The sequence below is a fragment of the Canis lupus genome, chromosome 17 (genome assembly GCF_048164855.1).
Source record: "Canis lupus baileyi chromosome 17, mCanLup2.hap1, whole genome shotgun sequence".
Lineage (NCBI taxonomy): Eukaryota > Metazoa > Chordata > Mammalia > Carnivora > Canidae > Canis > Canis lupus.
Genome location: NC_132854.1, coordinates 43,009,894 through 43,081,982, shown reverse-complemented (window position 1 = coordinate 43,081,982; position 72,089 = coordinate 43,009,894). Strand labels below are relative to the sequence as shown.

At 35.2% G+C, this 72,089-nt stretch overlaps 1 long non-coding RNA gene across 1 annotated transcript; it reads right to left on the bottom strand.

The window, feature by feature from the left end:
* Window positions 1–17,410: 17,410 nt before the first annotated feature.
* Window positions 17,411–21,489, bottom strand: LOC140608050 (uncharacterized). Its single transcript, XR_012010003.1, has 3 exons — window positions 21,074–21,489; window positions 18,494–18,551; window positions 17,411–17,574 (listed from the first exon to the last, which is right to left on the bottom strand). It is a non-coding gene; the product is annotated as an uncharacterized lncRNA (long non-coding RNA).
* Between the last annotated feature and the right edge of the window lie 50,600 nt (window positions 21,490–72,089).

The following is a 72,089-nucleotide window of genomic DNA, read 5'->3' as shown; positions in this document are numbered from 1 at the left end:
TCCTTCCACATTCTTCAAAACAACGTTGATGATTAATGACTTGGCTGAAAGTGACAAGAAGTAAATTGAATTTCAAATTACTATTTTATAAAATAAAAATATAAATGTTGACATTAATTTATAATTTTAGAGTTGTAGTTTTACCTATAATTATTGTTACTAATATCCTTCTGAAATGGCAAAATAAGTGTTTTTTTTTTCTTTTTTTTAGCAAGAAGGGAATAGCAGTACAGAAGAGCAGAACATTTCAGAATTGAACTAGTGTTACTCCATCCTCTATCTCCAAGATGGCTTATATAGAGTGCCAGTCACAACTACACAATTGCAAATTTCAGGTAGATCTCTCTAGAAAGTTTAGTGCACATAGTCAGTAACGTGAAGCATTATTGAGTCCCCGTTTCCAGTACCAAGCCCTGAGAGATGGTCAAAGCTAGAGGCAAAGTATGGCTGGACTCCACATATCTCTTCTATGGACGAAGAGAAAAATGGCAGAAATTATAGGAAAAAGTGGAATGAAAAGTCTATAAGAATTTCAACTCAATATTTAAGAATCCCATACATAAAAGTATGATAGTTTAATATGGAAGGGTATCATATGTATTTTACCCCATAATCCTCAAGAACGAAATTACTTATTATCGACAGTAAGGACAAGTAGAGAATAAATCCATAAAAATCATCAAGAATAAAAGGAGTTATCAGTGTTTGAGTAGTAGTCTACATTAATGACTTTCTCCATTTTTTTACTCCCCTCATCCTGACTCTTTCAAGTATTTAGTTTGTTTATGCTCATTTCCTCAGGGAAAATGTGAAGATGTAGAATCTAAATGACCTCATTGGTTTGGACAAGGTTCAAACTTGGATTCTTCAGTGGTTTCATGATTCTGGGATTCAGTGATAGTCATACTTCATCAGTGTTTGGGGTCATTTCATTGAAGGGGTACACATATAACAGGATGTATACATACTTTAGTATGTTATTGAAAATACTCTGACCACTTTTCTCACACATCTGTGGGCTTTTGGGTAAGTGAAAATTTGTTTTTCTAATTTTTTTGAAATAGTAATAACAATAAAATAATTAGTTTATTGAGAGTAATTAAGAAACAGTATGGTGGGGTGCCTGGGTGGCTCAGTCAGTTAAGCATCTGCCTTTGGCTCCAGTCATGATCCCAGGGTCCTGGGATTAAGCCCCACATCTGGCTCCCTGCTGAGTAGGGAGCCTGCTTCTTCCTCTTTCTACCACTTCCCCTGCTCGTGCTTGTATTCTCTCTCAAATAAATAAATCTTAAAGAGTATACCTAGTGGATTAATGTTTTACTTTGGAACCAAGGTTGCCTATGTTCAGATTCCAGATCTTTCTACTGCTGTGTAAAGTTAGGAAAGTTACCTAACACCTCTGTCCTTTAGTTTTCTCATTTTTAAAATGTGGATAATAATATTAATCTTACAGGATTTTATAAGGATTTGATATCTACTAAGACTGAGAATTATGCCTGACATCTAGTAAATGTGGCATGGCTCTGGTTTGTCTATCACCTTAGAATGTCATGAGGAAATGTTTTTAAGGAAAAGGAGATATTCTCAATCTGTAATTACCTTTGCTCAGAAAGCCTTGACCACAAGTCAGGTGTGTGAAGAAGACATAGGACAGAAATTATTGGAATTCACACATTTTATTTTTTTAAAGATTTTATTTATTCATGGGAGACACAGATAGAGAGAGGCAGAGACACAGGCAGAGGGAGAAGCAGGCTCCATGCAGGGAGCCTGATTGGGACTAGATCCCAGGGCCCCAGGATTACGCCCTGGGCCGAAGGCAGGCGCTAAACCACTGAGCCACTCAGGGATCCCCGGAATTCACACATTTTAAAAAGGAGAGAAAGGATTATATATGTGTGTATGAAGAGAGGGAGAGAAAGAGATGAGAGCCTTTTTTAGTCTACATACTCTCAGACCCTTTTTGGAATTTGAAGGTTGAATTATAGTTTATAATGTTCTTAAGTTATGTGAGACCCGAAATGTTTCTAGAACATGAGCCATTCCAGCCATAGGGTACTTTTTTCTGAAGTTCCAGTGGAGCTGTAAATAAATTAACGTCTATATTACCACTCAGAAATTCTACCACTATCATCCTTTCTTAAAGAAATTTATAAGAAAGTGAGTGCTATATGGCCCAATCCTTAGAAATCATTAACTTTCGTATATAGCAGCTGGTCCAATGGGCTGATTTCACACACTTTAAATTTCCAGTATCTCAAGGAAAATGGCTAGTCCCTAATGGTTTTATCTCTTAGAAGCTTCTATTTAGGTATGCCTGGGTGGCTCAGTGGTTGGACGTCTGCCTTTGGCCCAGGGCATGATCCTGGAGACTGGAGATTGAGTCCTGCATCTGGCTTCCTGCATGGAGCCTGCTTCTCTCTCTGCCTATGTCTCTGCTTCTCTCTCTATGTCTCTCATCAATAAATAAATAAAATCTTTTTAAAAAAATTATTCATTCTCCTATAATTCTATAAAGGGAATCTTATAACATGTCTGGTTTAAAAGCAAAACAAAAAAGCTACTGGTAATTATTTTGTTGCATAATTCCTTCAGGGTGGAGGAATAATTTATCTTCAGAGTTATACTCAGAATCTCCCTCATTATTTGGAAAAACAAATATCTATGTAACAGTAAGTGAAATCATACATTTAGATACTATAAGCCATTATATAGCCATGGGACCAGTTCTAAATATATTACACTGATTTCTATAAATTATGACATTGCTTATTATACTCTCCCAGAATGGCAGGGCATGGTATTATAAAACTGACTAGACCCTCTGAACAGTTTTCCATATTCAGATTTCTATTAGATTTTACAACTCCCACTTGGATCCCATATGAAAACTGTGCCCCAATTACTGCCTGAATCACCCTTGGGAAACTTCCTATTAAGGTTTGTTAATAGCACTAGGTCACATAAATATTTTAGCTGCAGAGTTATTTTCCTAAATATGGATGAGTTAATGTTTAAATTATTATTTTCTGAGACCATAGTAAATCAAAACCTCCCTTAGAAGCTAAAAAGCAACACTGGATTAAATTTGTATTACAGGTAATCCACAATTTGGCTAATATCCTTGAGGTAATAGCTGATTTTTACTCTTATTCTTAACATTGAGTATGTGTAATAATTTCCTATACTGTACTATAAGAGTTTATATAAGACCACTTCCTGGGCACCTGGTGGCTCAGTGATTGAGTGTCTCCCTTTGGCTCAGGTCGTGATCCTGGAGTCGTGCATCGGGCTCCCCGCAGGGAGCCTGCTTCTCCCTCTGCCAATGTCTCTGCATTCTGTGTTTCTCATGAATAAATAGATTTTTTTTTTAAAAGACCGCTTCCTGAATTTTGGGTATTTAAATTGCCTTCAAACAGTAGCATAAATCACAATAATTAAGGTGATTTCTTAAACTAAGGTCACAGCTTATGAATAATGTAGCAGTTAAACTGGTGGTTTTTATCAAGCCTTTTTCTTAACAAGTATATGCCATGGACATTTAGGCAATGCAGACATTATTAGTTGTCTGCACAAAGTATGCAACAATGGCAGTTATATTATCCCTTCATTGTGAAGTAACAAATGTGAGAACAGAAAGCCAGCAACTAATGGTAACGTGACATTACAGAAGGATATGATCCTTGATGGTACTTTAAGCATCTAAGCCAACACAGTCTACTTTTGGATTTGCTAACATATGAGAAAGATAATCCCTTTTTGGTTTAAGCTAGTATTGGGCATGCATTGTATTACTTGAAGCCAAGGGTATTATTAACTGATAGACCTTTATATTAATAAAATGGCTTATGACTGTTTCCAAGTGTGACATAGTTATCATTATCATGAATACTTTAAATGGGAAATATATGAAGAAGTGGTGTATCATTTCCCCCTTTTTCTGAAATGAATTTCGTTTTAGATCTAGGAAGCTATTTTTATAAGCCTTTTTTTTATCGGTAGTAATTTGATGTATTACCATTTTAATTATTGACATATACAATAATTTATAAATGTCAATTTTTTAATTGAAGGTTTTCAATAACTACCCTCAAGTGAATCATTTCAGTTTTCACTACTTCAGTGAAATGTTCATGTTTTTATGTTATTTATAGAAATTTATATAAGAATTCAGAAAGCCCCACCCTCATATGTCTCATTATATAAACTAAATCATAAATGTGTAATTAATCATTTAATTTCCCCTTTGCTTTTCCTACACCAAGGGTAACAATTTTTGAATTGGGAAGGGAATAATAGATATTCATTATAGAGCCCTGAAGCTCTATATATGAAAAACAATTAAGCATCGTAACCCATTTAAATCTCTTAATTTTTTTCATTTCTGATTGATGATTATCTAAAAGACATGTACAAGAAATCACAGAGTAAGTCTTGTTAAATGTTTCTTAAAGTGGAGAACGGGGACTGTTCTGATCTTTAAAAACAGTGAGGTTAAAAATAAGAATGAATACATTTGGCTCTACTTTTAAACAAAAATGTAAATAAACTGATTGGTAATAGATATTTAGAAAAGATAATATTTGGAAATAGGCTTGTGTTTACCAAGAACATATACAAGCATGGATGACCAAAAAAGGAGACTCAAGATATAGAGTAATAAAACAATTATGGAAATTAACCATGAACAGGATATTACTTAGAAGTATGATATTTTATTTTTGTTCCATGAGACATATTTTAGTTAGAAATTTCTCCCCATCAAAAAGAGATGCATCCCCTATTTATCTCTTCCCCTTTTTTGTTGTTCCAGCAAAAAGATTTACTATTATATTTAGCTAATTCAGCTCTGCTAACCATAAAATAACACTCACCCTTTATTCCAGGTATATCTGGAACCATTCCTCTACTATGTCAGGAATGCACCATTACTATGGTCAACACTCTAAATACTTGTTTGATATGACAGTTCCTACATATGGGACATTTGGAAATAATGATAGACAGCTACTGACTTTTAATGGGATGGTCAGAAATACTAGGTATCATATAATGCTCAGATACCTGTCATTAGTAAAGAATTTTCTCATATTCTACACTATTTCCAAATATCTCACCATGTATTAGTGGATATGTTAAATTAGCTAATAGCTCATTTTTTCTTTCTTTCACTTGCCTCTGGAGATGTAAGAAGTTGCTATGGCCATTGTCAAAGAGGTTACTACCTGTGTTCCCCTCCAGGATTTTGATGGCTTTATTGTCTCACATTAGGTCTCTCATCCAGTTTGAATTTATTTTTGTGTACTGTGTAAGAAAGTGATCCAGATCCAGGTTTTAAAACTGGAGACCCTGGCATCACTGTCTGTACCCTTAACCACCATTGTTAACACTGTGAATTATGATATAGAGGCTAATTGACTGAAGAATTTCTTCAGCTGAAAATTGTATGTGATTTGTAGGGAAAATCAAGCAAGAAGGTGTCCTTTATATTTTAAGCCCATTTTAGATTTGTTTCATTTTTCATTTTGCTTAATTATAAATAAGTGCCAACCAGTGTCGCTAATGATAGTGCAGTCTTCTATACAGAGACTAATCTTTCTTAAGGATTTTTGTTCATTACTCCAAATTTTACTGATTTTACTGATGTTTTCACCCTTTATGAGTGATTTTTTTATTATTGGAGTTCAATTTTCCAACATATAGCATAACACCCAGTGCTCATCCCATCAGGTGCCCCCATTGGTGCCCATGACCCAGTCACCCCAACCCCCACCCACCTCCCTTTCCACTACCCCTTGTTCATTTCTCAGAGTTTAGGAGTGTCTCATGTTCTCTCACCCTCACTGATATTTCCCACTCATTTTCTCTCCTTTCCCTTTTTTCCCTTTCACTATTTTTTATATACCCCAAATGAATGAGACCATATAATGTTTGTCCTTCTCCAATTGACTTTACTCAGCATGATACCCTCCAGTTCCATCCACGTTGAAGCAAATGGTGGGTATTTGTCGTTTCTAATGACTGAGTCATATTCCGTTGTATACATAGACCACATCTTCTTTATCCATTCATTTTTCGATGGACACCGAGGCTCCTTCCACAGTTTGGCTATTGTGGCCATTGCTGCTATAAACATTGGGGTACAGGTGTCCCGGAATTTCACTGCATCTGTATCTTTGGGGTAAATCCCCAGAGGTGCAATTGCTGGGTCATAGGGCAGTTCTGTTTTTCACTCTTTGAGGAACCTCCACACAGTTTTCCAGAGTGGCTGCACCAGTTCACATTCCCACCAACAGTGCACGAGGGTTCCCTTTCTCCACATCCCCTCCAACATATGTTGTTTCCTGTCTTGTTAATTTTCCCCATTCTCACTGGTGTGAGGTGGTATCTCATTGTGGTTTTGATTTGTATTTCCCTGATGGCAAGTGATGCAGAGCATTTTCTCATATGCATGTTGGCCATGTCTATGTCTTCCTCTGTGAGATTTCTGTTCATGTCTTTTGCCCATTTCATGATTGGATTGTTTGTTTCTTTGTTGTTGAGTTTAATAAGTTCTTTATAGATCTTGGAATCTAGTCCTTTATCTGATATGTCATTTGCAAAGATCTTCTCCCATTCTGTAGGTTGTCTTTTAGTTTTGTTGACTGTTTCTTTTGCTGTGCAGAAGCTTTTTATCTTAAGTCCCAATAATTCATTTTTGCTTTTGTTTCCCTTGCCTTCACAGATGTATCTTGCAAGAAGTTGCTGTGGCCAAGTTCAAAAAGAGTGTTGCCTGTGCTCTCTTCTAGGATTTTGATGCATCCTTCTCACATTTATATCTTTCATCCATTTTGAGTTTATCTTTGTGTGTATGGTGTAAGAGAATGGTCCAGTTTCATTTTTCTGCACATGGCTGTCCAATTTTCCCAGCACCATTTATTGAAGAGACTGTCCTTTTTTCCAGTGGATAGTTTTTTCTGCTTTGTCAAATATTAGTTGACCATAGAGTTGAGGGCCCATTTCTGGGTTTTCTATTCTGTTCCATTGATCTATGTGTCTGTTTTTGTGCCAGTACCACACTGTCTTGATCACAGCTTTGTAGTACAACCTGAAATCTGGCATTGTGATGACCCCGACTCTGTTTTTGTGTTTTGTTTTTTTTCCCAATATTCCCCTGGCTTTTCGGAGTCTTTTCTGATTCCACACAAATCTTAAGATGATTTGTTCCAACTCTCTGAAGAAAGTCCATGGTACTTTGATAGGGATTGCACTGAACGTGTAAATTGCCCTGGGTAGGTTGACATTTTCACAAGATTAATTCTTCCAATCCATGAGCATGGAGTATTTTTCCATCTCTTTGTGTCTTCCTCAATTACTTTCAGAAGTGTTCTATAGTTTTTAGGGTATAGATCCTTTACCTCTTTGGTTAGGTTTATTCCTATGTATCTTATGCTTTTGGATGCAATTGTAAATGGGATTGACTCCTTAATTTCTCTTTCTTCAGTCTCATTGTTAGTGTATAGAAATGCCACTGATTTCTGGGCATTGATTTTGTATCCTGCCACACTGCTGAATTGCTGTATGAGTTCTAGCAATCTTGAGGTAGAGTCTTTTGGGTTTTCTATGTACAGTATCATGTCATCTGCAAAGAGGGAGAGTTTGACTTCTTCTTTGCCAGTTTGAATGCCTTTTATTTCTTTTTGTTGCCTGATTGCTGAGGCTAGTACTATGTTGAATAGCAGTGGTGAGAGTGGTCATCCCTGTCTTGTTCCTGATCTTAGGGGAAAGGCTCCCAGTGTTTCCCCATTGAGAATGGGGAAGATGCTGAGGAATGTTCCCTCTATCCCTACACTCTGAAGAATTTTGATCAGGAATGGATGCTCTATTTTGTCAAATGCTTTCTCTGCATCTATTGTAAGGATCATATGGTTCTTATTTTTTCTCTTGTTGGTCTATCACATTGATTACTTTACGAGTGTTGAACCAGCCTTGCATCCCAGGGATAAATCCCACTTGGTCATGGTGAATAATCTAAATGTACTGTTGGATCCTATTGACTAGTATCTTGTTGAGATTTTGCGTCTCTGTCCATCAGGGATATTGGTCTATATTTCCCCTTTTTGGTGGTGTCTTTGTCTGGTTTTGGAATTAAGGTGATGCTGGCCTCATAGAACGGGTTTGGAATTATTCTGTCCCTTTCTATCTTTTGGAGCAGCTTTAGTAGAATAGGTATTGTTTCTTCTTTAAAAGTTTGATAGAATTCCCCTGGGAAGCCATCTGGCCCTGGACTTTTGTGTCTTGGGAGGTTTTTGATGACTGCTGCAATTTCCCCCCTGGTTATTGGCCTGTTCAGGTTTTCTGTTTCTTCCTGTTCCAGTTATGGTAGTTTGTGGTTTTCCAGAAATGCATCCATTTCTTCTAGATTGCCTAGTTTATTGGTGGATAGCTGCTCATAATATGTTTTTAAAATCATTTGTATTTCCTTGGAATTGGTTATGATCTCTCCTTTCTCATTCATGATTTTATTAATTAGAGTCTTTTTTTGTTGTTTTTAATAAGGCTGGCTAATGGTTTATCTATCTTATTAATTCTTTCAAAGAACCAACTCCTGGTTTTGTTGATCTGTTCCACAGTTCTTCTGTTCTCTATTTTATTGAGTTCTGCTTGAATCTTTATGAACTCTCTTTTCTGCTGGGTGTAGGTTTTATTTGCTGTTCTTTCTCCAGTTCCTTTCAGTGCATGGTTAGCTTGTGTATTTGAGGGGTTTTTTTTCTTTTTTTTAGTTTTTTGAGGGATGCTTGTATTACAATGTATTGCCCTCTCAGGACTGCTTTTGCTGTATCCCAAAGAATTTTGAATGGTTGTATCTTCATTCTCATTAGTTTCCATGAATCTTTTTAATTCTTCTCTAATTTCATGGTTGCCCCTTTCATCTTTTAGCAGGATGCTCTTTAACCTCCACTTCGAATTTCTTCCAAATTTCTTCTTGTGATTGAATTCTAGTTTCAAAGCATTATGGTCTGAAAATATGCAGGGGATAATCCCAATCTTGATATCAGTTGAGACCTGATTTGTGACCCAGTATGTGGTCTATTCTGGAGAAAATTCCATGTGCACTTGAGAAGAATGTGTATTCAGTTGCATTTGGATGTAAAGTTCTGTAAATATCTGTGAAATCCATCTGGTCCAGTGTATCATTTAAAGCTCTTGATTCTTTGGAGATGTTCTGCTTAGAAGATCTGTCGTTTGCAGAAAGCGCCATGTTGAAGTCTCCCAGTATTAGTGTATTATTATAAGTATGTCTTTACTTTGGTTATTAATTGATATACTTGCATCTTCCATATTAGGGGCATAAATATTCATGATTTTTAGGTCCTCTTGTTGGATAGATCCTTTAAGTATCATAGAGTGTCCTTCTTCTTCTGTTACTACAGTCTTTGGTATAAACTTTAATTTATCTGATATGAAGATTGCTATCCCTGCTTTATTTTGAGGACTATTTGAATGGTAAATTGTTCTCCAACCTTTCATTTTCAGGCTGGAGGTGTCCTTAGGTCTCAAATGAGTCTCTTGTAGACAGCAAATAGATGGGTCCTGCTTTTGTATTCAGTCTGAAACCCTGCGTCTTTTGATGGGATCATTAAGCCCATTCACGTTCAGAGTTACTATTGAAAGATGTGAACTTAGTGTCGTCATAATGCCTATTCAGTCCCAATTTTTGTGGATTATTTCTTTGGACTTCCTCTTTCTTTTATAGAGTTCCCCTTAGTATTCTTGCAGAGCTGGTTTGGTGGTCCCATGTTATTTCAGTTTCTGCCTATCTAGAAGCTCTTTATCTCACCTATTCTGAATGCAAGCCTTGCTGGGTAAAGTATTCTTGGCTGCATATTCTTCTCATTTAGGACCCTGAATATATCCTGCCAGCCCTTTCTGGCCTGCCAGGTCCCTGTGGAGAGGTCTGCTGTTAATCTAATATTCAACCCATATGAGTTAGGGATCTCTTGTCTCTTGCTGCTTTAAAGATTTTCTCTTTATTTTTGGAATTTGCAAATTTCACTATTAAATGTCGAGGTGTTGAATGGTTTTTGATTTTGTGGGGGTTGTTTCTATCTCCTGGATCTGAATGCTTGTTTCCCTCCCCAAATTAGGGAAGTTCTCAGCTGTGATTTGTTCAAATACAGTTTGTAGTCCTCTGTCCCTTTCGGTGCCCTCTGGAACCCCAATTAAATGTAGATATTTCCTTTTGAGGCTGTCATGTATTTCCCGTAACCTTTCCTCATGGTCTTTTAATTGTTTTTCTCCTTTTTACTCAGCTTCTGTCTTTGCCATCAACTTGTATTCTGTGTCACTCACTCTTTCTTCTACCTCATTAACCCTCGTCCTAAGGACCTCCAGTTTGGATTGCATTTCATTTGATTGATTTTAAATTTCAGCCTGTTTAGATCTAAATTCTGCAGTCATGAAGTCTCTTGAATCCTTTATGCTTTTTCTCCAGAGCCACCAGTAGCTTTATAATTGTGCTTCTGAATTGGTTTTCTGACATAAAATTGTAATCCATGTTCTGTAACTCTGGCAGAGAGTACTGTTTCTGATTCTTTCTTTTTGGTGAGTTGTTCTTTCTAGTCATTTTGCTCGGTGAAGAGTGGCTAAAACAAGTTGTACTGGAGAAAGGAAGAGAAAAAAAGAAAGAAAAAGGAAGACAAAAAGAGAAAAACAAACAAAACAAAACAAAACAAAAACCAAGAAGGTATCCTCTGATTCTGTATATTTTAAGCCCCTCAACTTTCCCTGGAGCTTTCCAGCACTGCTTGTCCAAGAACTTGCTCTTTCTCTGTCCTTCCAGCTGGTCTTCTAGGGGAGGGACCTGCTGTGCTGATTCTCAGGTGTGTGCACCTAGGGGAACTGCCCCACCCCCTGCCAGGTGCATGGCTCTGTGGGAGCTGTTTATCCTGAGAGGCCCCTGTTCACTGGTGGCCCTGCCCCGTCCCAGGCACAGGGTGACACCAGGAGGAAAAACCACACTGTGGCAGCCAGGTCCCCAGCCCTGGAGTCAGCTTCTGCAGTAACTACTGCATTTCCCAGTCTGCAGGGGCCTGGATGCTCTGGGCTGGGGGGGGTGGGGTGGGCGCTGATCACATCTGGGACTGCCTGGAGGCAGGAGGGTCCTCGCTGTCCTGTGCCCTACCCAACGCCGCCTGTCCCCGGGAGGGGGGGAGCACAGGATCCTGGGCTGTGTCCCCTGGCACCCTGGGATCTTGGGGCTTACGGTGCTAAGATTGCGTTCTGGGGGTCCGCAGTCCTGGAGCCTGCCTGGGCTGCTCCCGAGGCCCCGCCGACACGCTCCAGCCCTTTACCAAGCTTGGTCAGCTCTCCCCAGGGCGCACTGCCTCTGTTAGTGACCCCGGGAGACTGGAGGCTCCACTGCCCTTCTGGGATCCTGCCCGAGTTTCCTGCAAGTGCTTTTCCTTTGGGGAAGAATCCGGCACAGATTTTTTGAATCCTGCTTCTCCAGGGCGGGGTTTTCCTGTTCCCGAGGCTCTCACCACCCCCCTTAGCCCGGCTTTTCGCTCACCAGCCCCCCACCCCCCCCCGCAACTGGATTCTTATTTATTTATTTTTAAGGTTTTTTTTTTTTTTTTTTTTTTTTTTACTGTTTACCTACCTTGTCAAAAGCGCAAAACTCTTCTATCTGTACCGTTCCAGCTGTTCTTTCTTTAAATTTCAGGCCAGATTCATAGGTTTTCAGGATGATTTGAAAGTTATCTAGGTAAATTGGTGGGGACAGGTGACTTGAGAACCCTACTCTCCCACCATCTTGCCATGGATGATTTTTAAACATTGTAAGATTCCTTTTTTAATTGAATTTGTCATTTAAACAATTGGTCTTCCTTTCAGATATATCTAAAAATATATAAAGGCTTATTTTCAGAGGTCCTTCATTACAGGCTTAGTGGAGCAACAAATAACTTGTCATCATTCAACACATATTAAAACTTTTTTTTTTTTTTCAATATTAAAACTTTTTAATAAAAAAACAGGATTCTATAAGATATCTTTATTTCTCCACTGGAATTTGCTGACTGGACAAAGTATATATTCTTGCTTGAGTCTAAATAAGATGAACATATGTGCATCTATTTTCCTTCTGTTGCACTTGACTAATTTCTACTGACATTAAGTTATGATCGTGTATCACATAATGCTCTCTTATTGACAGTGGAATAGACCCCGTTTTGCAGATATTCAGTGATGCACAAAGGTGTATATTGGCTTCTGTGCAATGTAATCTAGTTTCTGTATGTTTAACAGTCCTTGAACAGTCCTTGTTCATATATTGTAGGTGGTGTCTAAGACAGGTTGCATTGCTCAGCTATTTTTTTTTTTTTAAGATTTTATTTATTTATTCACGACTGGATCCCAGGTCTCCAGGATCACACCCCAGCCAAAGGTGGTGCCAAACCACTGGGCCACCAGGGCTACCCTGCTCAGCTATTTTTAAAGTTCACTTGAAGTTCATAATTAGGTTTTCCTGTTTTCTCTTACTGATTTAATAGTTTCTGAATATTTTCCATAAGACACCTAATTTAAGTTAAGCAAGAATAATATCCACATAATTGAATTTATCCAAATCTAAAATTTTCCATAAAATAAACTTCAAAAAGAACACATGATTTACAAATATGTGTATTTTTCATGGTGATATGATAATGATATAATAACAGTAATCATTACACAAAGAAAACATATGCAAGCTTTAATATACAAAAAAATTTTCAGTTTCCTTTTTTAAAAAAAAAATTATTTGAGAGAGAGTGTGCACACAGAAGCATATGAGCACAAGCAGGAGCAGCAGCAGAGGGAGAAGTACAGGGCTTCATCCCAGGACCCTGGGATCATGACCTGAGCCAAAGGAAGACACTTAACCAACTGAGCCACCCAGGCTCCCCTGTCACAGAGTTTCCATTAGAAATCCATATAGTGGGATGCCTGGGTAGCTCAGCAGCTGAGTGTCTGCCTTTGACTCAGGGAGTGATCCTAGGGTACTGTGATTGAGTCCCACCTTGGACTCCTGCAGAGAGCCTACTTCTTCCTTTGCCTATGTCTCTGACTTTATCTCTGTCTCTCATGAATAAATAAAATCTTTAAAAAAATCCATATAGTCATTTGCTTAGCATACTATAATACTATATAGACTAATCCATATACTTCCTTTAAAAAAAAAAAAAAAACTCTAAAAGGAAAATATTTCCTATGGTTGCATTTTAACTTTTCCCAAGATTTGATATTTAAAAGGAATAGTACGTTTAACAGTGTACTATCATCCACTATATAAAAATGTCATATTTTTCAGTCTAAATGCCTATAATAAACTTTAAAAAAATTTTATTATTCATGAGAGACAGAGACATAGAGGGAGAAGCGGGCTCCTTTCAGGGAGCCCGATGCAGGACTTTATTCCCGGACCTGGGATCATGCCCTGAGTCGAAGGCAGATGCTTAACCACTGAGCCACCCAGGCGTTCCTAAAATAAATTTCTTAATATTTGTATGGATGTTCTCTATGATTTGCGATAATTAAACCTGTTTGGACTATTCAGCTTTTTAATGTATTTTAAAACAATTTCCTTTCCTGTGTGTTACCAGATTGCCTTAACAGTTCTCAAATTCTATTGTATAATTTGAAAAATGCTACATGTAAATTAGAAATGTACATAATGGCATGTACCTGTCTGTACCAATTAAAATGCTAATATTTCAAATATTTAAAAATATTTTTATGTATTTTAATTTTGAAATGCCTATTGGATATTCAAATGGAGATGTTGAGTATGGGATTAAATATATACATCTGTAATTAAGAAAAGAGGACTAGGATGGAGATATAAATTTGGTCATCCTTTAAGTATGATCATTTCAATAAGTAAGTGTCACAGATGAGACTACCAAATCAGTGACGGTAGCTAGAAGATAAGATGGGCCCAAAGAACAAGCTCTAGAGCACCCTAGAGTTTAGAATGGTAATTAGGAGGAACCAGTACAGAAAGATGTTTTAGTCAGAAAAAAGAAAAGCGAATATGAAATGAAATTAAAAGGATATATTTTAAGAAGCAGGAATTATCTGCAGTGTTAAACAGTAAACCAAGAACAAAGACTGAGATTTGACAATTTAACAAGAGTGGAGATGATTGGCAAACTTGGTGATAATAGTTTCAAATGGAGGGACACCTGAGTTGCTAGGTGGTTGAGTGTCTGCCTTTAGCTCAGGGCCTGATCCCAGGATCAGGGATTGAGTCCCACATCAGGATCCCTTTGAAAGAGCCTGCTTCTCCCTCTACCTGTGTCTCTGCCGGTGTCTCTGTCTCTCATGAAGAAATAAATCTTAAAAAAGAAGAAATTAGTTTCAAATGGAATAGTGAAAGAGAATGCCTATTTGAAGCTAATTTAAGTAATAATAGGAGGAAAGAAATTTGAGATAATGAATATAGATAACTCAAGAACTTATATGATTGAAATATAGTTATAAATATAAATTATAATTTTTTAAAAATATTTTATTTATTTATGCATGAGAGACATAGAGAGAGAGGCACAGAGACACAGGCAGAGGGAGAAGCAGGCTCCATGCCAGGAGTCTGACATGGGATTCGATTCCGGGTCTCCAGGATCCCACCCTGGGCCGAAGACCGTGCTAAACCACTGAGCCACTGGGGCTGCCCTAAATTATAATTTTTGTATTAAGAATTTTTAACAAAGTATTTTTAATTGATGAGAAGCAAAAAATGCTTCTATTTTTTGTATGCAATATGACAACATTCTTGTAAGTATAATACTGTAACCTAAAGTAAAATTTATTAAATAAAAAAATTGTGTATGTTACATGGATTCTTTAATTAAATTCTTAACATTCTACTGGATAGATACTGCCTCATTTAATATTGAACAACATTTTAATTGTGGTATGTAAAATATACTCCTATAACTTCAGATGTACTTCTCATTTTTTTTAGAGGATATCTCCTTTCAGGTAGAGGAACTATCATGATATTTCTCAACCACACAAGCAATCTATGACATTAATGAGAATACCCTTAGAAATTTGTCTAAGATAATACTACATTTCGAAAGTGGCTTATTTTACATTTGTGTTCAAATTTCAGTGGTTTCATTTCTCTTAAAAAATACGACAATTCTAGAGGCAGAGACCACATGTAATATTTACTGTCTACATTATTCAGCCTCTCTTGGTGTTTTGGAAAGTGTGCACAAAATTATAGGCCAACCTAGTGTAAGATATGTAATGCATGAACCAAAATGCCTATATTGCGGAAAAATAAGAAATAATGGTTTAATCTATCTTAAGAAAAAGATTTTAATATCTCAAATAGTTATTTTTAAAGTTTCTTTTTGTTTTAAATCCATTTTCTTCTTTGTCACTAAACAAATGTATTTCCCTATGTTCTCCAAAGAATTAAGAAAATACAGTCTCCTAAAGGAGAGTTATAGAAGAGTCATAGAATCCTTCCTAAAATATTAAACTCAAATTTAGTATTTTGCTTTAATCTTCTTGTAATAGATTCAAGAATCTAAGAGAAAGATACCAGTTTTTCTTCAATGAAATTATTTAACTTTGGGTTCTGTTTTTCTTGTCAAAGGCAGCTAGGGACATTTTGATTGGAGCAGTATTCCATGACTGTTGCAGGCTACAAAGCTCAAAGGATATTACTAGTTGAAAATCTAGATTTTTAGTTTTAGATTCCAGTTGACTCAGGAATTTGAAGTGCCTAATTTTCTCTGGAGTAAAGTGACTATATGATAATACTGTCTTTGTCAACTTGAACTGTGAATGATTTATTCACATTTACAGAAAATTCTGCAACAAAAAGTAGATGTCTGAAAACAATAAATGATATTTCATAGGAGATAAGCCCTAATATGTAAATTTGATTTCAAGAAGCTGATCAGGAAATTCTATTCATTGCTCCGTCATGTATGAATAGAAAAAAAAATCCCAGAATTCCATAAAATTTTTTATGAGCCTGAGGGGGGTTTGATTTATTGTACAGGTAAGACTAAGGTTAAGGTAATGAGGTCAATTTTCAAATAAAGAAAAGAATCAGTTGTTGATGTTCAGATAGAAGGGTACATAATCAGGAAAGTACAAAGAAGAAAACTTCTTTAAACCGTAAATTCAATAAGGAAAACTACTTGCATTTCAGATTATATATCAAGAATGGTGATATTTTATGACAATATTCATGGAATAAACTAGACTCTGTGGGGAAGGAGGAATAGCTACAGAAATCTAGCTCTATGATAAATCCGTCATACTGTGACTGGATGACAAGGCAGAACTCTTAAAGTTGAGAAATCTCATCTCTTTTCCCCTCAAACCCTGGCATAAATTATGTTTTAAATGGTTGTAAAGGGGATATTACGGTCAATTCCAATGTAGGATATTCTGCCACTAAGTAAAATTCTCTTCTAAATTATCTGATGCTAAAAAAACAGTTAAATTCCAGATGTATCATAATATTAATGTTCTAATTTCAGTAGCAATGATGTCTGCTCAGACAGTCATCACTTTTCATTCCCTTCTTTTCACCTATTTGTCATACTTTTGTGTAATTACATATTTGTAGGGCTGCCTTATGTATTTAACTATAATCTAATATTAATAAATGAGCCAGGTCCATGTATCTTTGTATTCTAAACCTTATCCTGTAAAATACCTACTACATTTTACTGAATTAAAAGTTTAAATATGGAAAAGTTGGCATCAGCAAAATGGTGGAATTTCAAAATTCCATTCCTCCAGAGAAATACTGAAAAACAAGCACAAATTTTCAAAAGTAATTTGTCAGACCTTCAGATAACAGTCTTAAAGGCTTAAAGCAGGCTAGTGAATGTTCAAACAAGAAAAGGGTAACTTTAACATGCTTCCAGCATTCAGGGAAATCTCTCCCAAAACACTAGTTGAACTGATGCTTAAAGGAACAGAGAATTTTATGATCACATATGTTTAAGAATACAACCTTTGCAAAAAGGATTAGAAAAGTGAACAAGAGGATGACTGCAGTCTTCAACAACCCCCAAAAAATAAACTCTGAGGACAGAGGAGACTCTGATTTCCGAGTTACCATATTACAATATTTAACTTTTAGCTTTCAGCAGAAAATTGGAGGACATACATAGAAACAAAAGTGTGATTCAGAGGAATGAAGTTAGCAGAAATTGTCTCTACAGAAGTTCAGAAAATTTACTTACTCTACAAAAGATGAAATAAGCTATCTTAAATATGCTCAAAGAGCTAAAGGAGACCAGGAAAATGATGTTGTAACAAAATGAGAATATTAATAAAGAGAAATTATGAAAAGGGATCAAATACAACTTACAGAGATGAAAAGTAAAAAAAGAAAAACAATTCACTAGACAGATTCTACAGATTTTATTAGGCAGAATGAAAAATAAGCAAATTTTATGATAGGCAATTAAAATTATTCTGAGGAAGAGACCAAAAAAAAAAAAAAGTGTGAACAAAATTGTTGGGACCTCTGTGGCACCATCAAGAGGATCAGCATATGTGTCATGGGAATCTCTGAAAGAGAGGAGGAAAAGAGACAGAAGGAATGTTTGAAGAAATAAAGGTCAAACATTTCCCCAATTTTTAAAATACAAGAATATATACATGTAAGAATTACAGTGAAATCCATGCCAAAAGAGAACCATGCTGAAGCACATTAAAATCATATTGCTGAAAACCAAAACAAAAATAGAATCTTGAAGGTAGTAAGAGAGAGACTCTCTCTCAAAAGGCAGAGATTGGCAGAATGGATTTCAAAAACTACCCAACTATAGGCTATCTTCAAGAGACCAACTTTAGATCCATATAATAGGTTGAAGTGAATGGATGGAAAAGATACTTTATGCAGACAACAACCAAAAGAGTGCTAGAGTAGTATACTAATATAATACAATAACTTTACACTATAAGTAAAAAAAAAAAACTATTAGGAGACAAAAAGAATATTATTTTTGATAAAAGGGTCAACTCATCAAGAAGACATAACACTTAAAAACATATGCACCAAACAACACAGTCCTGAAATATATGAAGGAAACATTTAAAGGAGAAATAGTTCTACAATAATACTAGGTAATAGTCTACTTTCCATGATGAATAGATTATCTAGACAGAAGGTCAATAAATAGAAAACTTAGATAAAACTAAACCATCTAGACCCAGTAGACCTATGGAACACTATAGCCAACAACAGGAGAATGAACATCCTTCTTAAATCCATATGGAATGTTGTTCAAGATAAACCATATTTTAGGCCATGAAACAAGTGTTAATTTAAAAGACTGAAATCAGAGAAAGTGTCCTCTCAAATAAAGTGGGATGAAGCTAAAAATCAGTAACAAAAGAAAAATTGGAAAATTCACAAATGCAGGGTAATTAAACAACACATGCTTAAGAATTGATGAAGAAATAAGGGAAATTAGAAGATACTTACAGATGGGTGAAGGAAATTAAGAGGTACAGACTTCCAGTTACAAAAAAAGCCATGGGAACTAAAAAAAAAAAAGGAATAGTCAATAATACTGTAATATACCAATCATGGTGAACATATCCTAATGTATAAATTATTGAATCAATATGTTGTACATATGAAACTAATACTATGTGTCAACTGTACTTTATAATTAAAAATTGTAAATAGCAGAAATTATGCGATAACTTGTTCACATACATGTATGCATACACACAAGTCTATTAAAATTCTAAAGGAAGGAATAAATAGCATAAATAAAAATAATTGATAGATCAAAATATACTTTTTGGTGACAAAATAAAACAAAATGCAGATGAATAAAAACAAGACACCTTAAAACTTAACAGGATGCAGTGAAGACAATTCTCAAGGAGCATGGTGTACCAGTATACACCTACATTTATATAAGATCTCAAATCAATAACCTAAATTTATACCTTAGCAAACTAAAAAAAAAAAAACTGCAGTGGATAAAAATGAAATAGAGAATAGAAAAATAACAGAGAATTGATGATACCAGTAATTGGTTCTTTGAAAAGATCAGTAAAAGTGACAAACCTTTAGCTAAACTAACAAAAACTAAGGAAGATGCAAATTTTTAAAAACAGAACTGATCTTAAAGAAGAGGTTAAATATAGGAGCATTGGGTTGGAGAATAAATGTTTTTGTTGTAAAAAATAATTAGAACCCAAGATTACAGTTTGAGAATCAGCAGCACAATTTTTAGAATTATGTATCATGTCTTTATTTCTAAATAAAGTCTTCCTGTTCATGAACTTCAACAAACCTTGCAGTTTTCTTACCTCCTCAAATGGTCATTTTCTTTTCTGTGCTTTTGTGGTGCATAACCTTGGGTAAACTTAGAAATCGCTTCATCTTGTAAATAACAGGATTATCATTTTAATCCATGATAATAAAAATTTAAAATTTTGTGGAACTGTTGATTATCTCAAGAAAATCCATTTTTCTTCTCCCTACTGGCTAATCTATACATCTTTTTTCTTGTTTCATACAGACTCTTGGCATTTTCAACCAAGCCATTATGAGGCACATGTGGAAGTTTGACCTCTTTGAAAAACTACTTGAGAGTGTTCTTCCTCTTTGTAAAAAAGAATAATGTCTTAATAGGATTTTGTAGTAATGAGTCTCTGCTGTTCCTATTACCTGAAAAAATTTAAGGACCATATATAAATATTTAATTTTGTGTGTTCTTTCACAGATCAGTGCACTTTTGAAAATCACATGCTCACTGCAGATTCCTGTTATAATATAAAGATACATCATATGGACACAGTGATTTTTCTTTTAAGGAGGACTATATTAGGAAATTAGCATCTAGCTGTTACAAATTGAACTTAAATATCATGCTCCTCAATAGCCACTGTATTACCTAATGTCTAAAAGTTCACTGTACTTATTATCATGGCTAAAAATAAAGTTTGGAAGGAGCATTTATCTTAATATCTCATACTTAATTATGGAATCATAATCATTTAACTCTTGATTGTTGAGATCTTCTCGTCCAACTTCCTCATTTTGTAAAAGAGACTTTTATGACTCAATTTTTTTCATTCTGATGGCTAAATTAATAAAGTATGAAGAAGTATTATTAGAGGGATTTTTATTGTGAAAAGAAATTACTGAACTACTTTTAGACAAGACTGACCATAAAACATAAGAAACAAGTACTCTTTTCTTTTTAACAAATCTCAGAAACATATTTTCTCAGAAACATACATTTTTGGTTTGTATGCTCCCTTTGTTTATTTTTCTTCTACTTTTTAATATAAATTTATTTTATTATTTTTTTAAAGATTTTATTTATTTATTCATGAGAGACACACAGAGAAAGAGAGAGACAGACAGACAGACAGACACAGGTAGAGGGAGAAGCAGGCTCCATGCAGGGAGCCGGATGTGGGACTCGATCCTGGGTCTCCAGGATCCGGTCCTGGGCTGAAGGTGGCGCTAAACCGCTGAGCCACCCGGGCTGCCCATAACTTTATTTTTTATTGGTGTTCAGTTTGCCAACATACAGAATAACACCCAGTGCTCAGCACATCAAGTGCCGCCCTCAGTGCCCATCACCCAGTCCTCCCCACCCCCTGCCCACCTCCCCTTCCACCACCCCTAGTTTGTTTCCCAGAGTTACGAGTCTCTCATGTTCTGTTCTCCCTTTCTGATATTTCCCACTCATTTTTTTCTCCTTTCCCCTTTATTCCCTTTCACTATTTTTTATATTCCCCAAATGAATGAGACTATAAAATGTTTGTCCTTCTCTGATTGACTTACTTCACTCAGCATAATACCCTCCAGTTCCATTCACGTCGAAGCAAATGGTGGGTATTTGTCGTTTCTAATGGCTGAATAATATTCTCAGCCTAAAATTATTAAGCAATTTTTATTAAATGTAATTAAGGATTTATGTTGCTTTGCTCTGTGTTTAGATATCTCCAAGTATCTTTTTGATTAAATATTTCAGTTTTAAGGTAAGCCTAGAAAGTTGACCTATTTTTAAATTTGTTTTATAATTTGATTTACCTCTCTTTGAAACTGATGTTTGGGGGACACTGGGTGCCTCAGTGGTTGAGTTTCTGCCTTTGGCTCAGTATGTGATCCTGCGATCTGGATTCCACATCCCAGCTTCTCCCTCTGCCTGTGTCTCTGCCTTTTTCTTGTTGTGTCTCTTATGAATAAATAAATAAGTCTTAAAAAAGAAAAAAAAATAAACTGATGCTTGGGACTGATTTTCTCAGAGTTAAAAAGAAGTTTACTGGTATGGTTAATAAGCAAAGGCAAACTGTTCAAATCTACATCTTAAAGGATCATCTTTGAATTAGTAGAGCCATAAAGTCAGCGTACGGTTTCTGTTGAATTACTATTTTGAAAATACTTTTGAAAAAAAAAAAAAGAAAATACTTTTGAACAACAATTTTCCGTTGGGTTCTGAGACAGATGTAAAGATAAATGACCTGTGCCTCTCCTTGTGGAGGTCAGTACTCCTTGTATTCCATTCATTATGAGTACTTCGTGAGGCTTCTGTGGAAGTAACCAAGCAACCTATGCTTCTATGTACATTATAGAAGCTCATACTTCACTAATATATTAAAATCAAGTCCTAGATTTTTCATCTGTCTTGGAAATTTTCCAAGGTACACAGCATGCCATTTAGTAATTTTCTCCATTTCTCACATTAATGGAATAATGATGGATGTTTTCAAAGAATTGTCCTTACTACCTAATGTCTTGTGCTGAAAGCTCCTTTTGTTTGCTCTTTTTCTTTTCTTCTTGCTTCTAATTCTTCTCCTGCCTATGTTTCTTTTTTCTCTTCTTCTACTTTTTCTTTTAAAAATTTTCTATTTCTGGGACGCCTGGGTGGCTCAGTGGTTAAGCATTGCCTTTGGCTCAGGTCATGATCCTGGAGTCACAGGATTCAGTCCTGCATGGAGCCTGCTTCTCCTTCTCCTTATGTCTCTGTCTCTCTCTTTCTCTCTCTCTCTCTCATGAATAAGTAAAATCTTTTAAAAATAAAAAATAAATAAAAATGTTCTATTTCTTAACAACTGTTTAGAGAATATGTCTGTTTTCTACTAGGGATGTCATTAAAAGAGAAGGTTAGAATATCAATATACATGTCATGAAGTGAGAAATCTTTAGAAGTTACTGCTATCACATGAAACAAAATAGTATTTTTTTTTTTACCCATGTGTCCATTTGAGCATTGGTAATAAATTAGTATTTACTTAAAAAGATGAATAACCTAAACTAATAATTGAATATCTTTTACATTGCCGGTTTCAAGCCAAAGGAAATCTTGATCTTTAGAATTGATTTTTCATAACATTTTAAAATGCTATATTTATTCTCTATCATAGAATGTTAAAATTTAATAGGTTTCTTGATAAAAACCAGGTGAATGGAACATAATAAAGCCCACATATGAAGAACCCTTAGTTAACATCATACTCCGTGGTGACAAGCTGAGCGCTTTCTCCCTGAGATCAGGAACAAGACAAAGATGTCCACTCTCACCAGTTTTATTCAGTGTAGTTCTGGAAGTTGTAGCCACAGCAATCAGATAATAAAAGAAAAGGCATTTGAATTGGTAATAAAGAGGCAAAACTTTCACTATTTGCAGATGATATGATACTCTATAGAGAAAAACCTGAAGGATTCCACCAAAAAACTACCAAACTGATAAATGTATTCAGTTAAAGTCACAGGATACAAAATTAGTTTTCAGAAATCTGTTGCATTTCTATACCCTAATAATGAAGTGGCATAAGGAGAAATTAAGAAAATAACCCCTTTACTATTGCACCAAAAATAGTAAGATACCTAGGAATAAATCTAACCAAAGAAATAAAAGACTGGTACTCTGAAAACTACAAAACATTGATGAAATAAATTGAAGACAACGCAAAGAAATTCCATGTTCATGGATTGGAAAAATAAATGTTAAATTATCCATCATACCCAAAGCAATTTACAGTTTAATGGAATCCCTATCAAAATACCAACAGCATTTTCCACAGAACCAGAACAAAAAAAAAATCTAAAATTTGTATGGTCAAAGACCCTGAATAGCAAAAACCATCTTGAAGAACAAAACTGGGTATATTACAATCCCGGATTTCAAGATACACTACAAATCTGTATTAATCAAAGCAGTATGGTATAGGCACAAAATAAACACATATCAATGGAACAAAATAGCCCAGAAATAAACTCACATATGGTCAACTAATCTTTGACAAAGGAGGCAAAAATATGCAATGGGGAAAAGGCAGTCTCTTCAAGAAATGGTGTTGAGAAAACTGGACAGCTACCTGCAAAAGAATGAAACTGAACCACTGTCTCATGCCATATATGAAAATAGTCAAAATGGATTGAAGACAAACGTGATACCTGGAACTATAAAAATCCTAAGAGAAAGCAAGGCAGTAATTTTTCTGACATGGGCTGTAGCAACATTTTTCTAGATATGTCTCCTGAGGCAAGGGAAACAAAAACAAGAATAAACTATTAGGATTAAGTTAAAAGCTTTGCACAGCAAAGGAAACAACAAAACAAAAAGGCAGCCTGCAGAATGGGAGAAGATATCTGCAAATGACATACAATAAAGGGTTAGTATCCAAAATATATAAAGAACCTCTCCAACTCTACATCCAAAACTGAAATAATCCAATTAAAAATAGGCAGATAAGAAGGCATGAAAAGATATTTTTCCAAACAAGACATCCAGATGGCCAACAGATACATGAAAAGATGCTCAACATCAGGGCAAATCAAAACTACAATGAACTATCACCTCATGCCTGTTGGAATGGCTAAAATAAAAAGCACAAGAAGCAGGTGTTCCTGAGGATTGGAGAAAAAGGAACCTTCTTACACAGTTGGTGGGAATGCCAACTGGTGGAAAATAGTATGGAGGTTCCTCAAGAAGTTAAAAATAGAACTGCCCTACTATCCAACTGTTGCACTGCTAAACTAAAGACAAATACCATAGGTTTTTACTTGTATTGAAATTTAAAAAACAAAGCAACAAACTAACACAGGAAAAAAGAGAGAGAAGCAAAACACAGACTCTTAACTATGGAAAACAAATTGATGGTTACCAGAGTTGAGATGGGTGGGGGGAACGGGTGAAATAAATGAAGGGGATTAAAGATACAGTTATCATGAGGAGCTCTGAGTAATTTATAGAATTGTTGAATCACTATATTGTACAACTTAAACTAATACAACATCATATGCTAACTCTACTGGAATTAATATAAACAATAAAAGATGAATGAAGCAAGTATTTTAAAGAATTCTTTTTGCATATGATAATTTGATAAAGTGAATGTAATATCTTAAAAAGCATATGAGTATATTTACTATTTTCAGTAACATAAATGGAAAACAATTAGAAAAAATTCTTTTTTTTAAGATTTTATTTATTCATGAGAGACAGGGAGGCAGAGATATAGGCAGAGGGAGAAGCAGTCTCATCAGAGGGAGCCCGATGTGGAACTTGATCGTCGAACCCTGGGATCACGCCCTGAGCAAAGCCCGAACTCATGAGCCACTGAGAATGTGCCCAGTTCTATTCTGAGTCCTTCAGATATAAAAGCTTGTTCAAGAAGCCATACCATCTTGTTTCCTAAGTTTCTTAAGAGGTAGCTTAAAACAACAAATATATTCTCTCACGGTTCTGGATGCCACAACTCTGATATCAAGGTATAGACAGAGGAATGGTCTCTTGAAGGCTCTTAGGAAAGAACCTGTTTCTTGCCTTTCCTTTGGTTTCTGGTGTCCTTAGCAATCCTCAGCTACCTTGGCTCAAGTCAGATTGGATTAGGATCTGCCCTAATGACTGTATCTTAATTGATTACATCTGGACAGATCCGTTTTCTGTGGAGGTTACATTCTCAGGCCTCAGGAGTTAGGACTCAAATACATCTTTTTGGAGGACACAATTCAATGTATAATTCAGCCTATGAGGAAGGCATTTTATTTAAAACTCTTTACTTTTTATAGGCAAGGAAATGGTTTGGAGCACTTATTTGCCAAGGTTATATATTAGATAAGTAGCTAAACTGTATTTTGAAGTCAGCTGGGCATTTTGAATGTTGTCTTAATTGGGGTATATTGCCCAATCCCAGGAAGTATAAAAATATTTTATGCAATATTTTGGAATTGTCATTCTTTGTCTCCCCTTTTTACCGAGGCAAAATATTTATATAGATTGCAATTAAACTGGAATAAATTTTCTTGAACACAAATATCCTCAACTTAGTTATGTACATTAATCTACAAAACATACTTTTCCCTCTGCACTGAAAACTACCTTTGCAAGTATAAAATAGTCACCTTGAAACCCAAATACCAAGGAACAAACAGAGCCTGGAGGCTTTGAACGATACTGTTGCCTCTTTTTTGTTGAAAAGCTTCGAAAATGGCCTCATAGTACACTGCCAATCACTTACCAGGGTCACTAAGATATATCCCAGCAGTTTGAAATTCTTTTTATGAGCTTTAGGAAAGCAAATAGCAACCTTGTATGTTCCTTCCCATGGGATACAGTTACAGGTATAGCATTTTATAATATTCATGTTGAAGGAAGATATTTTTATCAGTATTAAAAAACAGTGTAAATAACAATGAAAAATGTTTTTATGAAAACATTGCACTGTATCCCAATTCAATGAATACATATTGAACATCAAAACCTGGCATTTATACACAAATGAACACACTTCACAGAAGTAGGATCATGTTGAATTATATATATCTATAGTCCCAATGCCTAGCCTGGCACCCAAGGGGAAAAACAATTTACATAATTGAAAGATGCAGAAGATAATGTTTCTGCTGTCAAGGAGTACAGATTTTTAAAGTGGGAGTGGATGGGTAAGACCAAAAAAAAAAAAAATTTAGAATATAATCGTGAGGGGCACCTGGGTGGCTCAGTTGGTTAAGCATATGCCTTTGGCTAAGGTCAAGATCTCAGGGTCCTGGGATCCCCCCGCCCCAATCAGGCTCCAAGCTCAGTGGGGAGTCCTCTCTCTTCCTCTTCCTCTCTCAAATTAAATAAAAATATGATCGTGAAATAATGGAGAGACTAGCAGGATTTTAGGAAATGCAGAAGAAGGGTAGGTCAAATCTATAGATGAAAAAGAAACCTTTAAAAAAAAAGAAAAAAAGAAAAAGAAAAAGAAACCTTATCTAGAATTTTATAAAGTTAGAAATGGTAAGGAAAATCATACTGAATTTGAAAAACAATCCCTCAGGCTGAAAAGTTTTGTGTAATCTTTATCTTCCCACCCCTGTCCACAGGCCACATTCCCACACCCAACCATCAGCAAGGCCTCTGGGTTTACTTTCAAAATATTTTCACAGAATCTGACCACTTCCCACTTTTTCTCTGCAGCCACCTGAGTCTAAGCCACCATTCACTCACCTATATTGTTGGAATAGCTTTTTGACTGGTCTCCCTATTTTTGTCCTTGCCTTCATTCAATCTATTCTGACATAGCAGCCAAAATGATTCTATTAAAATTCCCAATATTTTGTGTTTTACCTACCCGAAACTCTCCATAGGCTATTCATCACATTCCTATTAAAAACCTACTCTCACGATGCCTACGTGGCTCAGAGGTCGAGTATCTGCCTTTGGCTTTGGCTGAGGGCATGATCCCAGGATCCGGGATTGAGTCTCACGTCAGGCTCCTCTTGGGGAGCCTGCTTCTCCCTCTGCCTATGTCTCTGTCTCTGTCTCTGTCTCTGTGTCTCTCCTGAATAAATTTTTAAAAATCTTGAAAAAATATAAAAACCAACTCTCTTAAAATAGATTTTAAAGCCCTCTGACCTTTCCCTCTTTCGTGTCTGTTTCATTTCAACCATACTGACTTCAGGGTTCCTCAAAGAGTAGGAACGCTCTTGCTTCAGAACTTTGCACTTGTTCTCTCTGTTTTGCTTCTCAAAATATCTCCACTTGCTTACTATTTTTTTTTCCACAAAATTCTAATCAGATCATTCCATCTCAGTGACTTCTCTGGTTACCCTATAGAACAAGCTTATTTCTGTTATATACACATTGATGCTTTTTAATTTTTTTCTCCTTAATCCTTATGATAATCTAAGATATTACCCAGTAGCCAACTTTTTATTTTCTTTTTTCTGTCTTCTCCACTGGATAGTAAGCTCCATTATACCTGAGATGTTACCTCTCTTGTCAACTGCTCTATGTGCCATTTTCTAGAATTATAGCTGAGACAAATTATATGCTCAGTCAATTTTTGTTGAATGAATTAATGATAACTGAGGTTTTCACTCTAAAAGCCATGAGATATTATTAGAGGAATCAGGCAGACACAGCTATGTTTGCGTGTTTGTTTTTTCCGAATCAATTATCACTGTTTCCTTTTATCTAGAATCTAGAGCCTTGATATTTTTAAATGTATTATACAGTGATATATTTCATGAGTGCCTTTCCCAGTAGTAAGCGATGAATAATTATTCATCTAAACCAATTAGTCGGTCAGCCTGGGTGGCGCAGTGGTTTAGCGCCTGCCTTCAGCCCAGGGCCTGATCCTGGAGAACCGGGATTGAGTCCCACATTGGCTCCCTGCATGGAGTCTGCTTCTCCCTCTGCCTGTGTCTCTGCTGTGCGATCTCTCTCTCTCATTAATAAATAAAAATAATATCTTTTAAAGAATAAAAATAAACCAATTAGTCAATCTGTTGAGGCATAAAAATCTGACTGCCCTAAATAATGAAATGTAAAGGGAAGTATTCTGCTTTGCTCATGAGGAAGTACTTTTTCTCTAGTATTAGAAGACACTGCTTTCCGGTCTTTTGGTATCATTGAGCATATACATGGGTGAGAGATGTGTAGGCATCATGAATTAAGGAGAAGAAAGCCAGAAGAATTGGAAAATACTGAACTGAGCCTTGACAATATAGAAACACCACGAAACACAACTATGACACTTCACCAACTCTGGGCTACTTGTGATGTGAAACAGTAAATTCTTTACTTGTTCAGGCCATTATACCTGGATCTTTACTACTTACTGAAGCTATCTTATGTAAATTATGTCTGTGGTTTATAAAAGGATGTAAAAAAAATTAAAAAAAATAAAGGATGTAGGTCAGGAGGAGATATAGGCCCTTATTCTCTTTGCGTTTGATTTTCAAATCATGTATATATGAATATTTTTTCTTCTTCATATCAAAAGAAATATTTGAAACTATATATATTTCAATATGTTTCAATACTGTTTCAATTTTTGAAACAATATATATATATTTGGTATATTGTTTCAAATTTTTGAATATATAAAATTTTTTTGAATATATATATATTTTATATATATTTAGTCATGTGGAGGGGATGTGGGTGTGGGTGTATTAGGAAAGAGAAAAAAATAGGAAAGCAAAAGTAAAGCTAATTGCAGATCCCAAGAAGCACAACTGAATAACTAAAGATAGGCTGTTGTTTATTTCTGAATTCCTGAGTAGCCAAATCAGAAATAAACACAATCAATTATGAGAAGTACAATATTCATAGCATCAGATCTTTCTTAACAGTTGTTTAGAAGAACAGATGTTCCTGGTACAGAGACCCTCAGAAAATGATTTTTATGATTCCTAGTGGGCAACATTCTTAGCAACACACCTGGACAATTAAAAAGTTTCTAATTATCACTTCTGCCCACTCCCAGGATACTACTACATCCAAAGCCACTATTGTATCTAGGAGCATTAGATCAATGTTCTATTTTCTTTCTTTTGTCTACTTTTGCCCTCTCTGTTAGGTATAATGAAATTCTGTTACAGAGTGCCAAGATACTTCATATTAAAAAAGTAAAAAGTGTAGATATTATGTCTACTCTCATGGGGTTTAGCTAGAAAATATATATAAATAAAAAGACAAAGGGATTTCTGCTTTTATATATGGCGGGGTAGCTTATGGGAGGTGAACATTCCAACCTAGAACAACAACAACAAAACCAAATCTGGTGCAAACAAAATTTTTTTTAAACTTTTGAAAAAATTAAAGGTCTTCCAAGGCAGTCATAACTTGAAGGTAGAATTCCAGAACAAAAGGAACTATAGACAGTTGAACCAAAAATCATGAAGGCATTTTCCCCTTCAAGGCATTTGCCACCGAGTGATACTGAACAAAAGCCAATAATCCAACAATCTGTCAAGAATGTGAGAAGGTGGCAGATTTTATTTTACTTATTTTTATTACTTTTTATTTTTTTAAGATTTTATTTATTTATTCATGAGAGACACACAGAGAGAAAGACAGAGACATAGGCAGAAGGAAAAGCAGGCTCTGTGCAGGGAGCCCTATGCGGGACTCCATCTCGAGACTCTGGGATCATGCTCTGAGCCAAAGGCAGATACTCAACCACTGAGCCACACAGGCATTCCAGCAGATTTTATTTTTATTATTATACAGTACTGGGAAAAAGTTGAGACTAGAGTGATAAGAAAGTTAAAAATTTAGGAGCTAAGATACCAATGAGAAGAGAGACTTAGAGAAATTAGCCTTCAATTCAGTGATTTATCTCCAAAACATGTTCAGGGTAAGAGGCAGTTTCACCATTCTGAGGAGATAAAAATTGAAGTCTATGACAAAATTAGGGTACCCCATACCTTCACTTGTGATTCTGGAAGAGTACATCCTAATAATGGAGATGAGACCTGGGTAGATAAACTTTGTAATAAAAACAAACTTGCAACACAGTTTTAAACAAGTTACTTTAATATGACCTTACCATACCTGTCTGTAAGAGAATAGGGTGAAGCTTTTTTTGGAAAAAAAAAAAAATATCATCCAAAGCCTCTTAAATTTTTCATAGTCAATGTTCCATGTTAAGATAGCCATAGTTAAAAGAGAAAAGAAAAATAATAAAAACAGGCCTAAAGATAATAAAGTTATTGAGATTATTAGCAATTGATTTAAATACAAAATATGTCAAAGTCATATGTATGATAGTTACCTTAGAAAACTATCATCTGCATAAAATCAAATAGAAAATTTAGAATTCTGAAAACTAATAGAAATTGAGAATTCAATAGAGATTTAATAGTAAGTTGGACAAGATAGAACAGATTAGTGAGCTCAAATAACTCAGTAGTAAATATTCTAACTGGAACACAGCAAATGGTTAGGGAAAATAAAGAATAAGTGGAGGAGGAAAATATTCTAACATTGTAACTGAAGTCTCAGGAATAAAAGAAAACAATTCAGAAATATTTTTTAAAATAATGTATATGATATTAAATCTAAAATTTCTAGAAATAGCACCCATATCAATTAATTTAGCTCTATCTACTTGTTTCATTATTCCTTCTATGGTCTAACACCCATAATATCCATCCCCATACACATTCAGTTTTCTGCCAAAATATATTAGGAAATTCTTGCAGTCGTTCTATCTGTAAATTATTTCTTCCTGGGTTATAGGCATATCTAATGCCCTAGAGCATGCTGATGTGGGACCATTAGTTATGTGTCTAGTGGCATCAGGGGGTGATTGTAGTGGGCCCTGAGTAAAATGAGCATGACCTTCCAAAGCATCTTCTACAAATGAGGCTATCACTGTATTTTTTAAGCACAAAAGGCTCATCTTTTCAGAAAACAGAGGGCAAGCTACTTCCACTCAAAAGAATTTGTACTACATTATGGTCCTTATATCATCATTACTAGCAAAATAGTCCAGCACAGCAGCCACATGAGCTCCCCATGTTTCACTAGATATTTTATCCCACTCAACCACAGGTTACAGTTGTGATTCCACTGCAGGCCATGGGTCGCTAGCATTCCATTTCTCATTGGGAAAGAGTGTGCATTATAATCAAGCTCAAGGACAAAACTAACTCTCAAATCCTGTCTCTAAAGGCCTGTCTTCTGGGACCACTCCTGATACCAATTTTGTAGCAATCTGAGTCAAATCAGGAGACATAAACTACAAAGTGGTGTGATCAGAGAAAGTTTAATGTGAGAATGATTAAGATACAAGTGATTATGAGTTATGAGAAATGTGACATCTTAGAATTGAGGGAAGATGATTTAGAGAAGAACATACTTAAGGAGGGTGGGCAACTCCTGGGCTAGGATTCCGATATCTGTAGACCACTGGGTGGGAGAGAAGTTCACTGGTTTGCCTGGCCTCATCCATAGTTTGGGGGCAAGCAGGAAGCAATCCTCCAGGATACAGAAGGGGCACAGGTGAGCCACAACCAGTGTGGCCAGGTATAGGAGTGTTCAGGGAGAGTGAGGGCAGCAGCATGAAGAGGAAGCCTAGAAGGCATGGTATCTCTATTGGGAAGTCCATTACATTGATAGGGCTGCAGCATCAGGAGAGCCTTGGGAAACAGACCTCTGGGGCCTTGGGATAGGTGATCAGAGAAATGTGGGGCTCTGGTGTTAGTTGAAGTCTTACAGCATACAGTGTTTATGTTGAGATAGCTGCAGCATCGTGATCACTACCCTAAGCCAAGGTTGCAAGGGTACCAAGAGATCACTCATGTAACTGGAACATTTCTAACATCCATACTATATACCAAAAGTATACCTCTGGAAATGCAAGAGAATTCCTTTCTCTTGCAGTGTCCCTCTATAACCTCTACTGGTTATAGAAAGCTTAACATTGTGCTCACGGTAAAAGAGAAATTTTTAAAGGAATTCTGTTCATTATCACAGAGCATGTATTGAAGGGTAAATTTGGCATTAAGAGGTAGTAAATTGATCATTGCTATAGATATCAAAGAATTATGCATATTATTAATATTTAGAATTTATACCACTAATATCCCTTAATATCATTTGATTCCCTTCTATAATAAAATTTGAAGCCTGGATATTATTTAACTCTTACTGAGTAATTCAATATTCATATTCTGTTAAATGCTTTACAACATTTTTATTCATGCTGCTATCACAAATTTTCACACTTTTTGGGTAAATTTCTGACTATTAAGAATCTATATATTCCAATATGCTCATAATGAAACATATCATTCAAAGATAACTTACAAAATGTTAATTTTAAATATGTTCAAACCACTACTTCATTTGATTGTGTAATACATGTAAACATCTTTTCATTTTCATTTAACATCCTAAAAAGTTTGCAGTTTTAGATGTTTTTGCAATTTGGTTTTAATTCATTTTGTACAGCTGCTCAGTCAGCATGTGGCCACTAACACATCATATGCCTTGTCACATATTCTGTTGTGATTTAGTGAGAAGGAGAGATCATTCCTCTCAGGGACTGAGGTGACTCAGGACACCAGGACAGTTGTCAGTTATTAAAAGTTTTGATTGCAGAACTTCTCCAATAAATGGATGTATTTGACCTGTTCTAAACTATGATTAATCTTGAAGGAAACATTGTCAACTTATTCCAAGTAGTCTTTTTTGTTTTGTTTTTATGTTTTCATTTTGAGCATCATGAAATCTTGAAAAAATGCCTGTCCCTGACTCTTTGAATGTTACTACTTAAACTTTAATATTATTCCTCTTAAAATACTATGTATTTCTGACTACTTGGTATTTTATACTATTTCTTCTTATTAGAGATTAAAATATTTTAGTTTCTACTTCTACAACTTCAACATACTCAAAAAATCTTGAAAGCTTATATTAAAAACCCATACATCTGAATATCCAGAATTTTGGTCTCAAGTAAATTGAATTTTTATTTTTCAGATTTATAGTTTTTATTATAAAGGCTTGGGAATATGCCAAATAAAATTGGCAGTTTGCAGACAGAAATGGAGCCACATACATGCTTGTGTCAAAATTTAAAAATCACATCTGGATATTTATAATCTACATTTTTTATAACCCACTTATCTCAAATTTGATACCTTGTACACCATGAACATATTACATTATACAAGATTCTGTCAAATTTTTAACAATAGGGTGAATCTCAGCATGCTCTGACTCAAACCCTTCATTTTATAGTTGTAAAATGAACTGAGGTCTCAATAAATCTTAAAATACACCTTTTTACAAGTATTTATTTCATCATTTATTGATCAGCTAAATGTAAGATTATTTTTGATAGGCCTACTGACCCAAAGTGGGAATTTATGGTCTGTTCTCAGCAAAATGAGGCTAAGCTTTTATTATGTATTGCTTTTACTTGATTTTTCCTTGTATTTCTGATTTTTCCTTCTCTCTCCATGTCCCCAGAGTTCAAAACTCTCAATCTGATCTCAGTTGTTATAGGCATCTTTAAAATGGGGATTATAGTAAGAATTGATCGGAAAACAAAAATTTATCTTCTCTTATTCTAATTCAGGGTACATAACCTGTGAACTTCATTAGTAACCTATGATATCAGTAGCTTTGATTTGAGATAACAAGCTAGAAGGAATGGTTTATTTCGTGTGGCCAGTAAGCCCCATTTAAACCTTTGATCAAAATAGGATTGATTACAATCCCTACACCTTCTATTGAATTACTTTTCCTCAAGTATTCCCCCACTGTCCAGTTACAGAATAAGCAGGCTTTATATTATAACTAGGAAGAGTCACAAGATGACTTGTTTGTATATAAACAAGGTGACTTGTTTGACTCTTCCTTGTTTGTATATAATGCTGAGTCTTCCATAAACATAAACACCCCAAATTATTCTCCTAAATAAAACTGGTGGTTATTTTTAGAGAAGCCCCTGAGATTTGGACAAAAAAGCACATAATCCATAACCCTGCATAATGTCTTCTAATTTATAGTGGAACTGAGTAATATCTGTTATTTCCATTTTTACTCCTGAATGCCTAAAAAAGGTAAGGGTTTCCTAGTGTGAATATTGCTTTGCCACAATGATTTGACTTGTGCTAGACTTTCAAACAATGAATTTATTCTTAGAAGATGATATCTAAAAAACAGACACATACAATTCAGTTTTTGCTTTAGCAAGATTGTCCATTTTATTATAGTTTACTATAATTATATTTATTATTTAAAGTTCACTTTTGGCCTTTGCACTCATTATTTGTAATATCAGATACAATTTGGAGTTGGTAAATTTAGTTAAGAACCTGCAGAGACTAATTTTATTTTTTTTATTTAATTTATTTTTTATTGGTGTTCAATTTACTAACATACAGAATAACCCCCAGTGCCCGTCACCCATTCACTCCCACCCCCCGCCCTCCTCCCCTTCTACAACCCCTAGTTCGTTTCCCAGAGTTAGCAGTCTTTACGTTCTGTCTCCCTTTCTGATATTTCCCACACATTTCTTCTCCCTCCCCTTATATTCCCTTTCACTATTATTTATATTCCCCAAATGAATGAGAACATATAATGTTTGTCCTTCTCCGACTGACTTACTTCACTCAGCATAATACCCTCCAGTTCCATCCATGTTGAAGCAAATGGTGGGTATTTGTCATTTCTAATAGCTGAGTAATATTCCATTGTATACATAAACCACATCTTCTTTAACCATTCATCTTTCGTTGGACACCGAGGCTCCTTCCACAGTTTGGCTATCGTGGCCATTGCTGCTATAAACATCGGGGTGCAGGTGTCCCGGCGTTTCATTGCATTTGTATCTTTGGGGTAAATCCCCAACAGTGCAATTGCTGGGTCGTAGGGCAGATCTATTTTTAACTGTTTGAGGAACCTCCACACAGTTTTCCAGAGTGGCTGCACCAGTTCACATTCCCACCAACAGTGTAAGAGGGTTCCCTTTTCTCCTCATCCTCTCCAACATTTGTGGTTTCCTGCCTTGTTAATTTGCCCCATTCTCACTGGTGTGAGGTGGTATCTCATTGTGGTTTTGATTTGTATTTCCCTGATGGCAAGTGATGCAGAGCATTTTCTCATGTGCTTGTTGGCCATGTCTATGTCTTCCTCTGTGAGATTTCTCTTCATGTCTTTTGCCCATTTCATGATTGGATTGTTTGTTTCTTTGGTGTTGAGTTTAATAAGTTCTTTATAGATCTTGGAAACTAGCCCTTTATCTGATATGTCATTTGCAAATATCTTCTCCCATTCTGTAGGTTGTCTTTGAGTTTTGTTGACTGTATCCTTTGCTGTGCAAAAGCTTCTTATCTTGATGAAGTCCCAATAGTTCATTTTTGCTTTTGTTTCTTTTGCCTTCGTGGATGTATCTTGCAAGAAGTTACTGTGGCCGAGTTCAAAAAGGGTGTTGCCTGTGTTCTCCTCTAGGATTTTGATGGAATCTTGTCTCACATTTAGATCTTTCATCCATTTTGAGTTTATCTTTGTGTATGGTGCAAGAGAGTGGTCTAGTTTCATTCTTCTGCATGTGGATGTCCAATTTTCCCAGCACCATTTATTGAAGAGACTGTCTTTCTTCCAATGGATAGTCTTTCCTCCTTTATTGAATATTAGTTGACCATAAAGTTCAGGGTCCACTTCTGGGTTCTCTATTCTGTTCCACTGATCTATGTGTCTGTTTTTGTGCCAGTACCACACTGTCTTGATTACCACAGCTTTGTAGTACAACCTGAAATCTGGCATTGTGATGCCCCCAGATATGGTTTTCTTTTTTAAAATTCCCCTGGCTATTCGGGGTCTTTTCTGATTCCACACAAATCTTAAAATAATTTGTTCTAACTCTCTGAAGAAAGTCCATGATATTTTGATAGGGATTGCATTAAACGTGTATATTGCCCTGGGTAACATTGACATTTTCACAATATTAATTCTGCCAATCCATGAGCATGGAATATTTTTCCATCTTTTTGTGTCTTCCTCCATTTCCTTCAGAAGTGTTCTATAGTTTTGAGGGTATAGATCCTTTACATCTTTGGTTAGGTTTATTCCTAGGTATCTTATGCTTTTGGGTGCAATTGTAAATGGGATTGACTCCTTAATTTCTCTTTCTTCAGTCTCATTGTTAGTGTATAGAAATGCCACTGACTTCTGGGCATTGATTTTGTATCCTGCCACGCTACCCAATTGCTGTATGAGTTCTAGCAATCTTGGGGTGGAGACTTTTGGGTTTTCTATGTAGAGTATCATGTCATCGGCGAAGAGGGAGAGTTTGACTTCTTCTTTGCCAATTTGAATGCCTTTAATGTCTTTGTTGTCTGATTGCTGAGGCTAGGACTTCCAGTACTATGTTGAACAGCAGTGGTGAGAGTGGACATCCCTGTCTTGTTCCTGATCTTAGGGGAAAGGCTCCCAGTGCTTCCCCATTGAGAATGATATTTGCTGTGGGCTTTTTATAGATGGCTTTTAAGATGTTGAGGAATGTTCCCTCTATCCCTACACTCTGAAGAGTTTTGATCAGAAATGGATGCTGTACTGTGTCAAATGCTTTCTCTGCATCTAATGAGAGGATCATATGGTTCTTGGTTTTTCTCTTGCTGATATGATGAATCACATTGATTGTTTTACGGGTGTTGAACCAGCCTTGTGTCCCAGGGATAAATCCTACTTGGTCATGGTGAATAATTTTCTTAATGTATTGTTGGATCCTATTGGCCAGTATCTTGTTGAGAATTTTTGCATCCATGTTCATCAGGGATATTGGTCTGTAATTCTCCTTTTTGGTGGGGTCTTTGTCTGGTTTTGGAATTAAGGTGATGCTGGCCTCATAGAATGAATTTGGAAGTACTCCATCTCTTTCTATCTTTCCAAACAGCTTTAGGAGAATAGGTATGGTTTCTTCTTTAAACGTTTGATAGAATTCCCCTGGGAAGCCATCTGGCCCTGGACTCTTGTGTCTTGGGAGGTTTTTGATGACTGCTTCAATTTCCTCCCTGGTTATTGGCCTGTTCAGGTTTTCTATTTCTTCCTGTTCCAGTTTTGGTAGTTTGTGGCTTTCTAGGAATGCGTCCATTTCTTCTAGATTGCCTAATTTATTGGCGTATAGCTGTTCATAATATGTTTTTAAAATCTTTTGTATTTCCTTGGTGTTGGTAGTGATCTCTCCTTTCTCATTCATGATTTTATTAATTTGAGTCTTCTCTCTCTTCTTTTTAATAAGGTTGGCTAATGGTTTATCTATCTTATTAATTCTTTCAAAGAACCAACTCCTGGTTCTGTTGATCTGTTTTATAGTTCTTCTGGTCTCGATTTCGTTGAGTTCTTCTCGAATCTTTATTAACTCCCTTCTTCTCCTGGGTGTAGGATCTATTTGCTGTTTTTTCTCTAGCTCCTTTATGTGTAAGGTTAGCTTTTGTATTTGAGTTCTTTCCAGTTTTTGAATGGATGCTTGTATTGCGATGTATTTCCCCCTTAGGACTGCTTTTGCTGCATCCCAAAGATTTTGAATGGTTGTATCTTCATTCTCATTAGTTTCCATGAATCTTTTTAATTCTTCCTTAATTTGCTGGTTGACCCTTTCATCTTTTAGCAGAATGGTCCTTAACCTCCACGTGTTTGAGGTCCTTCCAATCTTCTTGTTGTGATTTAGTTCTAATTTCAAGGCATTATGGTCTGAGAATATGCAGGGGACGATCCCAATCTTTTGGTATCGGTTCAGACCCGATTTGTGACCCAATATGTGGCCTATTCTGGAGAAAGTTCCATGTGCACTTGAGAAGAATGTGTATTCAGTTGAGTTTGGATGTAAAGTTCTGTAGATATCTGTGAAATCCATCTGGTCCAGTGTATCATTTAAAGCTCTCGTTTCTTTGGAGATGTTGTGCTTAGAAGACCTATCGAGTATAGAAAGAGCTAGATTGAAGTCACCAAGTCAGAGACTAATTTTAAATGGTCTTTTATTTGTCAGTACTCAATAACCAGGGCTTTAAATGTGGCTGCCTTAAAGGAGGGACGTAGAGGCCTAAGATTCATTTGCTTCATGGTAAATCTGACTCTGAGAGAAAGAAAGGAATTTCAATAAGCAGTTAAAGTGAGGCAAATATTTTGATAGAAGGAGTGCAGGATACTCTGGATGTATTTAGCAAGAGGCTTCTAATTTAGTGTGGGGGGATTCTGGGTGGAAAGAAGAAAGTAAAAAAAAATGATGGTTCAGCTAAATAGAGTGTCAGAAACAAAACATCAGGGAGAAAAATGGAATAGACATAAAGTGAGGATAAAAGCTGAACTTGGACATTGTCCTGTGGGCATGGGATGCCACTGAAGGAATTTTAGAAGAGGTTAAAAAAATAGATTTGTGTTTTTAATGCAAAGGTAGTTGTGTTTAAATCCAAAGATGGTTGTATTTGTTCACTGATTGTAAATGCATATCTGATAATAATTTAGACTTTAGATCTAAAAAGTCTTCTGAATTCAAGAGAACATTTTTCTTTTGAGGAATCTTTAATTTCTTTTAAAGATTTTATTTATTTATTCATGAGAGACACACAAACAGAGAGGCAGAGACACAGGCAGAGGGAGAAGCAGACTCCATGCAGGGAGCCCGATGTGGGACTCAGTCTCGGGTCTCCAGGATCAGGCCCTGAGCTGAAGGCAGTGCTAAACTACTGAGCCACCCGGGCTGCCCCCCAATTTTTCATTAAAATAATGAAAGCCATGGATTTTATTCCACAGATAAGTGCCTTCCCCTCAGGGGCACCAGGGTGGCTCAGTCAGTTAAGCATCTTGCTTTCAGCTCAGGTCATGATCTCAGGGTCCTGAGATCAAGCCCTGTTGTGGGCTCTTGCTGAGTGGGGAGTCTGCTTGAGGTTTCTCTCACTCATCTCTCCCTCTGCCCCTCCCTCTGCTCACAAGTGCTATTTCTCCCTCTCTCTCTTAAATATATCTTTTAAAAAATGCCTTCCCCTCAAACACAAGCATAGTATTAAAATAAATATATGAAGAAAAATTTAAAAACACTAACACTGGTATCATCTGAAAAACAACACCTGTTGCATGTAAGTAGTGATCAATAGAGAGATGAGGTATTGTCAACTTACATCATTTCCTTTCTGTTCTGTGGTCAACTAAACATGGCAGAGGAAACATTTAGAACCATAATTCCCTGCACCCTCTTCCCCATTTATTCTCAGGTTACAATTTTCTATGAAGGACACGCTTACTATTTTAAAAAGGAGATGTTATTGTTCTTTAGAGAGCATTTGCAGATTAGATATCTTTTACTTTGTCTGATTTTAGATGTTTATCTTTATTGGTTGTCTTAGGAATTTGATTATGATGTCTTTGATGAAATTGTCTTTGTGTTCATTCTGCTTGTGGCTTGTTGAGATTCTTAGATATGTGGGCTAATATCTTCATCATCTCTGAACAACTTGGGAATCATTATCACCAGAAATACTTTTTTCTCCTCACTTAATTCCTTCTAAGAGTCCAATATTTCTATGCTTCCTTATAGGCAGAATTCTTCAGGTTCACCAGTCTTTTCTTCTTCAGTGTCTAAATTGCTCCTGGTTATACCTAGGTATGTATTTAAATTTCAGACACTATTTTTTTTTATTGTAGAAGTTCCATTTTGTTCTCTTATATTTTTTATTTTCCTTCTCATTGTGTCCTTATTTGTGTTTGTGTTTAGATATTTTAACATCTCCATAATAGCTGTTTTAAATTTTATCTGCTATCCATAATCTGTTACTTCTCAGATTATGGCTATCTTTCTGTTTGTGATTTATCTACTGCTTACAGGTTGTATTTTCATGTTTCTTTATGTCCCGCCATTTTTTATTGGGTTTGGATATTTTGAATATTATGTTTTTGGATGTCTGGACCTTCCTTTAAATAATATTAGAATTTGTTTAAGGAGGTAGTTATTTGTTGGTATTTTTGTTTTTATAGGTTTGTTTCTGATGCTTTGTTAGGATAGATTTCCATAACTATAATCTGTGGCTGGTTTAGCATTTCACCTTATACCTTAAGTTATGGTCATTTCAGGACTTCAGTTGATTTCCATGGATGTTTAGTGAGATGTCTCCATACTTGATGGTTGGTGCTCAAATATTACTGAGCTCTGTATAAGCTACAGTAGTTTCTTAGTTCATAGTTTCTCAATAGTTGTTCTTTCCTTGGTCTTTTTTATTTTCCCATCCTCCTGGAGTATGCCTAGATTCTTATTCAGCAAGGAATTTAAGAAGGCCCATATGTAGATTTGTGGAGCTCTTTCTTTGCCTATTTTCTTTCCCTCTGTTATTCTGCCTTGCAAATCCTATTACTTCAACTTCTGTGAAATCTTATCTGTGTACCTCCAGTCAGCTAGACCACTGTGCTTTGCTCCTGGGTCCTTCCTGTACCATGGTGCAGCAAGTACCTTGAATTAGTTAGAAAGCCAGGCTAGTGGCAGGGTATATCTCATTTGTTTTACTTCTTTCATAGGATTGAACTAACTAGCTGTTGTTCAATGAATAAAAATAATTGTTTCCCATATTTTGTTCAGATTTCTAACTCTGGATTGCATTTTTCAATGATTGAAGTTGTATAGAAAAACGTACAGTGCAGTGCACCTGGGTGGCTCACTCGATTAAGCATCTGACTCTTGGTTTCAGCTCAGGTCATGATCTCAGGGTGGTGAGATTAAGCCCCCTGTTGGGCTCTGTGTTCAGCACAGAGTCTGCTTGAGATTCTTTTTCCCTCTCCCTCTATTTTTCTACTTGCTCACATACACTCTCTTTCTGTCTCTCCATCTAAAATAAATAAATTCTTTAAAGAAAATAAAAGCATACAGTGGGGCTGAATAGAATTAAGGATTGCTTACATGTCTCACTTTGGCAGTAGGTTGATGTTAAAAACTTATCACTGGGTTAGAGGGAAAAGGCAAGAGAAAAGGCAAAACAAAAGGAGAAGTTAGGATGGGAACAGGAAAGATAGTATGTTCCCTTTTCATTTATTGATTTTGAGGCAATAGAGTCAAGTGGATATGAATTATAGGAAATTGAAGCTTAGTCAAGAGGCCTAAGTTGAGATTCAGCTACTAAATGAATAGTCACATATTTTGTTAGGCAGAAGAGCAAAAAAACTTCAGTATCAAGAATCTTATAGTTAATCTTTGTCCTGCCTCCTTTTTACTAGTACCATACAAGATTACTAAAACAGGAAATGTTATAGACAATGAGGATCATTTCTTTAAATTGAAGCTATGAATTGAAATTTAAATTCTTTAAATTCTTTAAATTGAAGCTATGTTATCTATTGTTTCTTAAATCAAATATCATGAGAAATTGAATTGCCCAAGGGAGGAGCCAAGTCAAATTTCTCTACAACATAAGAAAAACAAAAACAAAAAAAATAAAAATAAAAAAATAAGAAAAACAACATGTAATTTTTCAAAAGTGACATAATTCCAAGGAAATTGATATGTCCTTGACAATCATGGTGGCATTTAAAGAAAATTGCCTATAAATATACATATAATTTATTTTTCAACATATTTACTGCATCCTGTTACATGGCAAACATTGTTCCTGGGAGTCAAAGATACATTGATAACCCAGAGAGCCAAAGCTTTTACTCACATTTTATTGTGATGTGTAGAAATCAGCAAATAAAATAGATGTGTAAACATATAAAGTAGTTATAAATCTCATGAAAAATAAATAAGCAAGGTAAGGCAATGGAGAGTTCTAAGAAGTGGTATTTTGATACTGCGATTAAGGTAGAGAAGTGGTGTCCCCATGTAGAGGACAATGAGTGCAATGACTCTAAAATAGGAACTAGCTTTATATTTTCAAAACATGCAAGAAGAATATCAGAGTAGCTGGAAAGGAATAAGTGAGTAGATAAAATGGTGTATGATGAGTAGTTCACAGTTAAGGGAAGGATCTTTATCAATAACCTTTTTTACCATGGAAAGCATTGTGGCTGAGAAGCACCCACTGGAGGAGGTAGTATATGACTAGGAAGTGATGCAGTCTGATTATTGTTTTCATAAATTATCTGACAAGGAGATTTTGCTATAACAACAGTAAAGGAAGCTTATATGTTAGAAAGTAACTTGGATAGAAAAATGATCTATTACAAGGAGGGATTCTAGAAGATCTAAAATGGAGATATTTCATCAGAATCCTGAATGAAGTTAAGGGAGTGAATTATGTGGAAATCTCTAGGACAGATATTCTAGGCAGTGGCTTCTAAGGAATAGCAATAAGTCCAGTTTGGCCTGAATAGAGGGTCTAATGGGAAAAATGAAAGGCAATAATTTTGGAGACAGAGATATAGGGAAGGTCATATAGTGCCTTTTAGCCCATGCTCAAGTTGTTGAGATTTTTTTTTTTTGGACATATGTGAAGGTTACTGAACAAAGGAGTGACATGCTTTGTCTTTTCTTTTGCTGAAAGCATGATACCATTTCACCTAGGTGATTTTCACTGCCAGGTAGCAAATAGTTTTCAGAAGGAAAAGGGGAAGCTAGGATGCCACTTCTGAAATTATTGCAGGAGTCCAGTTGAGTGATGGTGGGGGCCAAGTCATAATGGCCCTGCAGAGTGGGCAATTTGGGATAAATTTTACGTTAGATTCAAAGAAACATGAAAACAGATTGCATGTTGAGTGTTAGAGGAGTTGAGGAAACTCTTTTTAATAGGATCTTAATATTCTCTTTCAACCACTAATTTACAGATTGTGGTCATCATGGTTTTTTGTTTCCATTTAATCTTTTTCCTCTATCAAGCCTCAGAATGAAAGGAAAAACAACAAATAACCCCTCTCTCATGCTTGCCCTTATTTCCCACTGTGTTATTTTTTTTCTACTCAGATGTACATATATACTGCTGCACATAATTATACATTTTGTATGGAGAAAAATAGAACATTCGATGCCTGATGAGCATCACAATAACTTTTCTCATAAGTAAACTTCCTTACAGTGCCAGACACAAAATGTCAAGGAGTTCTTTAGCACTTTTCCACAGACATCAATGTTTCTATTCCCTGCTCAGCAGAGTTCTATATTCAGTGACATTACAAAGTCATTTGAAGGGAAGTTGCCTGGTGAGAGAGAAGATGATAGTCTTCTTCGTCTTTTAAGTAACTGAAAAATGTTTCAGCAAGACAAATTTCACAGTGTTCTGAGTCATTTTTTCCCCTTTCTAAATGGAAGTCCCCTTCTAAGTGAACATCTGAAGATTGGAAACCTAAGAAATGTCCTGATAACTGCTAGGAAAAAAAGGACATCTTTGTCCATTCTTCCAGTCTCTCATTAAAAATACTGAATATTTTAAGAAAGAGTGTCTAATTCTTGTAGGGCAAGGTGACTGATTTAATTTTACATTTTTGGACAGTATATAGTAAAACAAAATAAACTGTCTCTCCCTAATTCCTATGTAATTTCAATTCAGTTTACTGTACTCACATGAAATACATTTAATCTAGGTATTGCAGGATAATTAGGTTCTCAAAAAAGGGAGACTGGGGAGGACACACAAAAAGGCATAAGAAGCAGCACAGAGTAAGTGGTGTTAAAGAGAAATTGAACCCATTGGAGTTAAACAGGCAAGGAAGACTTTACTCAAGATTATTGCAGTAGGGGTTGAGGCTATTGCAGTGGCAGAGAGAGGCCAAACTCAACTTCACTGAAACAAATGATGGAAGTGTCTGTGATGGTTTTTGAGCACTGGGTTAAGCCAGTAGAAAAGAACTGGAGGGCTTAGAAGGCAGATTGGTCAGTGATTGATTAGACTGTCTGTGTTTGCTAATTGGTGCTTAACAAAGTTAGGCTCCTACCCTCCCACAGAGTGGGATATAGGGGATCCATCTTCTTGTTCATTTCAAAGAGATGGCTTTGTGGTCCCAGGAAAGACATTTGTGGGTTGTAATCCAAGCAAGAGTCTGGGAGAAGATTTACATTTCGGTGAGGCAGAGAAAGAATTTAAAATCACTAGTTTTTTTAAAGTAAATGATCTAAAGAGTGAGGTCAGAGGCCTATAGTCAAGTAGCTTTTCTAAAGTTTAGTGGAGCTGAGGGGAATGTTAAGGATGTATTGGTCAGTGCAGGAGAAACAGGGCTGTGGAGGTTGATCTCCAGCAGATCTTGAAGTCTGAAGATTCTTAATTTGAAAAGACACATTCATAGTGCTAGTATCAAAACACTTTCCAGCTTTTGACATGGAGGGTGAATTGAATGGCCAAGATCCCTCTATTTCAACCTTCTGAAGAAGCTACTACATCATTTATACACACCAGTTAGTAAAGACCTATTATGATGTTAGAAGTGTGCAAACGAGAGGATAGATGAGCATAGAATAACTAAATAAAACAAAGTATTTGTCATTCTGTTTTACTGTTATCTACCTTGATTTCTGAGAGCAACCAAACCTTTCTGTCATTTAAATTGAGTTTTGCTCCTGTGGGTTACCCTGCATCTGTTGGCATTTTGAATAGCCACGTGGGGCCCACAGATTTAACAGATGTCCATCAGTTCAAACAACGGATGAGTAAAACTCTTAAGCCATTGAGTTACTGCAGATTATAATTACCATGGCATTAGAGTTCCTAGAGGTTTGTATAATTCCTGCCATTCTCTGGATGGTGAGCTAATGGTTTTGCTTCTGAAGGATGCTATTTCTAATGTTCATGGCAGATTAACTCACTAGAGAAAGGTGAGTGACAGTGTCCTGCCAGAGGTCATGATTTCCTCTTCCTGGCTGCCATTTAGTCTGTTGTTTCATGTTTTTAGCATTAAGAAAACTTTTACTGGTTTGTGCCAACAACTCTCTCCTGGGGAACCTAATTGTCTGTGTCTGTCTGCATAACAAACATTACAACTCCAGAAGGCATGAACATATAGATATGTAGGATGTCACATGATTGCTTAACTTTGAAACATTCAAGGAAGTTCATTTAGGATTTCTAAGTGAATAACGTTGTCAATCTTCGTTTACTCTAGGATAATTTACCAAATGGTTTTCATAACACTGAAGAAAAATAGCTGCCATACTTACTCTGATTTTTTTAAGTAGCTCTGATTCAAAACTATTATTATTAGAAATTTATTTCACTTCCTTTATGTAGTTCATCTCTTTTCTGGAAATATTTCTTTGTGCTTCTATTTCTTTTGCATAAACAAAGTGATTCATGGCAGCGTAAATTATTAGGTTAATTTTGGAAAATAAATGGGATTTATTGGATTAAGAACCCGGACATGTGTAGAATATATTTACTAAATTAGGCATAGTTAGAACTGGTTTTGCAAACCATAATATCAATCTTAGGCTATTCTTAGTTTGCTTTGAAATGTCTCATCTTCATCCTGACTACATTCAGGGTAGTTTTATGTGTGTATAATTGTAGTACACTGGATGTGATACATTGAAAAAAAATTCTACTTCATAAGTCAGAGATAAGAAATAGATCCAAGTGTACTAGGGCTAAGAACTGAAAATAAATATGAGATCTCTAGATGTAGAATTCTTGACCTTCAGCTCCTGTGACCTTTTATTGATTGCCAAGCTGCCTGTCATGGGGAGACTGAGAAGGACTCAGGCTAGTCAAAGCAGGTCAGACTTTGATGACACAAACAGCAGTTTTTGTTTACAGAATATTGTTTTAAAAAGACATTTTTAACTTCTTTAATTGTGTATAAAACTATTTTACTTTTTAGGAGTGTAACTGAATTGTATATTTGGATTCATTTGGCTCATGTATGGGCATGTAGTTTGTTATTTTAGGGAGTAATAACAGTAAAATAAATTGATTATGGAGTACCAGATTTGTATAATAGTTTATGCAGTAATGTAAATTGCATTCCCATAGCCCACATTGTGCTGGTGGTCTATTAAAAGACTTCTGAGGGAAAGAATGCACAGAGATTTTTCATTCTTTGTGAATACTAGAACATATTCATTCATATAAAAATGTGCATATACTATTATCGTGTACCACATAGGAGGGATGAAGTCAAAGTTAAGGTAGGCATAGTCCTTGTTCTTATGTAATTTCCTGTTTAGGATTGTGCCTAGTGAACTAGGAGAAAAAAAAGTTGACTATAATTTTATGGTGATATATGTTAGGACTCTTATGTATCATAAGTACTTACTGTGTTTCAGTAAACTAGAGAAATGGTTTCCTTCAAGTGCCAACTCTTTGCTTGATTTTCTGTCCCAGATAAAGGTAATCAAAACTATGATACTGAAAAAGAACTAAAGTGAATGACTAGTTATTAAAAGGGACTAAAAAGAGAACTACATATATTTCATGCTCAACTTGTGTTCCAAAGAACAGTATTTTCATTAATGAATATTAATGTGTAAGAGTTAAATGTTCAGTGCAGAAACATGCCTATTTTTAAGGTAGTTATTTTATGAGTTAGAAGATGGTCATTTATCCATGAAATCATCCTAAGGTAATTTTTTTCAGTCTCAAGTGTATCAATGTGAACAGACTTTCTTTTCCCATTAACAAGTGACTGTGTATGTGTGGATATATTTCTGCCTCTATTATTTTCCAATGTTTTTTTTTTTGTCTACTCTTATATGCTGGAACTACACTTTCCAGATTACTATAGCTTTACAGAGGGTCTGGAAATTAGATAGTATATATCATCAAATATTGTTATTTTCAAAGTTGTATTGGTTATTCTAAGTCCTTTCCTCTCATATAATTCCTTAGAATCACCTTGTCAAATACTACCAGTAGGCTTGCTTCAATTTTGATTGAGATTGTGATAGATTTATAGAGCAGTTGGAGGATAATGACATCTTAACACTATCGAGTCTTTCAGTCAATTATTATCTCTTCTTATTTAGATCTTCTTATTTAGATCTCTTCTTCTTATTTAGATCTTCTTTGCTCACAATTATCTTGTAGTGTGCAGTTTAAATCTTGCACATCTGTCTTTACATTTAGTTATACGTATTTTATGTTTTCATATTTTTGCACATGGTATTTAAGCATTTCTTTTCTATTTATTCATTAGTAATTTATTTTTGCATACTGTGACATTGCTAACTTTACTTGTTATTTTTTTCTGGTTCATTTGTAGAGCCCTTGGGATCTTCTACATTGAAACTGACAGTAAAGCAATTTTATTTTTTTCTTCTTAATCTGTATACCTTTGATGTCATCTTATTGCCTTTTACTAGCTAGGACTTGCAAAAAAGATAAATGGAACTGGTGAGAAGAGATGTCTTTTCTTTCTTCTGGAATATAGGAGTAAAAGGGTCTGAGGTTTTTCCAGTAAGTATGACGTTAGCTGAGATGTTTTTGAAGATACCCTTTATCGGATTGAAGATGTTCTCCCCATTCTTACTTTACTAACTGTTTGCTTTCATAAATATGTGAAACTTTTTCAAAAGTAGTACTGCATTTATTGAGATGATCATGAGTTTATTCTTTTTTTTCTGTTATGTTTGGTAAATTACATTAATTGATTTTTGGATTATGAAATATTCTTACATTCTTGGAATAAATGCTACTTGGTTGTTCTGTATTATGATTTTTACATATTGCTGAAATCCTTTGCTAATATTCTGTCCATCTACATTCATGAGGGATACTGGTATTTCATGAACATAGACTTTCTTGTAAGGTCTTGTGAGGTTGGTACTGCCTTATTAGTTTCCAAAAATATTTGTGAAAGATTGATATTATTTCCTCCTTACATATTTGATTACATTCACCAGTATACATTTAAATGTTATATTTTTATTCTGGAAAGGTTTTCAATTATGAATTCAATTCTTTAATGAATTTAGGGCTATTCAAATTTTCTTTTTTTTTTTCTTACTTACATCAGCTTAAAAAATGTCCTCAAGAAAAGTCTATTCACCAAATGGTGCTTAAACAATTGGATATTGAAACAGAAGAAAATGAATGTTGACTTCTAATTTATATCTTACACAAAAATTAATTCATTTTGAATCATATACATAAACAAAAACTAGAACCGTTAAACTTCTAGGAAAAACTGGGAACATACATTTTTTTAAAAAGATTTTATTTATGCATTCATGAGAGACACAAAGAGAGAGGCAGAGACATAGGCAGAGGGAGAAGCAGTCTCCCTGCAGGGAGCTTGATGCAGGACTTGATCCCAGGACCCTGGGATCACAAAATGAGCCAAAGGCAGATGCTCAATCACTGAGCCAGTCAGGCACCCCCGGGAACATACATTTTTTACTTTGGGGTAGGTAAATAATTTTTAGGCAAAACACAAATAATAAATTTATATAAATCAAAAATAATAAATTGAACTTCATGGAAAGCAAAAAACTCATGCTTATTAAAACACACTGTTAAGCAAACGAATATGCAAGCCACTGACTGAAAGAAAATCTTAGGAGCATGCACATAAGACAGTGGACTTGTATCAGGAATATAAAGGACTTTTATAAACAATTCAATTGAAAAATACTTAAATATTTTAAAAGACTGTCACAAAGGAAGATATACAAATAGCCAGTAAACACTTGAAAATGTGGTCAGCATTGTATTAACCAGGGAAATACAAATTAAAACTACAATGACATGCCACTATTCTTCCTCTAAAATAGCTAAATCTAAAAGCATTGAAAATTCCAGATGTTGCGGGGGAATGGAGCAACTAGAATACTCAGACATTACTGGTGGAACTGAAAGAAAGTTACAGTCAGCTTGGAAAACAGTTTGGAAGTTTCTTCTAAGCTTGAACATTCACCTCACGTGTATCCTAGCAATTTTATTCCTAGGCATTTAGCTGGGAGAAATGAAAACTTAGGCCAATAGAAAGACTTTTACAGAAATATGTACTGTAGCTTTATTCATAATAGTAAAAAAAAATGGAAGAAATACAATGTCCATTAACAGGAGAATGGATCAGCAAATTGTAGCATAATCATAGAATTTTACAGTAAAACTAAATAAAATACTGATGCACACAGTATATAGATGAATCTCAAAAATACCCTAAATGAAAGGAGCTAGACACAAATGTATACTGATTACCAGTTCTATTTATGATAAGTTTTAGAAGGCAAAACTGATTCATTGGAGTAGAGGAAGTGGGATTTCCTCTGCAGGGAAAGCATTCCTCTGAAAGAGGATCAGGGAACTTGTTGAGGCATTGGAAATATTCTATATCTGGATAGGGATGTGGGTTACACGGTTGGTGACATTTGTCAAAACTCATCAAACCATTCAGCCAAGATTGGTGCATTTTGCTGAATAAAAATTACATCTCAATTTTTAAAAAATAAAATGAAAAATAATTATTTAATTATAAAAATAAAGTATATTATGTGAAAGAATACATTTATTGTACTATGCAAGGAGAGCACTCAGCTTTAAGAGGTTTGTGTGCGTGTTCAACAGTATCAAATTATTGTACATAGGAAAAAGGAAAGAAATGTCTATGAAATACATAGTTCATTTCCTGGGCAGAATTGAATCACTGAAAATGTGTTATAATTTTGTTTGCAATCAACCAAATGTTGCTATTAAAATGCATATTAATAGTACTAAGAAACCACAGCCCCAGGTGTGTATATATATATGTAAATTTGTCTCAAGATAGTAAAAGTTTTATTATTATTTTCATTTTAAATAATTTGTATAAATTTTATCTGTGAGAAATCCTTTAATTATTAAATAATTTCAGAAAAGCTAAAAATATATAAAAGCATTTTGAAATTTTCATTTGATTTCATGTTTGAGCTGAAATATGATTGTCTTTGATATTTTAAGTATTTTTTTTATTTTAAGTATTTTAAATTTTACTCACTTTGACTTACATATTTTCTCATTTTGAATATAAATATTTTTTAAATTCAAATATATCTTAACTACTATGACTAAACATATGTATAGAATGTGTTTTTGTGTGTGTGTTTTTGTGCAGCTTGCTTTTTATTGTACTTTATTTTTTGTTTTTTTAATGTGTATATTTTTATTGGAGTTCAATTTGCCAACATATCATATAACACCCAGTGCTCATCCTGTCAAGTGCCCCCCTCAGTGCCCGTCACCCAGTCACCCCATTCCCCCACCCACTTCCCTTCCACTACCCGTTGTTTGTTTCCCAGAGTTAGAAGTCTCTTCTGCTTTGTGACCCTCTCTAATTTTTCTCACTCATTTTCCCTCCTTTCCCCTATAACCCTTTTCACTATTTCTTATATTCCCTATATGAATGAAACCATATATGTTTGTCCTTCTCCGTTTGACTTACTTCACTCAGCATAATACCCTCCAGTTCCTTCCACGTTGAAGCAAATGGTGGGTATTTGTCATTTCTAATGGCTGAGTAATATTCCATTGTATATATAGACCACATCTTCTTTAACCCAGCAGGTGTCCTGCTGGGGATTTACCCCAAAGATACAGATGCAGTGAAGTGCTGGAACACCTGCACCCCAGTGTTTATAGCAGCAATGTCCACAGTAGCCAAACTGTGGAAGGAGCCTCAGTGTCCATCGAACGATGAATGGATATAGAATGTGTTTTTAATTAACAATTTTATTTATTTATTCACGAGAGACACACAGATAGAGAGGCAGAGACACAGGCGGAGGGAGAAGCAGGCTCCATACAGAGAGCCTGACGTGGGACTCCATCCCGGGTCTCCAGGATTAGGCCCTGGGCTGAAGGCGGCGCTAAACTGCTGATCCACCCAGGCGGCCCAATTAATACAATTTTATTTTATTTATTTTTTTTTTTATTTTTTTTTTAATACAATTTTAAAAAGTAACTTTAGGGAGAAGTAAAGTAAAAGAAGTGATAATGGAAAGAAATTAACGAAAGAAGTCCCCAACCCTATATATCTTAAATTTGTAGTTTTTATAACTTGGGAGGAACATTTTTTTTTTATGTTTCTTTCTTCCCTCAATTTTTTCTACTGTACTCATCAATGGAGACATGAAATAGCTCAAAAAGTTTAGTTTTTAATTCAAAATTTTCCAGAAATTTATATTATCAGCAATAATGCTGTAACTAAAAATGACTTTCATTGTTATATAAGCAGTTGCTGACTTAATTCTCCCTCTCCATCTGTGAGATAGTTACCATTTGCCTTTTCATATTATTTTGACATTATCAGAAGTAAACTGACTATAAATTTCCAAATGTATTAGCTGGTGTACCTTCTTTATTGAATTACTGTTCCCATCTTGGGAGATGGGAGCTGAATGCACTATATACATAAAACATCTGATGATTGGTAAAACTTAATTGCTTTAATCTGGGCTTTAGGAAGAAAGATGTTTATGGTAATACAATTTCTGAGCTTTAAGTATCATTATAAAATAATGTTTGAATGGTTTGGGAAATTCTATGATTTTACTTTCTTGCATGGTTGGTATCTTGCCATTCATTCATTCATTCATTCATCTATTTATTTATTTTGGAGAGCAGGAGGGAAAAGGGGCATAAAGAGAGGGAGAGGGAATATTAAGCAGGCTTCACAATCAGCACGGAGCTTGAAGCAAGGCTGAATTTCACAACTCTGAAATAATGACTTGAGTTAAAATCAAGAGTCAGACACTTAACCAACTGAGCTACTGAGACACTGCAGTATTTTTTGTTGCTTAAAGCAAAAAGAATACTTGGGAGGGTAATTTCCTCTCTGATATCTTCTACAAATGCCTGTCCTATGAAACTCTCATTCTTACATAAACAAATGTATTGCCACAGTTATTAATCAACATGAGGCAAAGCCTTCTATGCACAGATGGTATGTAGTTTAAAAATCAGTTCTTGGGCAGCCCCGGTGGCTCAGCGGTTTAGTGCTGCCTTCAGCCTGGGGTGTGATCCTGGAGCCCCGGGAACGAGTCCCACATCGGGTTCCCTGCATGGAGCCTGCTTCTCCCTCTGCCTGTGTCTCTGTCTGTCTCTCTCTCTCTCTCTCTGTGTGTGTGTGTGTCTGTCATGAATAAATAAATAAAATCTTTTAAAAAAATCAGTTCTTATTTTTTTAATTAAGTTTTTTAACTGATTTCAATTGGTCATGAATTTTAAACATAATTCTCTGGAAATGTGTGAGTTACATTGTATATAACACAGTCAACAATCTTACATAATTTATACATTATACATTATTATACAATAAATGTAGGATTGCCAGCCTGTAGGTCTGCTTTTCTTCTTCCCTTTGTTCAAACATAGAGTGCCAGACCTCTGGTTTGGATGTATATTGACCTTACTCTTGAGAATTTGAAGTCTCAACTGTTAAATAATTAGTTCACATTCTATAAAACTAATGAGAAGTAGAATGAAATGAGACTGTAGGGGTGCTATTCTTTTTGAGGTCTGCAAGAGCAGAGATGTGTCAGTTTGCATAGAGTTTCACTGTGGGAAGATGTATTTATGAAGGAGTAGGGATAGTATGCAAGTAGACTTTTTTCCCCTAAACCTATGAAATGACAGTTTAGGATCTCTTAGATGTTTTATGAAAGACTGCTTCTCTAATTTCCAAATAGAGTCAAATTCACTGTTATGTAGTTCACACATACAAGGGAAGGTTTTGAAACAAGCAAATTTATACTTCTCTACTGTGATTGGATTATAATTGCTTGCTTTCTTTACTTATTTATTTATTTGTTTGTTTGTTTGTTTATTTATTTATTTTTGGAGCGAGAGAGAATCTTAAGCAGGCTCCACACCCAGTGTGGAAGCCAACGTAGGGCTTTATCTGAGGACTCTGTGTTCATGATCTGAGCTGAAATCAAGAGTCTGATGCTTAACCAGGTAAGCCACCCAGATGCCCTTGTAATTTTCTTTAAGGACTATAATTCTTGTGAAGTATTTCTTCTTTTTTTTTTTTTCTTTTTCTTTCTCAGGATGAGGAAGGGAGAGAGGGAAGGAGGGGAAGAGTGAGACACACACACAGACTGTTTCTAAATATGGTTATTTCAACTAGAAGAATTTAATTATTTGCTCGTAAGAGTAGGCAATTTGATGATAGAATCTTTTGAAGTGGCTATGCTCTTCGAAGGGGGGTTATGAAAACAATATGCTATATTTACTTCTTAATTCTCTTTTTGTACCCTCTAATACTATTCTTTATACAATTGAAAATCCACTCACACCTGATTAGGAGTTCCAGGGATAGCAGCAAACTCCATCTCTGTCAGTTTCTCAAGATTATTAGATGGTTTTTATTTTTCTTAGAAACCATGGAAGTACTACTTGGATATTTTATTTTTGCCAACAAGATAATGTACTTATTTAGTAACTATTGACTTTTGAAGAAACACTTTCAAGCATATTAAAATATTTTTATTGTTTACATGTAAAATCTACATGAATATCATTTAAATTTTGTGATATCTATTTCAAGTGTGGTTGCAATAATAGAAAAGAGGCTTAAAATTTAGTGCTTGAAATTTCTTTGCTAAAAAAAAAAAAAATGCATCCCTGTTCTTCTGATTATCTCAAAAAGAATCTGTTGTACCATTGTTGATTTTAAGGCGAATTAAAGTATTGAATAAAATAGGTTAATAAAATCTCTTTCATATCATCTTTTATTAATATGTAATAAGTGTGACAATCTGGAATATATTTTAAGAGTATTTATTACTGATTGCTTAATCAAATCATGAGAATTTTGGTCACTGGGATTAGTCTTTAAATATTTTCATTAGTCTTAAGAGATATAAAAGGAAGAAAAGTGAAATGAGTGAACTCATCATGTTTTATAGTTTCTAGTGATCTCCAGTAATGCTTTAAGTGTTTGGAACATTTCTCCAAGCTTGAAGTTGAAATTTATTAGGATATGTGCCCAGATTGCAATGTCTTTGTAGAATTTGGTAAGTCTGACTACAGAGGAGGCGCCTGGGTGGCTAAGTTAGTTGAGTGTCAAGCTTTTGATTTCAGCTCAGGTCATGATCTCAGGGTCCTGGAATGGAGCCCAGCATTGGGCTCTGTGCTGAGCACAGAGTCTGCTTGTCCCTCTCTGTCTGCTCTGCCCTGGCTCATTCTCTCTCAAGTAAATTAATTAATTAATTAATTAATTATCTAATTACTTAAATCCTTAAAATTTTTTCCAAAAAATCTGTCCACAAAGGAAGCACAAAGTAAAAGAAATGTTTGTACCAGTATGAAAAATCTCTTCCTGACCATTAATGATAGGATATGATAGGATAGTGTGCTATCTAACCCATATTAATGAGAGAACATTTTTCATATTTTTGTAATTGTGGCTAAGAAGAAGTCATATAGCCTCTCCTAGTGACATAAACTGGGAGATGTGACAGTTATTTGGTGACCTCATGGCTTGAGATTTATGAGGAAAGGAGGAACAAAGTAGATATTTAGTGATAAGAAAGAGAAGAAATGTGTGGGGGATGCGTGTGTGGATATGGGTGCGTGAAATAAAGAATCAGAGAGAACAAATTTCCCAGTTTTCTATATCTGTCAGTTATTGATTCTCTTCCCTTTTGTGAACTCCTGGCCAAGCCACCTTCCTGCTTATGGTTTCATGATAGTTGAGCTTACAGCACAGTTATGTTTTCCCATGTACTAGTTAAAAAGTTTTAGTCCAAGTGATAGGAAAAAGAAAGGGAAAAGAGTAGCTAGTATTTGTGTAATCCTTAGATTGTGTATTTCTTTTACATATGAAATTAATTTTATCTTTCTAGTGACCATATGTAACTGGTAAGATAAAAATTATTTTCTCCACTTTACAGATGAGAAAGCAAACTCTTTACAAATGGTAAGAAGAGGTCAGTGAGCCCAGTCACCAACATTTAAAATAATCTTTCAGTTTGTAAATAGAGTGAATATTAGTATTAGGATCAGAGAAATTGTTGGGGAGAGGGAGATAGAAAAACCATGAATGCAACTAGAAATATTTAACTTTTTAGTGCTGAATAACTACTCTAAGTAACATAGGTCGAACTGAAAATAATACCTACCGGTTGGTCTCATTTGAGTTAACCAGCTACAAATGGGCATATTTAGTAAGCATTTAGGATAAGCAGGATGAAAGACTGAAAGTCTGAGAAAAGCACAGAGTCTTGAGAAACTAAATTTATCATAATTAAATTGCTTTAATTTAGGACATCAATTACATGGGCATTCTCATGTCTTTCAGATACTTTGTTATAATACTAAAAGTAATTCGTATTTTTCATTATGTTTACTCTCCACCAATTATCCACTATAATAATAGTTTCATATGAAATGATTATAGTTATAGTTCATATAAGATTGTACATGTCTTTTTTTAAAGATTTTATTTATTGCTTCATGAGAGACACACCTAGAGAGGCAGAAACACAGACAGAGGGAGAAGCAGGCTCCTCACAGGGAGCCCGATGTGGGACTCAATCCCCAGACCCCGGAATCACACTCTGAGCTAAAGGCAGATGCCCAACCAGTAAGCCACCCACCCAGGCGTCCCAGGATTTTATATGTCTTAGTGTTAATTTCATTTTATCTGATTTATGATAAGCCAGATTCATTGAAAAATAATGAAATGTAAAACTTTGAATTTAACTATCACCCAAATATAATTATTATTAAAACTTAGGTTTTTGTCTTTTATTTTTGGTGATTCTTTCTGCTGCATAAAAATACTACTGTTTTGAAATCAATTTATATGAATTGATTTTTAGTTATCCCAAAACCTTCACAGTTCCTTCTAGGTTATTGATAAAAGGAATTATTTTTAGAAAATGATTCAGGTTGTCTAATATGAAATCAAAAGATGGGAAATTTCATTACTCCTTTATAATAAAAAGGATCCTTTTGGAATAAAATAAAACCTATTCCATGAACCAATTAAGATAAATGAATCTACTAACCTTATCCAGTGTATAAATGATCCAAATTATTTATTACAGATGTATTTAAACAGTAGTGCTAAGTTTTTAGCAATTGAATAATACATTCACAACTGGAATATAGACAAAGATAAAAAAACAATGCTTCATGGCAGTGAAGGGGAGGCAACAAAAGCAAATATGGAAGTAAAGCAAAGCCAAGTTTGGTCTCCATTTCAGTAATTCACTTTCATATTGTACGTTTAGATTCCTGATTTTAGCCTTTAGCTGAATGAAGGAAGACATGCCAAAAATTTTATTACACAGATATCCCTTCTCAAGTTATAAATATTTATTAATTTCTTTACTTATTGGGGCTCTTCTGCATGCAATTTCTAAAGATTTATCTGTTGGTGACATATTTGTGAGCCCCTGCATGTATAAGAGTATCATTTGTGTTCATCACATATAAATGAGAGCTTGGCTGAATACAGAACTGTAAGTCAAAAAATTTGGTCCTAAATTTTGCCGTGATTGCTTCATTTTCTTCTTAAATTTTGTGATGCTGAGAAGTAATTATCCAGTTTGAAAAAGAAAATCTCTTTTTCTGTACAAATTTTTGTCATCCTTGTAATTTTAAAAAATTGAAGGTTTTTTCTGGATGATTATTTGTTTCTTCAAAAAACAGGATCAGAATTTTAATGTATATACTGGTATATTTTTCAACTCAGTAATGCTTTGGCCATTATAGATTTTATGACAGTTTTTCAAATATTTTTTTTCCTTCTTCTTTGAAACTTTTCTCTTCCCTGTCTTAAGATCTGTTATCTCACTTCTCACTGTTTTCATCTTGTTGTCATTTCTCTTTGCATACCAGGAAGGGTTCTCATGGTAGTTTCCACTTAATTAATTTTTTACAAGATTTCTTTATTTTAGAGAAAGAAAGAAAGAGTGTGTGTACCAGAGTGGAGAAGGAGCAGAAGAGGGGGAGAGAAAATCCTCAAGCAGGCTCCCCCTGTAGCAAGGAGCCCAATGTAGGCCCCATCCCATGACTCTGAGATGTAGTGACCTGAGCTGAAATCAAGAGTTGGTCACTTAACTGAGCCCCCCAAGTGTCCCTCCACTTAATTAAGTTTTTAGTAGTGTGAATTATACACTTTCTTACCTCATTATATGTTTTAATTCTATTACATTTTAAGAACATTCCTTATTATACCAAATGTTGCTAAATACTTTCATTCTGTTTTTCATCTGTCCCTAGTTTCCTTTAAAAAAAAAAAAGATTTTATTTTTTCATTCATGAGAGACGTAGAGAGAGAGAGAGAGAGAGGCAGAGACATAGGCAGAGGGAGAAGCAGACTCCATGCAAGAAGTCTGATGTCAGACTCGATCCTGGAGCTCCAGGATCACACTCTGGGCTGAAGGCAGGCGCTAAACTGCTGAGCCACCCGGGCATCCCAAGACTTTCTCTTCCAGAATGAAAGATTGTGTATTTTCTCAAAATGTTAAGTATATAAACTTAGAAATTTTCTTCAGTTGCCAGGATCAAAAGATTTTCCAATATATGTTTTCTTTCATTTTGAAGGAAAAAAAAAAAAAAAAGATGATTCTTAAATCTAGTTTCCAAAGGAAATAGAGTAGTTTTGACAACAGCATTCAGTGGCCAGAATCAGTAGTATTAGTGATGCAAGCTGCAGTGTACTAAGCCCTTTGTTCATGGTATCAGCCAGAAAGTCACTGGGTATGATGCCGAGAGGGTCCAGCAGTGCCTAACTGAGCCAGTTCGGTCAAGTGAATTTGTTGTGACTGTAGATGGTATGGCTCCCAATCTAATTCTCTACCAAAGCTCCTGTAGGTTACATATTTTACTAATAAGTATATTCTTGTCTTGAAATTTTCCAGGGTCAGCTTGTGTTATTTGCGTGTGAAGCCTTATACAGGAAGTCAGAAATATTTGCTCATTCTCTTCTTTTTCTTTATTTTCTCATCTATTTTTATTGTATACCTTTGTGTTTTATTATACCCTTATTGTATATTTCTCATCCATTTTTATTGTATATACCTTTGTGTGTCCATATATAATTTAATGATACATAAATGTGAACAGTCTAAGTATTTGTTAACACTATTTTACCTGCTTTCTTCTCTTTTTTCCCATATGTTCAGAGACATTCATTTTGTTGTTCTTTTGTGTTTTCAGGGAAATTTAATTATGAATGCTTATGCATAATCCTCCTCAAAAATTCTGAAATTTATCCTGGTCAGGAGATAGATCTTTGATACAGAAAAGCTACCTCACATAATATTATAAAGCCTTTGCAGAAAAGTTGAGAACTAGGTTTGTTCTCCATGTTAGCTGCCTCAAACAGAATTTCTATTTATAGAAACCCTATATGTTCAAAATAGTCCATTTAAGTTCAGCTCTACTATAATTTCTATAAATCACAAGAGCTGATTTCCTCCATTAGACTGCCTTTGACTTCTAAGCCCTATTTTTTTTTTTTTCTTGTCAGTTCATGTTGTTTTTCATTCCAGGTGCTAGCATCTATCCCTACATTCCTTTTTTTTTCTTTTTTTTTTCTTTTTTAGTTTTTATTCATTTACCTGACAGAGATAGAGAGGGTGCACAGGCAGGGGGAGTTGCAGAGGAAGAGGGACAAGAAGACTCCCCATTGAACAGAGAGCCTGATGTGGGACTCCATCCCAGAATCCTGGGATCATGACCTGAGCCAAAGGCAGATACTTAATTGATCCATCCAGGTTCCCCTGTTTGTTTGTTTTTAGATAAATTTAAAACTTAAAAAAAATTTGATACCAAAACCAGATAAAGATTCTAGTTAGTTAAACATATAGAGTAATACTAGTTTTAGGTGTACAATATAGTGATTCAAAACGTCTGTACAACATCTGGTGCTCATCCCAGCAAGTATATTCCTTAATCCCCATCACCAGTTTCACCCATCCCCCCCAACCATGTCCTCTCTGGTAACTATTAGTTTGTTCTCTATACTTTAGAGTCTGTGTCTTGGTTTGTGTCCCTCTTTTTTTTTCCCCAAGTTTTTATTTAAATTTTGATAAGTTAACATATAATGTAATATTGGTTTCAGGTATAGAATTTAATGATACATCTCTTACATACAACATCCAGTGCTCATCACAATAATTGCCCCTCTTAACCCATCAGCCCTTTAACTCATCCCCCACCCGCCACCCCTCCAGTAATCTTCAGTTTTTTTTTTTTTTCTTTTTTTTAATTTTTTTTTTTTTAATTTTTATTTATTTATGATAGTCACAGAGAGAGAGAGAGAGAGGCGCAGAGACACAGGCAGAGGGAGAAGCAGGCTCCATGCACCGGGAGCCCGATGTGGGATTCGATCCCGGGTCTCCAGGATCGCGCCCTGGGCCAAAGGCAGGCGCCAAACCGCTGCGCCACCCAGGGATCCCAATCTTCAGTTTTTTTGTATAGTTAAGAGTCTGTTTTCTGGTTTGCCCCTTTTATTTCTTTTTTTCCCCTCTATGTTCATGTTTTGTTTCTTTGTTACAGGTCTAATTTTGGGTTTTCTATTCTGTTCCTTTGATCCATGTCTCTGTTTTTGTGCTTGTACCATATTGTCTTGATCATAACAGATTTGTGATATAACTTGAAGTCCTGAATTTTGATGCCTCCAGCTTTGCTTTGCTTTCCCAAGGTTTCTTTGTCTATTTGGGGTCTTTTGTGGTTCCATACAAATTTAAGGATTGTTTGTTCTAGCTCTGTGAAAACTGCTTTTGGTATTTTTATAGGGATTGCATTAAATCTGTAGATTACTTTGGGCAGCATAGACATTTTAACAATATGTGTTCTCCTGATCCATGAGCATGGGATGTCTTTCCATTTCTTTGTGTCATCTTCAATTACTTTCATCAGTGTTTTACAGTTTTCAGAGTACAGGTCTTTCATTCCTTTGGTTAGTTTTATTCTCAGGTATCTTATTATTTTTGTTATAATTGTAAATGGGATACCTTAATTTTTCTTTCTGCAGCTTCATTATTGGTGTATAGAAATGCAACAGATTAAAAAAAAAAAGAAATGCAACAGATTTCTGTATGTTGATTTTGTATTTGGGATTTTAAAGAATTTGTGTGTAGGTTGTATCAATTTTTTGGTAGAGTCTTTTAGGTTTTCTATAGAGTGTCATATCACACCTGCAAATAGTGAAAGTTTTACTTCTTTGCAAGTTTGAATGCCTTTTCTTTTGTTTTTGTTGCCTGCTTACTGTGGCAACAGTAAGTATTGGCTTGCTTCCAATACTATTTTAAATTAGCAGTGGTGAGGGTGGACACCCCTGTCTTGTGCCTGATATTGAACCACCTTTGGAACCTAGGAATAAATTGTACTTGGTTGTAGTGAATGATATTTTAAATGTATTGTTGGATTTGGTTTGCTAATTTTTATTGGACATTTTTGCATTTATGTTCATCAGGGATATTGACCAGTAGTTTTTTGCTTTTTAGTGGAATCTATCTGGTTTTAAAATCAAGGTAATGCTGGTGTCATAGAATGAATTTGGGAGTTTTCTTTTCATTTGTATTAAATAGAATAGTTTGAGATAATTATATATTAACTCTTTTTTTACATGTGTGGTGGAATTCCCATGGGAAGCCATTTGACCCTGCACTTTTGTTTGCTGGAAGGTTTCTGAATACTAACTCAATTTCATTACTGGGCTATAAGTCTGCTCACGTTTTCTATTTCTTCCTTTTCAGTTTCGATAGTATGCATTTCTAGGAATTTATTCATTTCTTACTGGTGATTCAATTTTTTGGCGTGTAGTTTTTCATTATATTCTCTTTATAGTTTGTATTTCTATGTGTTGTTTGGGATTTTTCCTCTCTCATTTGTTATTTTATATATTTGGGTCTTTTTTCTTTTGATAAATCTGGCTAGGTATTTATCGATTTTATTAATTTTTTCAAAGAACCAGCTCCTGGCTATCAATCTGTTCTATTTTTTTAGTTTCTTTTTACTTTTAAATATTTTATTTATTTATTCATGAGAAATACAGAGAGAGAGAGGCAGAGATGTAGGCAGAGGAAGAAACAGGCTCCCTGCAAGGGGCCTGATGCAGGACTCTATCCCAGGATCCTGGGATCACGACCTGAACCAAAGGCAGACGCTCAACAACTGAGCCATCCAGGTGCCCCCCCCACCTTTTTTTAAAATTTCTGTATCATTCATTTCTGTTATAATCTTTATTATTTCCTTCCTTCTGTTGGCTTTAGGCTTTATTATTTTTTCTAGCTCCTTTATATGTAAGGTTAGGTTGTTTATTTGTTTATTTTACTTCTTAAGGTAGACCTGTGTTGCTGTATACTTCCCTCTGTGGACTGCTTTTACTGGCTCCTGAATGTTTTGGAGTGTCGTATTTTCATTTTCATTTGTTTTCATGTTTTTTAAAAAAATTTTCTTTGATTTCCTGGCTGTGACCCATTCATTGTTTAGTAGCATGTTGTTTAACCTTCCTTTATTTGTGGTCTTTCTAATTTTTTTCCTGTGGTTGATTTCTAGTTTCGTAGCATTGTGGTCAGAAAAGGTGCATGGTATGATTTCAATCTTTTAATATGTGTTGAAGGCTTATTTGTGACGTAATATGTGATCTATTCTGGAATATGTGCCATGTGCACTTCAAAAGACTGTGTGTTCTGCTGTTTTATGATGGAATGTTCTGAATATATCTGTTAAGTCCAAATGGTCCAGTTTGTCATTCAGTGCCATTGTTTCCTTGTTTATTTTCTGTTTACCTGTTCATTGATGAAAGTGGCATATTAAATACCCCATTAGTATATTACTATCAATTATTTCCTTTATGTTTGTTTTTAATTGTTTTATATATTTGTGAGATCCCATGCATATTTAAAATTGTTAGATCATTTTGGATTGTCTTCTTTATTATAGTATAGTGCCCTTCTTCATCTCTTGTTACAGTTTTTGTTTTAAGGTCTAGTTTGTCCAATGTAAGTATTGCTACTCTGGCTTTCTTTTGACACCCATTTGCATGATAAATATTTCTCCATACCCTCACTTTCAATCTACAGATATCTTTAGGTCTAAAATGTGTCTTGTAGGTAGCATATATATCTGTCTTATTTTTTATCCATTCTGCCACCTATGTCTTTTGATTGGAGCACTTAAGCCATTTACAAAGTAATTACTGCTATATATATATATATATATATATATATATATATATATAGCCATTTTATTACTTCTTTTCTCATTGCTTACAGGAATTTTCTCTGGTTCTTTCTTGTCTTTGTCACTTTTGGTCTCTCCTTTGCACTTGTAGATTCCCCTTTATTTCTGGCAGGCTGGTTTAGTGGTCACAGATCATTTAGTTTTTATTTCTCTAGGAAACTCTTTATCTTCTTTTCTGAATGATATCTTTGCTGGATAAAGTATTCTTGGCTACAGATTTTTCCATTCTGCACTTTGAGTATATCATGCTGCTTCCTTCTGGCTTGCCAAGTTTCTGTTGAGAAATCTCCAGCTAGCTTTGTGAGTCTTCCCTTTTAAGTTAAGGACTCCTTTTTTCCTGCTGTTTTTAAGTTTTTTTTTCTTTGTTACTATATTTTGCAAATTTAATTTTATATGTTGGTGTTGGCGTACTTTTGTTGATTTGGTGGGTATTCTCTCTGCCTCCTGGGTTTGTTTCCTTCCCCAGGTTAGAGATGTTTTCAGCTATTATTTATGCACATAAATTTTTCTGCCCCCTTTTCTCTCTTTCTTCTGGAATGCCTGTAATACAAATGTATTATGTTTGACAGAGTTACTGAATTCCATATGTCCAATGTCATGTTGTGTGATTCTTTTGTCTCTCTTTTGTTCAGCTTCATTATTTTCCATTACTTTATTCTCTAGGTCACTAATTCATTCTTCTATTTCTTCCAGCCATTGCATCAAGCCTGTTGCCAATCTCATTTATTTCATTCTTTATCTCTGATTTTTTTATTCTTTTATCACTGTGGCAAAGATCTCAGTGATGTCTTCTATTTTTTCTCAAGCCCAATAAGTATCATTATGATTATTGCTTTAAATTCTCCATTAGGCATGTTACTTATATCTGTTATACTTAGATGCCTCGCCATGGCCTTTCATTTGGGATATATTCCTCTGTCTTGACATTTTGTCTAAGTCTATGCCTTCTGTTCTGTGTTAGAAAAGTCAGTTATGTATCCTGCTCCTGAAAGTAATAGTCTTATAAAGAAGAGGTCATGCAGTGCACAGGGCCTGACACTTCAGGGAATGTCCCTGCTGTATGCTGCTTGTACTTTGCTGTTGTGTTTTGACTCTGTCCTTTAGGCCAGTTATCTGCAGAGGCTTTCTTTGCTTGTTGTCACCAGGGTTTGGTCTCTGGCATGAATGTAGCAAATTTTAACTAGTGTACTCTGGTCTGGTTATGAGATGAGACCTGTCACCACCTCCACTGGAACTGAGCCTCTGCAGATCTCTCTGGTTGGAAGATGAGGTGTGGGCAGGGGTTTGTGCTAATCTTCTGTGGAGGGGGCCTGCCATGCCACAGTCATACTGTGGCAAGTATGACGGAGGAGAATACTGCCAAAATACATGAGGATGGTAGTTGGTGTAAACAAATTAGCAGCCAGTGTTCATGCTGAGTTGCTTCCTTCAAGTGGTTCTGTGTTTATACTGAGGAGTTGGGAAAGGGAATAGCACCAGCCAGCCACTTTGTTCCTGGAGAGTCATCAAAGCTATCTCTCAGGGAGGTACTTCTAGAAGAGTAACCTCTCAGGGAGGTACTTCTAGAAGAGCAAATAATCCCCCTCTTCTGTGCCCTAGGCTTTCTGTAGATTGCTGTTTCCACTCCATCTGTCTCTGGATTGTTTGCCTGCTTTTTCTCTAGAGTAGCTCATTACCCTCCTGGCTCTATCCCAGCCAAGCCCACTGACTTTTAAATTTCCAGGCTCTAAGCTGGTTGAAAGAATTTTCTAAATTCAGCTCCTCTCATTTTCCAAGCCAATTGCTTTGGGGAGATGTTCTTCTTTTGCATTCCCCTGTTTGCTCCTTTATTTTTTGCCCTTCTCCATGACCACAGCTCCCTTTCCTACACAGCACGTGTGGTCTGTTTTTTTCCTAAACTATATCTTCCCACCCCCTGCCTTCTTTAATGTGATCTCTTCTCTCCCTTTGGTTGTGGAGTTTGTTCTCTCAGTTTTCAGATTGATTTCTGGGGTATTTAGGATGATTTGATAGATATCTAGTTGTGTTTATGGGCCAAGACCAACCTAGGGTCCTCCTAGTCTGTTGCCAGCTTCCTCTCTTCAGTTGAATTTAAGACTTTAACAAGACATATGGCAATAGTTTCTGAGAAAGAGAATAAACTATGTGTCAGTGATCCAGAAAGTACAGATTCCGTACTTGTTACTTACAAAAATTTCCTGGAGACCCTGTAGCACAGCCCCTACCTCCCTCATGCTTTATATTATGATCTTAACTCTCAACTTATTTCAGTGGTTGTTCTTACCAAATATAATTCTTAACTAACATTTCAGCCATTCCAAACATGCCTGAATAATCACCTGCATTTACTGTTCTAAATCAGCTAGCTTAATCTCCATTTTTGCAGTTATTTCTAGTAGTGACTTTATTATTTTGTTCAGACTCATCTATAATATATTCCCATTCCTCTAATTAAGAATGATTGTAACTTTTATTCAAAATTAATGTAATATTATATAGCTGGACAGGTACCTATACTATTAATAGGCACTAAGTATATAGTTCCTTTAGTATCCATATGGGAAATTTCTACAAGCCTTTTGTTTATAAGTATAAATAAGTAAAATGATGTGCAATAGCCCTGGCTCCAAAGAGATGGAATTTAATCAAACTCCATTATCCTATTAGCATTGGTAATGTTTGAGGAAGCTGTATGAACCTCATTAAATTCTCAAAGCTCTTGTGGTTTCCTGGATCTGAGATGATAATCAAATTGATGGAAATAGTCCAATCATGATAGCAAATTCCTTTATATTTTATAAATTTTTAACAATAAAAACATAATAATGCATTTTGTAATTAAGTTAAATAAATACAAGGGATGTATCTCTTTTAAAGGTACAGAATTGTCTAACTGTCCTTTTTTTGTCCTTGCCTTGCTAAACTCTATTCCCAGCATATCAATACATCAAGCAGACTGATCCTTTCTAAATATGAGTAAATCTCATTATTCATTTGCTCAAACCTCTTTAGTACACTTCCATCTCTCAGATTAACAATCTAAATCTCAATAGACTATGAAATCTTACATGATCTTTTTCACACTCATAGGCATGCGATCTTAATTACTGCTCCTTTAACATGACAGACACAGTCCTATGTCAAGGTAGGTCTTGCAGTTACTATTCACTAGTCTTGAATAATATTTTCCTTTTCTGAATGTTCTTTCTCCAGATAGTTCCATGACTCCTAACTTGAATCCCTTTAGTCTTTGCTTAAGTTTTTAGTGTTTCAGATATGTCTGTAGCCTGTATTAAAAGACACAGTCATTGGGATTTGCTCTAGAAGATATTTGACTTATTATGCTTTTTCATGGACAGAGTCATCACAACCTTCTTGCATCCTAGGCTATGAAGTCTGACTTCAAATCTTGCCTGAGAATTGGATCCTGGGGTATTTAAAATATTAAAAGCATTCTGAATAAAGGTGAAGAATTCCCTATAAATATTTATCCCTTATCTTAAAGTATGGAGTGGATAAACATACATAAGATTTTTAGAAATTAAAATAAAAATGGCTTGTGAAGCATGCAGTTAAATGGTGTCATATAGATGTAATGTTAAATAGAAGAAAGAAAAGGGTATCTGGATGGCTCAGTCTATTAAGTGTCTGCCTTCAGCTTGGGTCATAATCTCGGAGTCCTGGGATGGAGTGCCACATTGGCCTCCCTGCTCAGCAGAGGATCTACTTTTCTCTCTCCCTCTCCCTCTGCTCATGTTCTCTCTCCCTCAAATAGGTTTTTAAAAATAGTGGAAGGGAAAGCTGCTCAAAGATTGTACATCAAAAGGATATGGACAGTAAAGAAGTAGGTTTTACCACAGAACCTCTGAGAGATATAGGTTGACAAATGCCATTTCAAAGGGTAAGGATAAGACAACAGCTGGGAGGCAATTGACGTTTTCAGTATTGAAAACTTGTCCCAGTCCTTGTATCCAGAGTATAAAGAGTCAGATATCCTGGGTGTTATGCTATATGTTGGCAATTCGAACTCCAATAAAAAAAAATATACAAAATAAATAAATAAGTTAATTAATTAATTAATTAATTAATTAAAAGATTTCTATACCCCTAGATAGCTGGTAAGTTGATTGGATAATTTCAGTGGTCCTAGAGAAAATGATTCAAAGCTTTGGTATTTAGAGTTAATTAACCTAAAGCAAAGTTTGCCAGTTGATAAGACCCACTAAATTCCTAAATTGCTAATTGCTTTTTTGTAATATTTCATTCTTATATGTGGTTAAATTATAGCTACCAGATGCTTGAGGAATGTTTACAATGCAAAATGATGAAGAAGCTCTGAGATAGCTTGAGATAGCTCTGGAGGAGACAAAAGAAAATTTAATCAAGCATCCCTTTGAGTATGTTTAAAGAGTTTCTAAGAATCAGTGCCTCTAAAAAAGATTAGATAGGAGGAAAAATATGGGGAAAATATTCCTGGAAAAATATAACAATAGATACTTATGCACAGTTAATGGAAACTCTAGAAAAATAAATTAAAATATCCCCCAGAAAATAGAAGAAAAAGAAGTAAAAAGCATGATAACAAAAAAAAAAAAAGAAAGATGGAGAAGATTTTCAGGAGTTTGAACATCCGATGTATACAATTTTCCATACTTAGAAAAAATAGAGTGAAAAAACACCTGCAAAACAATAGTGGAAATGTATAAGAAAAAAAAATGATATATCTCTTTAGATTAGGGACCAAAACATTAAATAAATTCACAAGCGTATATACCAAGGGGCATTTTCATGTGATATTAGTAAATTTGAAGAATGCTAAAAACTAAAAGCTGCTGAGAGGTAAACAGAATGAAGCAAGACAAAGAAGGTTGTCTGCTGATAAAATGGCAGCCAAGTTCTCAAGAGCTACATTAAATACCAGAAGACAGGGGAGCAATGATTTCATGTTTCTATGAGATAGTTTTTTCTTCAACTTACAAATGTATAATTCACCAAGTTACCAATTGAGTAGGATAGTATAAAAATATTTTTCAGAAACTCAGGACCTTTCACACATTTACTCCAAAAGTTCTAAACTTTTGGTATATATACTTCCAAGAATGCAGAGATGCTGAGTGCCTGCAATCTGTGGCTGTAGTCAAAGGTGATTCCAGTACAGGATATTTACAGCAATAATACAGAGCAAATGGTTTTGATTGAAGTCAGAAAGTGGGAGCCTATTTCAGGAAGGAGGTTGCAAGGATCAGACTTAATAAAGTACTAAATGTGAAGTTTCAACATTTCTAAATGTTCAAATGAGACAAGACAATAGAAAGATAATACAAAGAAAACAAAGGGCAACAGAAAAGTATATTAAAATTAATTTTAAAAAGGAAGAAGATAATTAAATTATAACACAGTAATATTCTCAAAAGCATAATCTTATAAAGGTAATTTTAACTAAAATATGACCAGAATAATATTGAGAAAGTACAGAAGAGGCCTGATGGGTGAGGGAGGGGATCAAGGGAAACCACATATTCATCCCTCACAGTAGAAAGTCAATGATAGTGTCTAAAATAAATATTAAATGATACTCTACACATATTTAAAATATAAAACTGCTAGAAAATAGTTAAAAGAGCATCTGAAAAGCAGGATTAGGGTAAGGGTGGATTGGGAGTGTGAGGAAGTAGGTAAGTAATATTTTTCATTATAAGTCTTCAGTACTTCTTAATTTTTTGTTGAGTCTGTGAACAATTTTGATGGATAATTTTAGTTTTTAGTTTCTGCTTTAAAGAAACATTGAAGCTGTATTAGTTTTTATGGACAAGTAGTAGAATTTGTTTAACAGCAAGATTTGTTATCTTCTTTGTTGAAGACAACACAGAACTACCACAAATACACCATTAAAGGAACTCTTTAGGAAAATTAAGTCTCTCCCTCTTTATATCTCTCCCCCCCTCTTTCCCTCCACACATATGTATATGTGTATAAGTATATGTATTATAAGTTCTGTAGTCCAGTGATTCAAAATATCATTAGATATGAGATTCCTGTTTGTCTTCTTTAGTGCTTTTGGCTTTGAAATTCACTTTCCTTGTTTGATTATTTCTACTCTTGCCTACTATTTATTTATTTTCATAATACTTCATTCCTTTTCTTTTATCTTCTACATTTCTTCATCATTTTGTATTTGAGATATCCTTGGTAAACTGCCAAGTTTTGTTTGAAACCATTATCAGACACTTCGATTTTGTTTTTTTACAAGGGGGATTTTAAATAATTTTTAATTATGGTGGTAAGTAATCTGTTCAGTTTTATTCTTTATCTCTTATTTGGGGGTTACTATTAATTATTCACTGTTGTATTTTCATTGAACTCTTTCATCATGTTTTAGGCTGATCATGTTTTTTGGCATTTCCTCTCCCCTAATAATTTTCAATGACCATTTGTCTGAAACCTTTTCAGACCTCTTTGACATCTTTGCTCTTTGCCAGGTACAGCTGTGACCTTGGCTTTCCCAACCAACCTTCAGAAGGTCTCTGTATGGGCATGAGAAGCATCCAGAATTCCCTTTAACTTCCAGATATGTACTTGTTTATTTTTGCATCAGAAGACATAGGAGTAGAAAGCATTACAAGACATTTCTTGTGTGATCTTTCCTATAGGAAATTCTTTTTCTTGTAGATATATATTGCATTTTTTTATGAACATTGAGTTTTGGAGTAGGGTAGGGATTATATGTATAGGGGTGCATGTGTGTGTGTGTGTGTCTGTGTTTATGTGTGTATTCTTTTCTAAAACTGTCTTCCTAAGGGAGTTCTTTTTTTTTTTAATTTATTTTTTATTGGTGTTCAATTTACTAACATACAGAATAACACCCAGTGCCCGTCACCCATTCACTCCCACCCCCCGCCCTCCTCCCCTTCCACCACCCCTAGTTCGTTTCCCAGAGTTAGCAGTCTTTACGTTCTGTCTCCCTTTCTGATATTTCCCACACATTTCTTCTCCATTCCCTTATATTCCTTGATCAGAGGATGTTTATGATAGAATGAGCAGGAGGATATATCCCCTGATGCTGGCATGAGACTATAAAAGGAACCAGACTAGAAGTTCCAAAGTTCAACTTACACTGCTTGGCTTATTCCCATATGTGATATTACTGAAGACTAGATATCTGATATGGTGATAAATATGCTCCAGTGGATTGTAGAGGTGTAGAGGTTTTGAATGGACATTAAGTAGGACAAAGCCAGAATCAGTGGGCAGGGATTAAATTTGCTCTTTTGTTTGTTTTTGGCCTTCATGGGAGTAGAAAAACGGAATGTAAATCATATTGTATCTCAGAGAATGACAAGTATAGCTAAAATCTTGGGATCAGGAGCAAGAATGCATGTAATGGAAGACATTCATCACCTCTGTGACTTTGAACAAATTATTTCCACTTTCTTTGCTTTGGTTTCTTTATCTGTAGAACATGGAAATGGTTGCCTACCTTGTGAAGTTGTTATATGACTAAATAGTATTATGTGAAATGATTAGAATGGGGCACATAAATGATAAATGTTAGCTATCATAATCTATATTCTTATGTTGTATATCCTATACAATTTTCTGATTGCATATATTATTTCACTTTTTCATCTTTGGTTTTACCATCTTTTTCATGTCTTTGGTTAAATGTCACCTTTTCAGTGAGGCTTTCCATGACAGCTCTTTTAGAAACTGAAACCCTCTCTATAGTCTCTTTATTATCTTCTCCTGTTTTATTTTTCCCCTAGTACTTAACACCTTGTGGTATACCTACCTTCTAATGTCCTTATTTTACCTTAACATCCATTTACTCCCACTGGGACAAGGGTCTTTTTGTGTTTTTTAACAACATATTGACAGTGTCTATAATATTGACTGGCATACAGTCTCAGCAAAATAAGCATGTTACATTTCACTTACTGTAATCCTGAAGAGACGCTTATCTAAAAATAGAAATCAAAGGATCAAGAAAAGGCAGCTGATTTCAGGGATAGTCTGAAGTGGAGAAGAAGGCTATTGATGTTTATTTTTTAGGTGATTAGAGATTAGACTATAGATAAGTGAATTATGCTAGGAAATGGGGTGTTTGGTACTTTTTGGAAAACTATGAGGCCTAGGCTGTGGATTAAAAATGGTCATATCTTATACTTGGATATTTATATCCACTTTTAATTTTTTATGTATATATATGGCTTTTTTTTCTTCTACTACCTGCAACATACAGAGTTGTTATATATCATATTACCTTCTTAATTCTCTGTGTTAAGAGATATGTGTGCCTGTGGCATGCCCCCATAGCCACATCAGGGCAGAGTGAGCTACAGCTTGCTTGAAACGAACCAGGATTCAAGATGGAAAATGGTGAGCTTCAAAAGTGGAGAGAAGTTATCTCAGGACAAGGTGAGATGAGGTGATAACCAGGATAGGATTCTGGAATGCATTAACCTTCATGTATACATAAGGTTAAATCTGGCAGTAACCTCTTCTTCATAGTCAATGTTGGAGTGTCACTGTCACCTCACATTGAAACACTGGTGTCCAGGATCACATCATTTGCCTCTGATAGCACTCTTCTTACGCTTTACACAATTTTTATGGTCAAATACTACTTCATGTTTCAGAGTCCCATACAACTGTTTACTCCTCTGTCTTATATTCTTGTTTGTTTCATGCAAGATTTGAATCCATTACTATGTTTGATCATTCTATTTACTGTTTATTATAAACTGCTTTATGTGAAACTTGATTGAAAATGTTCTGCTAGGGACTCCTGGGTGGCTCAGGCTCCCCTTGAGGAGCCTGTTTCTCCCTCTGCCCATGTCTCTGCCTCTCTCTCTCTGTTTCTCTCATGAATAAATAAATAAAACCTATTTTAAAAAAGGAAAAAAAAAGGGATGGTAACTATGTGAGGTGATAGATCTTTTAATTAACCTTACTGTGTAGTAATTGTTTTGGCTATCAAATGCATAACAAATCATCACACCGTATGCCTTAAACATACACGATGTAATATCTCAAACATAATTAGTATATTTATGAAAAAATAAATACCTGCTGACCCAAGCATTTAATTTACTAGAATTTATCTTGCAGCAACAATTACACTTATGTAAAAAAAAAATTAGTAATCCCTGTGAAATTCTCTGAATTAGCCAAAGACTGGAATTGATCACATGTCTATTGATAGATGAATGTTTAAGTAAATTTTTGCAAGTCTATTTCTTACTATTTTATTAAGTATGTGGAATATAATATATATGGAATATATTCCAAGACATTGTTATTATTTGCTTTTTATAGAAGAAAAAATGTTTCTAGAATTTTTCCAATTGTCTTTTTTTCTTAAGTAAATACACAAATCTATATTAAGTTTATAAGTATCTTTCATTTCTATTTTTTTATTTTTTTTTGAATACGCAAACTCCACATTAAGCTAAACTGGGTTAAAAAATGCGTTATAGGGGATGCCTGGGTGGCTCAGCAGGTGAGTGTCTGCCTGCGACTCAGGGTGTGACCCTGGAGTTTTGGAATCGAGTCCCACAATCTTAAAAAAAAAAAAAAAAAAGAAAGAAAGAAAAAAAGAAAGAAAAGCATTATAGTTACAAAATATTCAAGTTTAAATGGAATTGTCAGTCAGAGGTGTTTATTGACCTCCCATGTCACAAAGCTAGAGAATCACAATGCTACTCATGTCTGCATTTATTTTACTTCTAAGTTTTTTGAAGATAGGAATAGTGTAGTGGTAAATTTTTTGCCATAGGACCTGGCAGAGCATTTTCTTTTTCTTTTTTAAGATTTTTTATTTGGTTTATTCATAAGAGACACAGAGAGAGAGGCAGAGACATAAGCAGAGGGAGGAGCAGGCTCCATGCAGGAAGCCCAATGTGAGACTAGATCCCAGGACTCCGGGATCATGCCCTGAGACAAAGGCAGATGCTCAACCACTGAGCCATCCAGGTGTCCCCATGATTACCCTTCCTTATGTGAGTAGTGAGAACATTGAAAATGTATTCCCTTGGGTGCCTGGGTGGGTCAATGGATGAAGCCTCTGCCTTTGGCTCACCTCATGATCTCAGGGTCCTGAGATCCAGTTCCAAGTTAGGCTTGCTGCTCAGCAAGGAGTCTACTTCCCCTCTCCCTCTGCCCCTCTTCCTGGCTTGTGCTCTGTCTCTCAAATAAATAAATGAAATTTTTTTTTTTTAAAAAAAGCTTGGACAGGCTCTGGACAGTATCAGACAATATCATGAGGCTATGTAAGTTCATTCTACCAACA